At 37.6% G+C, this 64,957-nt stretch overlaps 1 long non-coding RNA gene across 1 annotated transcript; it reads right to left on the reverse strand.

Moving 5' to 3' along the window:
• Positions 1 to 20,609: 20,609 nt before the first annotated feature.
• Positions 20,610 to 53,412, reverse strand: LOC130542798 (uncharacterized). The gene is made up of 3 exons (XR_008957633.1): positions 53,278 to 53,412; positions 22,049 to 22,206; positions 20,610 to 20,744 (listed from the first exon to the last, which is right to left on the reverse strand). It is a non-coding gene; the product is annotated as an uncharacterized LOC130542798 (long non-coding RNA).
• Between the last annotated feature and the right edge of the window lie 11,545 nt (positions 53,413 to 64,957).

Consider the following 64,957-nt stretch of genomic DNA (forward strand, 5'->3'; position numbering starts at 1 on the left):
GCTACCATAATGATTTACATACTCCAGTGATCATGTCGAAGCCGTTCTTCTGCTGTCCAGTTCCAATTCAACTGATGCTTACTGAATGTCAGTGAAATGCACAATGACTTTGCAGATGCCAGTAGAACAGAAGTAAAAAAAGCAAAGAGGCTCGGATTTCCTTTTCATTATCCATTAACAGCATCCCCGATAAAATCCCACCACCCACTGACTCCATTAAAAAATTAAGAGAGACTTTTCCTTTTATCTTTACTAATCACTGAATTTATCTCTACCTATGAACTTAAATATTAATGTGGTTAGTGATTTTCCCATGCCCTTCTACAAATCAGTCAAAAGCATCCTAAAGGAGAGAGAAGAGTTCTCTAAACATCTGAAACAGTTTTTCTTCTATTTCAAATATATATATTTCAAATACATTCTATTTCAAATATATATAATTTATTATATATGTATATATGCGTGTAATATATAGAGAAAGACACAGAGAAAGACACAATATGAAAGGGAGAGACAGCACTTGTACACAAGCCAATTACAATATAGTTTGCAGTCTAGTGATTTGAATGTTGTATAAAAATAAATTCTTATCCTGGTACACAAGAGATGAGACAGCAGACACACGTTTGAAATTCTCATTAGATCAATTTACTTGGTCTTTGGCAAGGAGTAGTTAATTTGTAAGGAAAATAATCTTTTCTGTTGCAAGACTTAAGGAGTGAGTTTTACTGCCAACAGCCTCTTTCAAACTGCAGTTATGAATTTTAACTGAACTTCAACAAATCTAAAACTCATTCCATTAACATAATCTTTAGGCTGGCCTTGACCTCTAGGTTTTTAATTTCAGTTGAATCATACTTGAACTGTTCTGACATGCTTTTTACAAAATATGCTACAGTCTCTATCAAAAAAGGGAAAATCCTGCAATTCAATCTAGGCAAGCAATATTAAAGGAAATACAAAAAGCCTTTACCAATTCTTAAGTTTAAAAGTACAATCCTATTAAAAAAACAAAGTCTAAGGATGCAGCACATCCTTATGTAACAAATGCAATAGGAGTTGAAAATGACAATGTTTCATGACTAGACTTATTGTGGTGATCATTTGACAATGCATCTAAATGTTGAACCACTGTGTTGTCCAACTGAAATTAATATGACAGTGTAATAAAAAAATTAGTAAAATAAAATGGTAATCTTTCTACCTTGGATTTGGCTAAGGCTCTGAAGGCTGAGAACAACAGTGCAGGTGCCAAGTACCCATATATTGTACAGTGAGATATTAATTCACCAATGCTAGAACTAGAGCATGAGAAATATATTTCTTGGATTCTACAACGTCAGCCACTTCAATGAAAGAAAGAAAGAAAGAAAGAAAGAAAGAAAGAAAGAAAGAAAGAAAGAAAGAAAGAAAGAAAGGAGGGAGGGAGGGAGGGAGGGAGGGAGGGAGGGAGGGAGGAAGGGGAAGAAAGAGAGACAGCAAGAGAGAAAAAGAAAGTGAGGACTGAATAGTCAGAGAGGATTTCCTTGGAGAACTTTGTCAGTGAGTTAGAACCGCCCCATGGAGACAGAAAGGGAAACCTTCCTCCTGCATTGATCTAAATGAGGGGGCTTCTCAAGGACTCTGTATACATCTTCTGAAATTTAACTGACACAGAGGACCAGTATTTGATACACACCCGAGAGGTTAAATCTAAGAGACTCTACTAATTATTTAGATAAAATATACTATTATGAATATAGATCATCTTATTTTGCCAACCAGAGAAGTAATCTTTTCCCAATATTCCCCCCATGCATGACAGTATTGGAAGCAGTATGACAAGCCAAACAAATGACCATGGGGAGGAACAATTTATCTTCACCTATTTCACTCATCCCCCCAGCCACCTTCTTTCTGGCAACCATCAATTTGTTTTCTCTATTTAAGAGTTGAGGGGTTTTTTTATCCTTTTTTCCCCTTTATTTGTTTTGTTTCCTAAATTCCACATATAAGTGAAATCATATGGTATTTGTCTTGCTCTGACTCACTTATTTCACCTAGCATTATACCCTTTATCCATGTTGTTGCAAGTGGCAAAATTTTATTTTTTTATGGCTAATATATGTATATGTCATATACATATATGATATAGACTCCTACCACATCTTCTTTATCCATTCAACTATCAGTAGACACTTGGGTTGCTTCCATAGCTTGACTATTGTAAATAATGCTTCAATAAACATAGGAATGCATATATCTTTTCAAATTAGTGTTCTCATTTTCTCTGGATAAATATCCAGTGGTGGAATTACTGGATCAAACTGTAATTATATTTTTAACTTTTTGAGGAACCTCCATACAGTTCTCCACAGTGACTTCACCAGCTTGCATTCCCAGCAACAGTGCACAAGAGTTCCTCCTTCTTCATACCCTTGCCGGCACTTGTTTTTTGTGTTGTTGATTTTAGCCATTCTGACAGGTGTGAGGTGATATCTCATTGTGGTTTTGATTTTCATTTCCCTGATGACGAGCGATGCTGAGAATGTCTCCAGCAGCTTAACTATCTTGAATATCACAGGGAAATGACCAAATAGCATTAAAGGATGAAATAATTGCCTTCCAAATATAGTAACTCATAATCTTCTGAATGTGATAATGCTACCTCTTTTTAAAACATTTTTTGGGAATAAAAATGCCGCTTATTTGTAATTTTTTTCAGAAATTTTATTATAGCTATCCATTATTTTAGTTGAAAACTTGAGGTGACGTTATCACAGAAAATATTTTGAAAAAAAATCTCCCATAATTTCTCTACCATTACACTCATTGAACAAATTTTTCTATCAACAACATTATCTTTATTCTTACAATAATCTGTCTTGTCCACAACTATCCACAGATTTACTGAGTATCTGCGTGCCACATTTTCCACATTATGTTGTAGTCTGATTCCCAAAAAATTATCAAATGTTTTATTGAAAAATTTTCCTTATAACTGTAGTTTAACTTGATAACATTCTTGTACTAGAGAGTCAGTGCCCCATTATTCAAATAAGATGTCTCCAAATCAGATTTATGTGTATTTACATAGGGAGAATAGTTGTATAAAAACAACTTATGTGTATTTGTATAAGGAAACTATTTAGAAAATAGCTTATATTCAGGTAAATATACTTGTATTGAGAAATATGTACTGTGTGCATGTATATTTTATGTGTATGTATAGGAGAATGATTATATAAATAAGCATATATATGTATATATAATATATATAGTGACAATAGATAGTCAATAAAAGAATATATAAAGTGATTTTTTTTATGTTATGTAAAAGAACATACTTCCTTAGCAGTACAGCTAAGAGAGTTTGAGGTAATATTTCCAATATTCACATATATAAATTGGTTTGAAAAGTCAAATTGAATTTGAATGTTTAGCATGCTGGAAATCACCATCTTTGAGCTGCTACCAACAGTTATGCCCTCTGACACAGGGCTGTTGCGGCAAACAAACCGAACTTGGTGACACTGAATGTTAACTCAATCAAGGAATGAAACAGTCCTTGTGTTTTGCTATGAGCATAAAATCACCATTATTCATTAAAATTGCCACTATGTTCATAGGAAATGCCAATCTGATGCCTTATTCTAACCATAAAATTATTTATCGTTTTCAGATTATTTCCACTTATCCTGTTAAATTATGAAGTTTCATTAGTAACACAGGAGGAGGAACGTAACAGATGACTAATAAATAAGAAATCTGGCTCCAATTTGTTTAAATATATACATGTTCAAAAAATTATTCCTCATAAGGAAGCAGCAGAAAATTTAATCTCTATTTGATTAAATTGCCTTCCATTGAAAGTATTGGAAAACAAGGCATTTAGGAGCTCAGGTAACTAAAAATTAAAGATGTAGTTGCCCCAAAATGTTAATAAGCTCCCAATTTCATTCTGAATCTCCACTCTTTTCTACCATGTGAATTTTACCTAAATCCCCAAAGCCTTGTGTTCTCAAATTAGTTACTGGCTTTAGCCAGAGTTTCTTTAGCTATAGTAGAGGGGAGCAGGAATATGTTCTCTTCCTGCACTAAGTCTCAGGCTTTTTTTTCTTTGAACCAACCAATTCCCTTGTCAACCTTTGAATGTGGACATCAGGAGAATGTGATCCCTTTCCCTGATTGGGTTAGGTGTGTGAGTGGAGTTAATCCCACCCAAATCATATGATTGAAAGATCTGATTAGGAAAAGAGAATAGATAAATAGTTTACAGGAAAATAAACACGGTATCTTTTTCTCAACTGACATATGATGTTACTATGGTAGAGGTAAAATGGTGAAATCCCTCAGATTCAAGTCACAGTTGTAAAGAACAGCCACGGAGTTTTCCAGTTCTACCCAATGGCAGAATATTTGAAGGGATCATAGAAAGTAAGGATATCTCAAAAATTTTAGACTCAACAACAGGGTGTATGTATATAAGAGCCATTTATAGAGCTACAGACAAGAGGTAGAGGAATAGGTTTGTAAGGGAACATGGAGAGTTCTGTTTTAAATATAACCTTGATCCATCTTTTAGACACTCAAGAGGAAACAGAGCTTAAACACTTAGATATATGAGTGTGGAGTTCAGGGCAGAGGATCAAAGGCAGAGATCTAAGTTTACTGTCTTCATAAAATAGATGATATTGAAGGGTGTCTGGGTGGCTCAGTGGGTTAAGCGTCTGCTTTCAACTCAGGTAACTATCCTGGGATCCTGGGATCAGCCCCATATCTTCAGGCTCCCTGCTCTGAGGGGAGCTTGCTTCTCTCTCTCCCTCTCCCTCTCCCCTTCCCCCTGTTCATGCTCACTCTCCCTCGAGCTCTCCGTCTCTCTCTCTCAAATAAATAAATGAAACCTTTAAAAAAAATAGATGATATTGAAAGCCACTTCCTCCCTTGATTTAAGTACACCTATCACCATAGAACACAACTTAGAGTACATGAAGACAATGTAATTACTGCTGAAATAAAACAGTTTTACCCCTTCCATGGGCTTACATAACTCTTTTGAAAAAGTAAATTGTGGGGGCGCCTGGGTGGCACAGCGGTTAAGTGTCTGCCTTCGGCTCAGGGCGTGATCCCGGCGATCTGGGATCGAGCCCCACATCAGGCTCTTCTGCTATGAGCCTGCTTCTTCCTCTCCTACTGCCCCTGCTTGTGTTCCCTCTCTCGCTGGCTGTCTCTATCTCTGTCGAATAAATAAATAAAATCTTTAAAAAAAAAACAAAGTAAATTGTGTGTGTATTCATTAAGAAGATGAGTATAACAAGATACCATATTATTATTATTATTATTATTATTAATCAGTTAACCCAATATTTGAGGCTTCAATCTTCTTTTTTCTTTTCTTTTGTTTCTTTCTTTTTTTTTTTTTAAGAGACAGAGAGAGAGCTTGTACATGTGCACACACGGGGCATGGGAAGAAGTAAAGAGAGAGGTAGACAGAGAATCTTAAGCAGGGTCCATGCTCAGCGCAGAGCCCAACGAGGGCTTGATCTCACAATCCTGAGATCACGACCTGAGTAGAAATCAAGAGTCGGCCACTTAACCAACTGAGCCACCCAGGTGCCCCTGAAGTTTTGGTCTTCTTCAATTGGACACAAAACTGTTGTTTCAAATTTCTTTACTTTTGTCACAAGTCATTTCAGCCAGCCTGGAAACTTGAAGACTATATTAATATTGATATTTTTTGAAAAGAATATCATATGGCAGAGAGGAATCACTGTGTGATATTATAAATGACTTAATAAAGAAGGTAACTGAACAACCATCTCTGTGAATTAGGCCCTAAGAGAGCCCTTCCCGGAGAAAGGAATGACTTTTCAATGACTCTTAGTCACTCCTTCTCTTCCTCACTAAAGAAGAGCAATTATAGGCTGTGTTGTGTCAGATACCAGATAATTGTGAAAATATATCCCAAAACATAGTTTGTTTGCCTAAGTCATTTATTCTGGTAATGTGTATTTATTTAGAAATGGTGTGTGAATGGTAATGCTTTACTTCTGAAGATCTGTTTTCTATCTTACTTATTTTCTAAAATGCCAGTTGTGGGGGAGGTGGTCCAACATGGCAGAGTAGGAAGACCCTGGACTCACCTCCTCCTGTGGACATACTGAATATAAACTATGTAAATATATATAATATATTATGTACAATTTATATATAATATAATACAGTTAATATAAATATAATTATTATATAATTACAAATTTATATAAATATAAATTATAGTACATATAAACCAATTCCTCTTGAAGACGAACTAAGGGCAAACTGAACAGCTTTCGCACAGTAAATACTACAGGGACCACACAGAGAAGGGTAGAGACATGGAGACACGGGAAGGACAGGAATCCCATCCCTAATGTTACAACCCACCATAGAAAGGAATATCACTGAGGGACCTGCACACAGACTTGCCCACAGCAAGCCTGCACAGCAAAAACCCGGTGGTTTAAAGGGCAACTATACTCTAAGTAAAGGAAATACATTTTCTAATCCTAGATCATCCCCCAAATTGATGAGGGAACTACTAGAACTCTCTCTGGAGTTGGAGATGCTGGCAAGCCCCATCTTTTAAATTCCCCTTCCACCTTAGTAACATATACAGAAGCAGGGTCCAGATGCTCTAGTCAGACTCCAGGCCCCTGGCCATACCAGCTGCAGCTGTCCTCCCAAGGCAGATGCCCCCCACTTTCCTGCTCCAGCTCCAGCTGCCCCTCAAGGAGGTACAGAGCAGTGCACAGTGGGACATCTCAGCCCATGCCTGATCCAGCTGTCTCCACCAACGGGGCCCCCGCCAGCTCCAGCTCCCAGCATTCTGCCAAGCCAATCCCAGAATGGTGCACTCCAGGACTCCCTAGCCAGTGCCCCCTCGGCACCAGCCACCCCGTGTTAGTGAGTATATGGAGAAAAGGCAACTGTCATACACTGTGTGATTGTAAATTTGTGCCGTCACTGTGGAAAACAGCATGGTGCTTCCTCAAAAAAATTTTAAAAAGAACTACCATATGATCCAGCCATTCCACTTCTGGGTATTTATCTGAAGAAAACATAAACACCAATTCAAAGACATAGATGTACCCGTATGTTCATTGCAACATTATTTACAATAGCTAAGATATGGAAGCAGCCTAAATGTCCATTGCTAGCTGACGGCATAAAGAAGATGTGGCATATAATATATAAATAAAGTGCCAGTTGTGTCATCAGCATATTGAATCACAGTTAATAAAGTGGTCATGACCCGAGCCAAAGGCAGACGCTTAACTGCCTGAGCCACCCAGGTATCCCTCTAACTGGAATTTTAATTCCAATTCTAAAATAGAGAAACTAGTCTCATAAGTAATTTTTTAAAATCTTTTTTTTAAAGATTTTATTTATTTGACAGAGAGAGAGACAGCCAGCAGGAGAGGGAACACAAGCAGGGGGAGTGGAGAAGAAGAAGCAGGCTTCCCAGTGGAGCAGGGAGCCTGATGTGGGGCTCGATCCCAGGACTCTGGGATCACGCCCTGAGCCGAAGGCAGATGCTTAATGACTGAGCCATCCAGGCGCCCCCATAAGTAATTTTTAAAAATCTTCTTCCATTATCTGAGTGGTTGTGTTCACATGTTCTCCATTCAATTCAGTATAGTCACTGACTTCTTTTAAGCTAAAACTCAAAATTTATAAAACTGAATTTGCTATCGTTCCCCAAATCAGCTAACCACCAAACAAATCCATTCGCCAGTATTATTTTCAATCACCCAGACTTGAATATCTGGAATTACTGTGACTTACCTCTCTCTTAAGCTCCCAACACACCTAGTCAGTAATCAAGTTTTTATATTTAAAAGGCTAAGCATTTATTGTATACTGTGTACCTAGGGTACAAAGATGGCTACGGTCATACTTGTACTTCATGAACTCACAACACTCACATTTATTCCTTCGTCTAGATTTTTACTGCTGCTAAACCAAGCTCAACCAGCTTTTTGACTCCACTCTCTCTCCTATCCAATTGATCCTAAAAATTGCTGCAAGATTAATTTCAGCAAAAACACTTTGCATATGTTATGCTCTTTCTCAAAAATTTGTAACCATTCCACTTTTTCTGCAGAACTATGCTATATATCCTTACCGGGTATTCAAGGCACCAGCAATATGTTCCCCATCCTACTTTGAAGCTCTCTGTCCACTCCCCCAAACCTTCTGCTCCATCCACACTAGTCTACACACTACTCCCACACAAAGCAGATATATCTCTACTATCAAGCCTCAGCTCTCATCACTTCCCTTGCCTGCAATGTATACTTCCCCAAACTAAACGTATCTAAGTAGAATAATACACATTTGAGAATACACAATATTTATACCACTTTAAAGTTACCTTTTTTTTTAAAGAACATTAGCCACTTATTGAATAAAACTATCTATATAGCTTTTAAGTATACATTCCATTTTTCCAGTTAGGTTATACATACCTTGAGCTTCCTAATTTTGAGATATATACAACATAGGTAATGAAACAGTATATATACTTAAAAATTAAGTAGATATATGTTTGAATAACTTCCCTCCCCTGTGCACAACATGTGAAAGTCGAATTTAAATACTTAGTAGAGAACGTCTTTAAAAACTTATATACTACAGATTTTTATTGTAAATAAAGTTCCCTATATTTTAAATCTTATTTTTCTTTGTATAATTGAAGGCTTTATGCTTTTTATTGAGTTTGGCTTAGAGTTAATTATACAATGTTAATTTATTACTGTGAATTAAAGTCCATACAATAATTTCTCTTTTATTTATTTATTTATTTATTTATTTATTTATTTAGAGAGGGGGAGAGAGAGAAGGAGACAAGGGACAGATGGAGAGAGAGGGAGAGAATCTCAAGCAGGCTCCACACCCAACACAGAGCCCAATGTGGGGCTCTGTCTCACAACTCTGACATTATGACCTGAGCTGAAATCAACAGTCAGATGCTTAATCGACTGAGCCACCCAGATGCCCCAATACTTTCATCATTATACTCAGAATTGTAGAATTTGGGACCAGAAGGGAGGGGTGATAAGTATATTCAAATAGATTTAAAAAACACTTAGGAAATTAAACAATATTAATCCCTAACTTCTCTCAAGACATGTAACAATATGCCATCAATTCAAATAATGTAAGGATAATGCATATTTATTTAAAATTACTATTGGTTATTAGAATTTTAGTGTTGGTTTATTTGGATGGTGAGAAGAAACTTCTGGTCTGTTATATCTTCATCTCATTTTTTTTTACCCTGTTATTTTAGAACAAACAACTAAGTACTGAATCCTAAAGTAAGTCTTGAATAGACAAGAATTAGTTTCTGAAAGTTCAAAAAGTTCCTTTATATGGAATAACAATAATAGCAATAATATTGACAATAATGATAACATTAATTGGCAGAATGCTTACTATTAGACAAATTTTTCTAAGGCCTACACATGGATGGATTCATTAAGATCAGACAAAATCCCTATAAGGTGCATTCTATTATCAAATCCATTTTACAAACGAGAAATGTGGAGCTCAAAGGCTAATAAACTTGCTTAAGGGCACACAGTATTTTCTAACCATAAATGTCTGACTCAAAGGCTTCGTTTTTATCTACCATGTCTTCCTATCTATTACTCTCTCGAAATGGAGTCTTATTTCTATGGGGACATGTGGCTCATATCTCTAAAAATGGAAAACAGAGAAAAACAGTTTACCATCCTTTAGTCATCAAATATTCAATCAAAATTTGTAAATCTCTGCAGCTAACTGATTTAAAAATACTTTTTTTTAAAGATTTTATTTATTTATTCAACAGAGATACAGACAGCCAGCGAGAGAGGGAACACAAGCAGGGGGAGTGGGAGAGGAAGAAGCAGGCTCCTAGCGGAGGAGCCTGATGTGGGGCTCGATCCCATAACGCCGGGATCACGCCCTGAGCCGAAGGCAGACGCTTAACCGCTGTGCCACCCAGGCGCCCCTAAAAATACTTTTTAATAATAAGAGATGATAGCAGATTTATCATACACATACAAATTCATACACCCTCCATTTTGAAAGATTTATGATTTTCATAACATAAAATACTGCCAGTACTTTTTCTGGAATGTTGAAACAAATGGGGTCATTTCAGTTGACTCTTTCATCAGGTGTTCTTGTTAATTCCTGAGGTTTTATTTTTCTGCTATTCTGTGATTCATCAAGTTTGAAGATGACATTCAATCCACTACATACTCTCGTCTTTGTAGTATTTAATCTGATAAACAGAAATCATGCCAACAAAACAAAAAATAATTCCAATCAGGAAATTATTTCTGTGTCTCATATCAAAGGCTTTGGATAGAAGTGATAGAGTGTACAATTCATGGCATGATTGACTATCCACCAGCTTTTAATTAAAGGAGAAAAGATGGGGGCACCTGGGTGGCACAGCGGTTAAGCGTCTGCCTTCGGCTCAGGGCGTGATCCCGGCGTTATGGGATCGAGCCCCACATCAGGCTCTTCCACTAGGAGCCTGCTTCTTCCTCTCCCACTCCCCCTGCTTGTGTTCCCTCTCTCGCTGGCTGTCTCTATCTCTGTCAAATGAATAAATAAAATCTTTAAAAAAAGAAAAGAAAAGAAAAGAAAAAAGATGAATACATAAAATTGATAAATCTAAGTCAGTGCAGAGTCACATTTTAATGGTCTCTAAGGCAGCCTTAAATGCTTAAACTTGTTCATGATTTATGTTTTGAGAAAGTGGGGATTTCATTAAAAATAACTGAGTTCCATGAGGTTTGTGCATATACAAAAATTTAATGATAGTTACAGGCTTTTATTATGGTGTGCATTAGTATGTGAGATGAGGATGTCCCCGAAGACAGCCTCAGATTGTCTTTATCCATCAACCGCCTACTGTCAATACACCGCATACTATCCAACTGTCTTTATAACCCTGTCCACCTATGGAAGTACCCAGAAGGAGCTCAGAGAAGATGTGACAGTGAGCTGAGATAGTCTTTTTCTTCAATAACAACACTAACCAGCATTTTTTAGTAATTATCACATGCAAGGAACTGGCTCACCACTTCTCATTTAATCTTCACTCATCCTCATGGCAGCCCTCTAAGAGAAGTGCTATTTTTAATTCCATTTTCATAGGGAAACAGACATAAAGAAGTTAAGAAAGTTACCTAACTAGGAAGTATTGGAGCACATGTTCTAACCAAATCATTGTGTGATTCTAGAATCCATGCTTTCTCAACCAAGCGACAAAGCCTATTTACCCTTCTTCCTGGCTTTTAGCCACAGACAGTGAACAAAACCAATCTGTGGTCAGTCTTGAATTGGGTCACCATAGTGTACCCATATGTGTCCTCGATGCTGAGAAGTGAAAGCAAAGACACTGGAGTGGGAAACCAGAGACTTGGAGAGGTAAGGATTCTGTGGTGTGGGAAACATAGAAACAAGATTGGCAGCAGGGGAGTCTCTAATGAAATTCCAGAGAGATGGTTCTAGAACTTCTGACTTCTGCTTTGGCCTCGTCATGCTCATAAATAAATGAAGAAGTTTGATAACTGGTCTCCTCAGCCTGTACCTGATTTTGTGAGGGAGAATATTTAATTCCTCACTCTTTGCCTGAAAATTTTAAGGAGGAAAATGTCTCTGTGAATGTGCTTCCATGACCTCATAGAGGTATCGTCAGTAAAGAAAGAACTTCTCCCATTTGTAAAGGATAAAAATTTATCTTCTCAGCAACTCTATCCCAAATTAAAAAGCAGCACACTGATGGGAAACTCATCCCAAAGCATACTGCGTCCAGCTCGACTGCATTCTCCTTACCACATTCCATGAGTCACTTGCTTTCAATCACTTCACCCCTCTAGAGATAACCAGGGTAGGTAATTGACATCATGCTTAGAGTAATTACCAAGGAGCGGTTAAGACACCAAAATATTAGCACACGCAAATTGATTATACTAAAGCCCTGAGAAGAGAGAATTTAAATAGATTTAAAATTGAACAAACACACACAAATGACTGTTGTAGTTGTTTTCTGTGGCTGTGGAAGTACAACACTGAAAAGCTTCCAAACCAGTGGTTTATTGTCTATTTCAGAAAACCATGTGTTGTGTATAAATGAACTCAGAGGGCTGACACTTGACAATGGTGCCGAAATGAAAAGCAAATACAAGAGAGCTCAGTTAAGAAATCTGAAGCAAAAGATTGCATTTGATTCCATCCTTATGTGGCGCACAGCCACGGCTTTTTTTTAACATACAACCACTAGTTCAATTTTAGAATGCAGAAGAATGGCTTGACACCACTCACAAACTAAATTCACTATTTCTGGATCAAATACAAATTTTATTTTCAAATACAATTAAGCTTATACAAATAGTCATTGGTTGCCTGAAATGGGCTGGTGTCTAACGACCTCCCCACCCCTCTGCACGCAGCTCAGTGCCACTGATGCCCCATAAAAACACCATCTGCCTCTGGTCCCACAAGCTCAAGGGATTTTCCAGGCCTGTCTGCCACCCTTGTTTACCCTCAGTCTAATGTAGTTTCCATAGTTCCCAACTGTTGCAACCTCTGCAGAATCTGTCATTCTTTTTACTAACAGCACAGTTGGGCTGTCTGCTGGGCTTTGGTTTCAGCCTCCCCTGGCAGAACTCCCAGACTGCCTTGCTTCTCACATCGCCCCTCGTAGGTAAGTCCCTGCCAACCCACCAAGTTCCCTGGTGGGCGTCCCCAAGCCAGATTCCTGCTCCCAAGGATGGGACAGAAATCGACAGTGAAGAGCCAATGTTAGTGCAATAGAAGTTATAATTTTCCAACTTCCCTCAGAGATTTTAGACAAAATAACATAAATAAGTACAAATTCAGTTGAAGATTCAGAAGCGCGATTTTTATATCAAAAGATTTAAAGAAATCTAAAATCTCTGACCAAGATACAAATGGTAGACTATAACTTTTCACATGATTAGGTCATATGACTGACAACTGACATGTTTCAAGTATCCTTAAGGACACCTGGCTGGCTCAGTTGGTAGAGCATGTGTCTCTCGATCTCAAGGTCATGAGTTTGAGCTCCCCAGTATAGAGATTACTTAAAAAAATACTATTTATATATTTGAAAAAAATATCCCTAGAGAAGAAGAAAAATTCTACCCAAGTGCATTAACCTACAATACAGACTAATTATGGTACACAACGTCGTAAATGTATTCACTAACTTCGTCAGCGGTGCTTGGCCTGAAGCCCTTTTACCTCAAACCTTTTCAGGACCCCATGCACACAAAACAAGCTATAAATTGATCCACTTAGAGCTAAGCTGTCCGATATAAATATAATGTGAGCCACATACATAATTTCGAATTTTCTAGTATCTACACTTTAAAAATGTAGAGGTGAAATTAATTTTAAAGTATTTATTTATTCATTTATTTATTATGTAGTCCAGAGACAGAGAGAGAGTGTGTGTGTGAGCAGGGGAAGGGGCAGAGGGAGAGGGAGAAGCCAGCTCCCTACTGAGCAGGGAGCCCCCAAATGCAGATGCGGGGCTGATCCCAGGACCCCGGGATCACGACGTGAGCCAAAGGCAGCTGCTTAATGGACTGGGCCACCCAAGCACCCCAAAGTGAAATTAATTTTAATAAGATATTTCTTTTGACCCAAGATATCCAAAATATTATTTCGTAAATGTATCAGTTATATGTAAAATATAATTAAATATAAAATATATTAAGATATACTAAAAAATTGTGATAATTTACATTTTTTAACAAAGTCTTTGAAATTTCGTGTTTAGAGTGCATCTCAATTTGGACTAACCAAATTTCCAGTGCTCAGTAGCCTCATGTGCTAGCGGCAGACAGACTGACAGCAAAGCCTTAGAGGAATGGATATTTTTTATAAATTTCCTACAAAAAGAATTATTTCTGTAATGGGAAGGGATTCCTTAAAGAAAACAAGGCAAAATTTCCTGCTTATTAATACCCTGAAATAAAGTAAAAGGATTTTAATCACACCAAAAACAAGTCCTCAGTTGTCCAGTAATCACGAGCTACAGTTTTGAATTCTTACTGCTGCTAATTGAAAACTTGAGTTCTCTCTTTCTAGGCATCCATCTGGCTGGATGTGCCACATAAAGCTGTCTCAGGCTTCTCTATGGAAATATGGCTCCGGGACAAGGGAAGGCAGGTTAATGGAATAGTACATGCAGCAAAAATATATATATAACAACAAGGCATAAGAATTAGTGCATTTTCAATTCTCTTTGCAATTTCAGGGATGACACAACATTTCCACGAATTCTTGTTTCCTTAATTAACTTTTTATGCTCCCCTGTCTCCTTATCTCTAAACAACTCTACAAATTTAATGAGAATTGATTTCATCATAAGGATTGTCTAAGTAGAAAACCCCTACTTTTTAAAAGGTCATTTTAGAAAAGGCTAAACTTGATAGGAAAAAGATACTAGCATTGTTATTTTAAGAAGCCAAGAAACCAATACAGAAATCTCCTCCTATAGTTCATTAAGCAACACCGCCATTTTGTATTCACTCATTCATTCAACTGGCATCTTTCAAATAGACATTATATCCTATATGTTGTGCACGGAGCATAAACACAACAAAGAACATCCCAGCCTCTCCCCAGAAGTTTATATTCTATCTGAAGCATCAGACCGTGCACTGTCTGTATTCTTATTAGAAGGTGCTCTGAGAAAAAGATGCACTGGCCATGTGGAGAGGCAGCAAGAAGGCTCCTAACCTGACTTAAGTGGGCCAAATAGCTCTTTACGTCAAACAGCTAAGCTGAGCCCTGAAGAATAAGAAGACATTTTAGAGCCAAAGTAAGGGAAAAGAGGAAAAACCCAAACAAAACCCAGGTTCAAATGAGGTAGTTTTTTTCATGGAGCTTTAAGAAGGTTTGTCTGGCTGGACTGTTAGTAGAAGGAAAATGTGGCAAGAAATAAGGCTGGGGAATTAAGTATGCAGAAGCCAAGTTTTTTGAAGGTCCCAATAATGCTGATCCAAGGATGAGGAGCTAGTGGAAGGATTTATCGAAAAGTGGTTTCTTATATTGTATTTTATAAAAGTCACGTGGTCCAGCCTGTGGATATCACACAGACGACAAGCAATACGGGAGTGAGGAAAGCCCACTGAGCAAATGGTACACTAATAATTGGCAATTATCTGGACATCTAGTGATGAGTGATAAAAGAGACTATGATAATGATTACCAGGTGCCAGAGCACTAGGGGTAGTAATACCATTCATGGAAGCAAGGGATCTCACAATCAATGCTAAGTGAAGCACTTACTCTGTGCTAAGTATTGTACTTATTTTACATATCAAGCAATTTAATCTTCACAACAACCATATGAAGCAAGTACTAGAATTATCCCAACTTTACTACTGCAGCAAAGAAAACGTAGAAAGTCAAATAACTTGCCCAAGACCACACAACTTAACGGGTGTCGGAGCCTAGAGATAGCAGTCTTGGCCAGTATGTTGAAAATATCATGGAAATACAGAAATCTCATAAAGACGACTTTCTGACATTTTGTTTTGGTTCAAGATGGTTTCAAAGAATGTCATATTCTTTCATTCTTGCCATAGTTTCTGAACTGTTCCTGAGAAGCAAGTGCATGCACTATTAGGATTTATTAAAAAAAAAAAATTCAGGGGCAACTCGGTGGTGCTCTATGTTTAGTGTCTTGACTCCTAGATTCCACTCCAGTTGTGATCTTGGGTGGTGAGATAAGCCCCAGGTTGGGCTCCGTGGCTCAGCGTGGAGTCAGCTTCAGATTCTCTCTCTCCCTCTCCCTCTGCCCCTCCCAATTGTGCTCTATCTCTCTCTCAAATAAATAAATAAACCTTAAAAAAAGTTTAAAAACTTTATTCAACTAGAAATTGCCTAGCAACACCTGAATCACTGCTCAACTAGCCAATACGATTCTTGTAGGACATTTAATATAAAATTGATACAAGATGACCAACCATGAAGGATTTTAATATTTAAAAAAACCTTTTGATTCTGGAAGTCATTTCTATTTGAAGTTGTGAATCAGATGAGTGGGTTACAGTTAGGGTGACTGTAGCCCCAGCTGGCCCAGTACAGTACTGGTTTATGCTTGTCGTCAGCAGATAATTACGAGTAGTTCCTTATTTAATTCTCAGACATGCTCTGGCTTAGAAGATAAGTTAATTGGTAATGCTATGGTTGGGCACAGAAAGAAAACATTCCTGTATCTTGATACTGTGTGTATATGCGAGTAGGAGAGTGTATGAGTGCACATGCATACACTCACTGGGAATTTCTCTCTAATTACTGGTCCGGGAATTCCTTGTTTTAACCAGGGTCCCTATACCCCCAAACCCTCACCTCACTGACTTCCCCATTTCACCCTCCTCAGCCTATAGAACTACAAAAGACTCTAAAACCAGAACTGAAGGCTACAAACACTCCACTACACAACTCAAAAATTATAAGTTTAAGTGTAGGAACTAGTGTGGTGCACAGCAAATGTTCTCTCTTCCTAATTTTGGAGCCTAGATTTTAAAAAGATGCCAATTACTGGGGAAATTAAGGAGAGAGAAATCACACAGATAAAACAACAAGAGGTAGAAACCACAATAGCACCAACCATATCGAGGGCAGGAATCCAAGCAGGTTTCATGCTGTGTTATTATATACATAACCTTCTGGTATGACCGCTTGCCAACAGTCATGCCTAGCTCATCAGTTGATGGCTCAGTTAGACAGGACTCTACTCGTTCCCTCCATGTGCTCTATCAGACCAACCCTGTGTATAGAACTGTTATCCAGAGGCCAAGAGCTTGAACAACTTGGACTCTTAAAAGGGGGAGGTGATTATGTGGAGAAAAAAACAAAACAAAAAACCTTTCCCTTGACTAAAGTGAGATAAAAAATATTATAAAACTTTTAACTTTATTATGTTTCACTGAGAAGGGTTTTTCATTTCCTTTCCAGTTACTTCTCAAGAAAAAATAAAATTACATAATACTTTTTTTACTCCCTATTTATTCCTATCTGTGAGTGGGAGCCAACAGACTATGACAGTAGTAAAGAGAATAAGAAATCTCAGCAATGAATAGCCTGGGTTACCATAAAACTAAATCAGTCTACTCAGGGGATGAGGGATGAGCCTCTATGTCTTTCCCAGACCATGATCTTTCCAGGCAGAATGACACATTCATTTCCATTTAATGTCAGCTGAGCACAATGAATGAATGATTTATTTATTTATTCCACAAATATTGATTGAGTCCTTCCTTTGTACAAAGCATTGACATAGACATTTAGGATGCATTAATGAACTGGCAGATTGTATTTTCCATATATTTCTGCATCTATAAATCCAACCCACATGTTTTCTTGTGATGTGAGGATGAACCCCTCTATCAAGAGTCTCTATCTAGGGCTTCTGATTTCAGCAGAAGGGATGCTTTGTGACTTTTGGGGTTAGGTTATAAATGATGATACCGCTTCTGACTGATTTTATCACTCTTGAAATATACACCTAAGGAAACCTGAGTCAATATCTGAAAAGCCTGGCTACCCTAAGGCTGTCACACCAGACAGATCATGTGGAGTGGCTACATTGAAATAGACGTGCCTAAATAATCTCAGCTGTTTGAGCCTCAAGTCCCACCACATGCTTCCCTATCTAAACGAGACCAGTTCCTGCCCCTTATGCCTCCAATGAGCTGCCCACTAGTGATGACATTTACAAGGAACACAGATGAGATAAGGTTGGCACGCAGCAGCAGGAACACCAGCCTGAGAACCGGGAGAATCTCCATGGAGCCATATACACAATTTTCTGCCTCCACCTTGAATCCCTATAAAATATTTCTACACGCATATGCATACACACACACACACACACACACACACACACACACACACGTCTTCCCATCTAAGGCCCCAAACATGTGAGATAAAAGCTTTAGATGAGTCCAGCCCCTAGGTCTCATCTTGCCCAGTTGACACTGGTGGACATAGACACTGGTGGCCACTAGCCCCTGTCACATGGCATATCTCTAGCCAGAATAAATGCTGCTTAGTCATTAACTTTGGGGATGGTTGGGTATGCAGTATTAAATAACCAGAAAAACAAGAGATAGCAAAGCCTGATTGGTAATATTTGCAGATTTCTATTGTGTGAATACTCCCACCATCTACTAAAGGTTTAACAACTGATTGTCAAAATTCCTTATTAATAGTTCTCACAAGCCAGTGTGAACCAGCTCAAGTACAGCACTGCCTGTCCCTGTGGAGCTTATAATCTAGTGGGAGGGGGACTGGTTCAATATACAGAAATTCATCAGTGTAATTCACAATATCAAGAGACTAAGGAAAAAAAAATCATCCTAACAGGTACAGAAAAGTGACATAGTTCAACATGCATTCATGTTAAAATTTTTCTTCAAACTGAGAAGATAAAGGAATTTTCTCCAAAATCCTACAGCTAACATTATAATTAATAGCAAAAGACTGAATGCTTTCTCCCCCAAGTCAGGAACATGACAAGGATGTTCATTGTCGTCATTCCTATTCAACATCATTATGGGGGTTCTTGCCAGTGCAATGAAGTAAGAAGGAAAAAAGGCCTATGGATTGGAAAAGAAGAAAAAGACTGTCTCTACTTGGAGACAACATGCTTGTCCCTGCGGAATATCTCAAAGGGTCTACATCTACCAAAAAAGCTACTAAAACTATGAGTTTAGCAAGTTTGCCACATACAAAGTCAATATTCAAAACTCCACTGTGACTCTGTAGGCTAACAATGAACAGTTGTAAATTGGAATTAAAAGGTACAGAAAACATTAAATACTTAGTTAAAATCTTTTTTTAAAAAAATGCAAGATTTGCATCCTAAACACTGCAGAACGGACAAAGGAAATTTTAAAAGTCTAAGGAAACAACGTATAAGCAAATATATTATGATCATGCGTTACATAACTTAATACTGTTAAAATGTCAATTCCCTGGAAACTATTCTGTAGATATAATACTTCCAGTTAAAATCCTGGCAGCATTTCTAATGGAAATTGACACACTGGTTCCAAAATTATATGGTGAAGCCAAAGAAGTAAAATAGCTAAAACGCTTTTGAAGAAGAGCAACATGGAGTAGGTAGACTACCACCACATTTCAAAACTTAGCATGAAGCCACAGTAATCAATCCAGTATGGTGCTGGAGGAAAAATGAACAGACAGGTTAAGGGAGTAGAATTTAGACTCGATAAATAGACCCCTACACACACCGTCAATTGATTTTCTACACACGCGCAGTGCAAAGGATATTCCTTTCAACAAATGGCAGTGAGCAACCACAAACATATACAAACAAAACGGGTCTTGACCCTTACTTTGTACCATCTTCAAAAATTAGCTCAGAATGGACATGGGCCACAGAGTTAAATGCAAAACTTAGAGTTCTAAACATCTAGATGAAAAATTGGGAGAAGATCTTTGCAGTCAGTCTCCAGTTAGGTAAAGTGAATTTAGGTAAGACATCAAAAGCACCACCCATAAAACTAAAAAGGGACAGTGCTGTAGTGGATGGTCATTGTGGATATTCATTTACTAATATTGTATGTATTCATAACTGAATGTTATACAAAGAACTTCCATGTTGCACTTGTAGACACGGAAAGTAAAATGTCAGGTGTTAGATCTTTACTATTAATTATTCTGTCTTTAGCTGAACCACCCTATACCATTCTCTGTTCAATCACCAATGGGATTCTTTTTTTTAACAATGACTTACCCTTGGATTTTTATGCTAAAAACATTTAAAGCCCTCAAAAAACAACAACAACAGATTTTTTGGAAAAATATGTCCTCCAAGGCTTTTCCCTTCTTTTTTAGTATCATGATCCATTATTCTCCATATCTTGCACTATACACTCCACTCCCTTAGTGGGTCAGTAGTGCAAGAGTGTTACTGGAAAACTGGAAAAAACTAGAGCCGTGTGCCTATGGGAAATAACAAAACTGACCAGAAAGGCTCCCTTCAAGGACATGAATTGATCCTGACAAGAAAATGCTGGAGGTAAAATCAAAATTTCAAACAGGGGGCTACACTAGCCAAGGTGGCTTTTAATTTTTTTTTAAGATTTTATTTATTTATTTATTTGTTTGTTTATTTATTTATTTATTAGAGAGAGAGAGAGAGAGAGCACAAGCAGGGGGGAGCACCAGGCAGAGGCAGAAGCAGGCTCCCCGCAGAGCAGGGAGCCCAATGCGAGACTCGATCCCATGACTCTGGTATCATGACCTGAGCTCAAGGTAGACACTTAACGAACTGAGCCACCCAGACATCCCAAGGTGGTCTTTAATTTTATATTGATCTGAAGTGGCAGCTCCAGAGACCCCAACACGACCAAGCATGAATAAGCCAAGAGAATTTACAGATCTGTGTGCCCAGAAAGAAATTCTCATAAAGCTATGAGGAGCAATTTTAATAGTCCTGTCGAACAGATTAATGAATATGCCCATGGAAGTTCACAGACTGAAGAACAAAGCTCTGTCATGTTCCTTACCTTGTCTCTCTCCTCAAAATGAATCGTGAAAATTGTCAATAGTGTAAGCCACTTATCCACGTGTCATAGTTCTGAGGATTCTCCTTTAATCGCCACATCAAAGAATTTCCATCATTAGTGAGCTCTCAGATCTGCATCGACCTACAGGGAAAGAAAATGCCCATATTCCAAGCCACCGGGACAACACAATGAGAAAGTACACACATTTTAAATTAAAATAGTAATTCTCTAAAAATCTCTCTGAAGAGAATAGTTTACTTCCACCTATCTGCGCTGTATTTGCACATACATTTCTAATGTTTGGGATTTAAATGATGCTTCAAAAATAATTAAATTTCCCTGAACTGCCAAATAATATTTGTAAGTTCTCTTGAAAAAATTTGCTTAAGTTATATTCGTAATAATACCAGATGTAGCAGAAATTAATACCCATGACTATTTCAGGCCCTTAAAAATATCATAAATATACACAGAAAATACCACTTTCTTTAATTACTCTCACTTTCTCTTGGAGCAAGTAGCACTCAGTCCTAGAACTAAGACTAAAAGTAAAAATCTGAATTAAGTTGGATATACTTTTCTCAAAATATTTTTTCTTAAGGCAATAATGAAGTATTAGTTTTCTAAAAAAAAAAAAAGAAAGGAAGCAAAGAAGGAAAAAGAGAATAAGAGGAACGGAAAGTGTTATATCATATCCTTCAACTCCAGAATACAAATGAAAGAATGACATTTTAGGTGGATTCAAATAAAACCCAAAGTTTAACTCAACCAAGTTATAGGATGCAACTATAATAATTTGTTATCTGGGATAAACTTATTTGACGAGACTGGCAAAAATTCTGAATATTTGAGGGATAGTGCTGGCTTTCAGTTATACTGAGTATATAGGAACAAGATTGTTTTATGACTCTATAAATTCAGATTTCTCCATGGATATTTTCCAATTTCTTTCTCTTTAGTACCCAAGGTTTGTGCTCAGTCATTTTATGAGCTTACTTCTATGGAAAACCATATATAATCAATCACAGCAGTCATTATATATTCCGATCTTTCATCTAGCCATACTGCATTTGGTTTAAGATGTAAACGTCTGAACGTACAAGAAAATCTGTGTCAGAAGGTGGGCATCGAAGGCTAAACTCAGGAATCAGGAGTGCTTCTTAGTTCAATCAGGGATTCAAAACTACAAAGGTCTAGTGTGCAAACAACAGGCTGCTTGCTATTGGAGGTGCACTCTTTCCAAGACAATAGACTGTGAGTTCTTTAAGAGAAGGGATAATGAAGCTTGATTTTTATACCTCCAAGGTTAAGTGCAGTGCCTGGCACATAGTAGGTACTGAATAAAGCATACTGAATATATGAATACTTAAAAAGTTTGAAACACGTACACATTTTCCACAACCAGCAAAAGAGATTGCAGACCTCAAAATCTTGAAAGATCTTACCATTTAAAAGCCCGATCTCATGAATCATGGAAATAACTTGGTACGGAAGAAATACATTAGGGAAAGAAAAATGGATCCAGGTTTTTTTCCTGATTTCTTCTGTACTCCGCTTTCTTCTTTCTCTTGCAACTTGGTGATCTGCATAATCCACAATCTTCCTGTTTTATTTTGATATAGCAAAAAAGAAAGAAAGAAAGAAAGAAAATATATTTATTAAAATTCTAGAAAGAAGAAAGGGAATTTGCAGGGTGCCTGTGTGGCTCAGTTGATGAAGCATCTGCTTTTGGCTCAAGGTCATGATCCCACGGTCCTAGGATTGAGCCCCATGCCAGGAAGCATGCTTCTTTCTCTCCTTCTGCCTGCCACTTGCCCTGCTTGTGCTCTCTCTCTCTTTCAAATAAATAAATAAAATCTTTTAAAAAAAGGGGGAATTTTACAGTTGAGTCCCCATATATGTCAGGCACCTTACAAACATTATTTAACTTAATCTTCACAAGCACAGTCAAGGCAGTGATTATTATCATTATTTTATAAATGAAGAAACTAGAAAAAAAAGATACTAGAAAGCAAAAGGTTTGATCAATTTATCTTGAGTGAAACAACTGGCAAATAATAGAACAGCATTTAAACTCAAAGGATTTCCATCCCAAATCTCATACTCTTTCCCTATCTTTGTACTCTTTACAAAATAACTAATTTAAGGCAATATTGCTCATATCATAAAAGATTATTTTCAATAAAATTGTAAAAGACTTTCTTAAGAGAGAAATTCCCTAAGTGAATTACAATATTAAATTTATGCAAAAATTAGTTAATAAAATTTGCAAAACACAAGTTGTTTAAAGTCTATTATCATCAGAAATCTAATGCCAGTGACATTTGAAAAATATACATATAGAAGAAAGTGAATTGGAAGCAAGGACTTTAGGATCTATTTTAATCTTTGCCATTGATTTTTATGCCACTTAATCACATTCTACTAATAAATCAATCTGTTTTCTAATCTTAGAGTATGAAAAAAAAATGCTGACCACCTAACTGGGATGTTTGACAACTAGCTATTTTCTCATCTAACTTGGTAAGTTCTTCAAAATATATGTATACAAATATAAAACAATTAAAACTGATCTGAAAGTAAAGAATATTGAGAACAGAGATAGACAAGCAGCTTCAAATCTTCCTCTAACAGGCACAGAAAGAAATTCTTATATATTTTTTTATTATGAATGACCCTTTTAATTGATTTTCAGTTACATCTTGTGCTAAGAACTACACTAGAAAACTGCGAGACTGGTAATTTACTAGAGTAGAAACTGAACCAGGCATTAATTTTTTTTCCCTAAAAGCAAACATCAAAGAATTAGTAAATCTGGGAGAATAAAGTGGGTGACAATGTGGATGAAGACTTTTCTCTTTATTCACGGTAGTTTTAGCAATGAAAAATGGCATAGATATTATATCAAGTTTCAGTCTAACGTAACAACACCAAATGTATTTTTGAAATCTATTTCATTCATTCATCATTCAACACTATTACAAATCTACTATGAGCCAGCACTAGGCTAGATGGTAGGGCTATAGAGGTAAAAAAGATATAGTTCCTGCCTTTGCCCTCATGGAACTTACATTACAATGGGAACTAGAAAAAAAATTAAGTAATAATAAATAAGCTAAAAAAGCTATATCACAATAAATTCTGAGATCAAAATATATAAGGGATTTTTTAAAATCAGTATATGTATGTGGAACATTTGATCAACAGTCCATGTTAGGAACAAATAACAGTAGCCCTTTTACTAATGTCTGAGCTGCCTAGAACCCATAGTAAGTTTTTTTTAATTAAAAGGAAGTAAAAAATTACTAAGTTTATCCAACAAAGCCATTTCATACTTTCTTGTCTATGTGAATTAAAGTGTAACCATATTAAGACAATGTTTTTTGATAATCATCATTTCACTTTATTTAAAATTTTTTTCTTTTTCTATTTACTTTTTTGACCCCCATCACCCATTTCTCTCACCCACCACCCCCTACCTCTGGCAATCACCAATTGATGAGTTTTGTTTTGTTTTTCTTTTTTTAGATACCAAATATAGGAGATATCACTTGGTATTTGTCTTTTCTGACTTATTTCTCTTAGTATAATATGCTCAAGGTCCATCCTTTTTATCACAAATGGCAAGATTCATTCTTCCTTCCATAAGCTGTATAATAGTCCATTGTATACACACTCCACACTTTCTTTGTCTACTCATCCTTCAATGGACACTTACACTGTTTCCTTATCTTGGTATTGTAAACAATACTGCCATGAACATGGGGGTGCAGATATCTTTTCAAATTAGTGTGTAGTGTATTTTCTTTGGGTAAACACCCAGAAGTGCTGGGTCAGACTGTTTCATCTTTATTCTTTCTGAGGAACCTCCATACTGTTTTCCACAGTGGTTGCACCAATTTGCACTCCCATCAAGAGTGCACAAGGGTTCCTTTTCTCCACATCTTCCCCAACACTTGATATTTCTTATCTTTTTAATAATAGCCATTCTCACAAATATGATGTGATATCTCATTGTGGGTTTGATTTGCATTTCACTGATGATTAATGATGATGAGCATCTTTCTATGTATCTGTTGGCCATGTGTATGTTTTCTTTGGAAAAATGTATATTGGGATCTTCTGCCCAGTTTTTAATTGGATAGTTTATTTTTTTCTATTAGGTTGTATGAGTTCTTTATATATTTTGGCCATTAACCCCTTATTAAATATATGATTTGCAGATATTTTCTCCTATTTCATAGGTTGCCTTTTCGAAAAATTTGTTGGTGGTTTCCTTGACTATGCAGAAGCTTTTAGTTTGATGTAGTCACTTGTTTATTTTTTTTTAAGATTTTATTTATTTATTTGAAGAGGGAGACAGCCAGCGAGAGAGGAAACATAAGCAGGGGGAGTGGGAGAGAAAGAAGCAGGCTCTCAGCAGAGCAGGGAGCCTGATGTGGGGCTCGATCCCAGAACCCTGGGATCATGCCCTGGGCTGAAGGCAGATGCTTAACAACTAAGCTACCCAGGCGCCCCTGATTATTTTTGCTTTTGCTGCTTTTGGTTTTGATGTGAGATTAAAAAAATAATTGCCAAGACCTATGTTTTCTTCTAGGAATTTTATGCTTTCAGGTCTTACATTCAAGTCTTTAATATACTTTGAGTTAATTTTTGCTTATGGTGTAAAAGTAGTTCGGTTTCATTCTTTTGAATGTGACTGTCTAGTTGTTCCAACATCATTTATTAAAGAGACTATCCTATTCCCACTGTCTATTGCTGGCTCCTTAGTGTCCATTGAGCACAAACAGGGGGAGTGGCAGGAAGAGGGAGAGAGAAGGGGAGAAGCAGGCTCCCACTGAGCAAGGAGCCAGATGTGGGGCTCGATCCCAGGACTCTGGGATCATGACCTGAGCCGAAGGCAGATGCTCTACCGACTGAGCCACCCTGGTGCCCCTATTTAAGATTTTCTACATATACCATCATGTTATCTGCCAATAGTGACAATTTTACTTTTTCCTTTCCAATTTGGATGCTCTTATTTATTTTTCTTGCATAATTGCTCTAACTAGGACTTCCAATATTATGTTAAATAGAAGTGGTGAGAGTGGGCAACTTGGCCTTTGTTATCTTTAAATATGTTCCCTCTATTCCCACTTTTCTGAGCGTTTTTATCATAAATCAATTTAAAAAAAAATAAATCAATGTTGAATTTTGTCAAAGCCTTTTCCTGCATCTACTGAGATGATCATATGATTTTTATCCTTCATTTTGTTAATGTGGCATATCATATTGACTGATTTGCAGATGCTGAAAGATCCTTGCATGGCTGGAATAAATACCACATGATCATGGTGTATGATTCTTTTAACATATTGTTGAATTTGATTTGCTAATATTTTGTTGAGGATTTTTGCTTCTATGTTCATCAGAGATAACAGCCTGTGATTTTCTTTTCTTATGACATCCTTGTCTAGTTTTAGTATTAGGATAATGCTGGCCTCATAAATTGAGTTTGGAAGAGTTCTCTCCTCCACTCTTTATTGTAAGAATTTGAGAAGGATTGGTATTAATTCTTCTTTGAATGTTTGGTAGAATTCAGCAGTGAAGCTTTCTGGTCCAAGACTTCAGTTTGTTGGGAAATTTTTGATTAGTGATTCAATCTCTTAATAGCAATTGGTCTGTTCAGATTTTCTGTTCCATCATGATTCAGTCTAGGAAGGTCATATGTTTCCAAGAATTTATCCATTTCTTGGTTGTCCAATTTGTTGGTATATAATTAATTGTTCATAGTGGTTTTATGATCCTTTGTACTTTGGTGGCATTGGTTGAAATATCTCTTTCATTTTTCATTTTATTTATTTAAGTTCTCTCTTTGTTTTTCTTGGTGAGTCTACCTAAAGAATTGTCAATTTTGTTAATTTTTTTCAAAAAAAACACATGTTATTCATCTTTTCTATTGTCTTTTTAGTCTCCATTTCATTTATATCTACTCTAATCTTTGTCATTTTCTTCCTTCCACTAACCTTGGGCTTTGTTTGTTCTTCTTTTTCTAGTTCTTTAAGGTGTTAAGTTAAATTGTTAATTGGAGACTTTACTTGTTTGTTGAATGAAAGAGGCATTAACAACTATGAGCTTCTCTCTCAAAACTGCTTTTGCTACATTCCACAATTTTTGGTATATTTCCATTTTTGTTTATTTCAAGGTATTTTTAAATTTCTCCTTTGACTCATTAATTTTTCAGTAGCATGTTGTCTGGCCTCTCCATATTTGTGAATTTTCCAGCTTTCTTCATGGAATTAATATTTAGTTTCATACCACTGTGGTTGGAAAAGATGTTTCATATGATTTCATTAGTCTTAAATTTATTAAGACATATTTTGTGGCCTAACATATAATCTATCCTGGAAAATTGCCATGTGACCTGAGAAGAATGCATATTTTGCTGCTTTTGGATGGAATATTCTGTATACAACTGTTTAGTCCATCTGGTCTAACATGTTACTTAAGGTTAATATTTACTTATTCATTTTCTGTCTGGATGATCCACCCATTGATGTCAGTGAGGTATGAAAGTCTCCTACTATTTAATTAGTAAAGTCCTCTACTCTATGCATTAAAGTATAACCACCATAAGACAATGTTTTAAGATAGTCATCATTATTTTTAAACAGTGAAAGAACTTTTGGTTTTTACCAAAGTGGATATGGTCATTATGTAATTTGTAATTAACTATTGTGGGCTGTCTTTTCAGTATCCAGTTATTTTTTTCTTCTACCAAAAGAATTTTGAATTACACCAGAAAATATACTTTTATCACATCCTCTTTAGGAGCATTGATTCAACTCCCTGCTCCAGTAGAAAACTCTGTTTACTTTAGATTAATCTTATCTTTCCATTTTCCTGGCCACAGTAATTGGCACAAGAATGGGGATGTGTCATTCAGAATCAATTAGATTTGGAGAAACATTTCCTGTGGATTAAAATTCCCCCCCCCCTTTTTTTAAATCAGGAGTATCAAAATGGATATCTTTTTCTCTGCTGGTTCTAAATGTGTAATTTATCCAGCCTCTGGCACTTTTGTAGCCAACTTTGGGGTCACAAGGAGAGAGTCAATTTGAAAATCACGTCAACACCAAGGAAGTACACCACAGAAATGTGTTTTGGTCAGATGTTTGAACTCTCTATCGAACTATTTATTTTATTTCTTTAAACTGGATTGGGTCAGATTTACTAAAGAGTGATAACTGATACTAAGGAGCCCAGCATATAACAAAACTTCAAAACTTTTGTACCAACATCTTCTGAATCTTTGGTGGGACTGACATGGCATCAAGGTAGTTCTTACCTTGTAAGAAGCTCTTCCCTTACACTTTCATTCTGTCTCACTCTACTCAACCTCATGACGTTTCTTGAGGGGGCATCTCACAGCGGTATAAAAGCACAGTATTTAGTTGCAAAACTTATTCTCCATAACAATGCACAACATAAGTGTCTTTTATATGTTATCAGACACTTTGGAAATTGTGTAAAAGACAATCCTCAAGAATCAGTGCAGATTCTCCTTTGATTACTGTGAGGACGGGGGTCTTTCCATCCTAACTGGGGCTTGAGTAATGCGAAAGATTTAAAGCCTCTCTTTAGGTGCTGGTACATGGCTACTTGGAAATAAAAGTGCACACAACATTGGTAGACTAGAGAAAAATTTGAGTTGTATTTTAATACAGCATGTACTTGTAACAGAAAGTTTTTGCATCACCCAACAAAATCATTTTGTTTTGTCTTTTAATTTTTTTAAACAAAAATTATCAAATAATAGCTTTACTGATTTGTACTGCTTTAAGTTTTGGGAAAAATTATGACCTCTCTCCCCACCTTAATAGTATACCAATGCTAATATCTGCAGACTGCTTTCTAGTATTTGTCTAGGCAAATATTTTATGTAATTATGTTCATATTTCATATTCATTGTTTTGCTCTATATTTTCATTTAACATTTTAATATTGTAATTTTTCCATGGTGATACCTAAATAATTATCTTTTTCATGGCTTCATAACACTTTATTAAGTGAGTGACAAAATATATTTAAGTACATTTCCTGCTATTAGCTTTTAGAAGAAATACATGTTAATCTGGTCACCAATTCTGTACAAGATATAATTTCAGATATTTAAAAGAACGGATGTAAAAATTTTTCTTTAGCCGAGCACATACTTTTCGCATCTACTGTAAAATGCAAGCCAAACTCTAAGGCCAATGTACACTATATCAGATTATTTTGTACCCACCCAGGAAGGCCTATTCATCTATTTCAATATGGAATGTCAATTTCACAGTCAAAGATCCAGGGACGCTCTCCTCTCTGCCTACCCTCTTTAAATCGAGTGTGAGGAGATGGTAGATTGCCCATCTCAGTATCCAGCTGTTTGCTACATATCTGGACTAAGCACACAGATATATCTCGGGTCTGGCATTGGCTTTAATTTTTAAAATATTACAAAACTCATTCAGGTGTTTGAATTTATAAAAGTTAAACTTTGGAATTTCTTAACTTCTATTTCCCTTCCCCAAAACACTTGTCATGAAAGCTCATCTCTCATAGGCATTTTCCAATTTATTTTTTAGAAAGTCAAGCTTCTCTTTCCTAGCAATTCTCTACATGAAATTGCTCACTTTTAGAAGCATGGCCACCCTCAGAGGGGAGAACAGCCAGAAACTGTTTAGTAGTAAAGCTTCCTTATTGGTTTTAAAACCTTTGAGCACTAATATGGGAATAAAATGATTATAGCTAACATTTTTTTGAGTTACTATTAACCAAGCACAATACAAAGTGCTTTATATATTTTAAATTTAATCATCACAAAAATCTTATGAGATAAGTACTATTACTAACTTCATTTTTGAAAGGAAGAAATTGAGTTTTTAAGGTTTATGAATAACTTACTCAAGATTACATTATCTGTAAGTGTTAATGTTGAGACAGGATTGATGTTTAATTCTGTTAACTCAGAAATCAACAAGGAAACCCAAGAATTAAATACCAATCTCACTCAGAGAAGATGAGAAAATGAGAGCTTTTCAATTAATATGAACATAGACTGAAGAATATATTTCCCAGATACATTTCTATGAAGTACGGCATGCCTTCTCCCGTTCCCCGCATGCCCATGCCCGTGGCTGACAGGAAAACCTACAAGGGCATCATTTCTAGACGAGGCTCCAGAATCTTTGTCACAACGGTGGTCTAGGTAATCATCTGGGGCAGCTACAGAAATGAAGCTGTTGCTGTCCTAGGAGACTGATAGCGACCCACCGAGGCTCTCTTCCAGAAAGGCAGCTGTGGTGTCTATACTAAATAAAGAGTGTGGGATAATAATATCATCTGCTTCATAAAACTGTTGAGATGATTAAATGAACTAAAACAAAGTTCCAGATAACATTAACTGGATAAATGTTTACTCCACAAAGAGAAAAAATCCACCTCACTAACACCAACCTTCACAAAGCTTAAGGTAAACAGGAACTATTCTCCAAGCTCATTCGGTCATTTCCTAAGTCATTCACTCATGTATTTACTCATCCAGTGTTTTCAACAAACATTATCTGATTATTCACTACGGGCCTAACACTGATCTTTGAAGAATATAAAAAATGTAACCCCGCTACAAAGAACACTTTTACTCAATCAGAAGGGACAGAACTAAATACAACTAACTATGAAAAAATTTGTGAGGCTTTATAGAACAGGTAAAAATAAGCAGTTATGGAAGTACAAGCAATAGGGAGGCTTCCTAAAGAAATGAACTTTGATCTAAATTATACATATAGAGTGTATTTCTATTTTACAAGTCTTAGCAGATCTGAATATTATTCTAAAGGTAATGTCCTCCCTTATTTTTAACAGAAATTTTGTTTCACTTAATTATATTTGCTTATGTTTTTTAAAAGGCACTGTTAGCCCACACTGTACTTAAATGTATGCACGATATCTAGTAGCTCAGTGGGATACAACTATCACTCTCCCAGCCCTATATTCTCTGAGGGAGCATTATAATTCAGAGGTGGTTCTGGGAATGGCTCACGGGTTTAATTTAATTAGTATAGTTCTGACCTTTTTATAGTATTAACATATAATCTTTTGTCCCTATAGAGTGGCTTGTTCATCATGTTTTCTGCCCGAAGCTTAGAGCACATTGATTTCCAATTACCAGATTATAAACCTGCCAAGTCATCTCTGTCAAGCAGTTTAAAAATTATACAAGTCAACTCAAGTAACTGAAGCATTAATTAAAATTTTGCAGATTATAAAGAAGGACCCGGGAGACAGATGTGAAAACACTGTTCATGATTGTGAAGGAGAACTTGAAAACAAGGTTACTGGGGAGACGTGGCTCTAAAAGGATCCATCATTGTAAATAATTGGCATATTCCAGTCATAGTTCTATAGATAAGGGATTTCCAATTTCATTACGAATAAACAATTCTCAATAAATTTGAGTAAACTACTAATATATATACATATATTATATATATTAGTATGTATCTCTCATGTATATAATATCTATGTATATTTCATGTATATTATATATAATACACACATGAGATTATGGTAGGAAGAATATGGTAATTCTACGGAGAAAGTGACCTATCTGGGAAACTCTAAAGTACTTGTGTGAGAACTCAGGTATTTTATACATTAATATATTGAATGCTGTGGATATCAGTTAGAATTAGAATCACTTAAGAGTAACAGAGAACTAAAATAATATTGATTAAACCAAGAGAGAATTTTATTGCTTAATAGGCTGGAGGAAAGTGGTAGCTCTAGTCCATGGAGTCTTTAGGAACCAAGATCCCTTCCACCTCTTTGCTTTATCATCTTTAGGGTGTAGTCTTTATCTTCATGGTTCACAAGGGATGTTAGAACCTCCAGGAATCAGGTCTATGTTTTGGACATCAGAAATAAAGAGGGGTAAAAAAAATGGAGGAAAGAACAGGCTATTATACATTAAGATTCCCAGAAGTCAGCACATACTTATATTTAGTTACGCAGTCATTCCTGGCTGCAATGAAGGCAGAAAAATGTTCTTTTCATTCGGAAATTTGTCTGCTTCTGCTGAAACATGGGCTTCCTATGATAGGGGACAAGGGGAGAATAGACAATGGAAGGTCCTTTGCTATTTTCTGCTGCACCATTTGATTAATTGGGTCATTTAAAAATACTTTGATAGTATCAAAATAAACTGAAGACACATTATTTATAGACAGCAAACTAAGAAGACAATACTGCAAAATGGACAGACTGGGAAATAACAAAGTGAAGAATTAAAATCAACCTTGCCAAGACGGAAGTTAAGAGGGAGAGTGGAGAGGAGAAAATAATATGCTCTCAGTGTGGGAAAAGGAAGGAATATATAGATCTTTCTCAGCAAGGGAAACAACCAGATAAAGAACAAAAATCAAACCCAATTAGAGAAGGAAGCACACAACAGGAAAGGTGTGACCAAGATTCTTAGTGCTCTAGAAATTACCCAAAGAAAGACTGATTAAGATTTCATTTTTTAAGTCAAATATTAAAATTTATTTTTGGACTTCACTTAGTTTAAAATGAGAACAGTGCTAGGAGCTCTAAAAAGGTATCCCCCAAATCTTTTTTGTTTAATGATCCATTCCATATAGGATTTTAAAACCTCATGTGGAAAGAAACATCGTCACTTAACAATCCTAATAATTCTATAATAAATAGGGAGATAATGGAAGGCAGTGACATAACAAGTAACTGTGAAGTGTTTCCAGAACTAGATCTTGTAGGAAAATCAGGATATGGACAGGCAACATAGAGCCTTAAGCTGGGGAATAGGAGACAGGAATGTAACAGGAGAAGCCACTGAATAAACTCTCATCAGTGCAAGATACAAAAGATTCATTTGTGTAGGAAACTCTAGGCAGCGTCCAGTCCACCTGAGACCACTATTCTTTCTGTGCTCATTTCCCAAACCCTTTCTTAATTAGATTGAGAGGAAAAAAATCATCACTGTTTAGGAGCTGGTCATCACGCACCATTGGGTCGTTCTACCTCATATTTTAAACCTCACAACTCTTAGTAAAAAATTACAATGTTACAGCAAAATTCAGACCAAGCACTAGAGATGAGTAATATCAAATAAACTATAAATGTATAAGATCCCTTATTTAGAGGTAATCCCAAACTGTAAGACCAATTCCTGGGACTGTGGACCCCAAGAAGGAATCCATCCCCAGTACTCTGAGTGGTAGGGGTATCTCAAAAATAATTTTTAAAAGTGTAAAACTATTTTAATGATTCACAAAGCCTAACAACTACAAAAAAAGAAAACAGAAATTTATCTTCAAAAATACCAAATTGATAAATGAGCGTATTTCCTTGTTTTTAACCATATCATCAATTTAACATGATAAAACTGAATCTGTTGTGATAACATCAAATCCTAGTATTCAGTTTTACGTACCATTGATTAATTAAAAATGGGAAAATAAACTATTATTCAATAGGGGCCATGGGGCCAAAACTTTTTCCAAAAATTAAATTTCTTAAATTAAAGGAACAAAAGCAATTAAAGATAAAATTGTTTGGGAAACATCAAGCCAATATTGAGAAATGATAGAACGTTACATCTTTGTAAAAATCATTCCGGTTGGAGATCATTACCTTCTTTTTCTGAAGAGTTGAAAAGGCATCTATTTTTTAATGATTAGTATTTTAATGCAAATATAATTTAAAAATTATCCATCAAGATTTTTCAAAGTAAAAGTTAAGAAAGTAATCAAAAACAGTCTTTCTTCTCTCATTACCTCAAACTACTCAGAGATTTCTAATAGTATCCTAAAACTAAGAAGGTACTGAGATTTTAAAAAACAAGATTTACCTTTACACAATTACTTCAAAACTTATACAGAATTAAGACAAGCTGGTAATAACATACTAGTAATAACATATCATCTGATTTTTTTTATATTCCTGTCAAAAAAAGAATAAGGCTTATTCCATAAAAAAAATAAAAATCAATGTTGGCTGGAACATTTCTGTCATCTAGCATAACTTTGATTCTGAAATCAAATTTTTACTATTCTCAGGGTATTACAGGGCAAAACCAAAGAGACTACATGAGAAATCAGTAACGCCAGATCTAGTTTCAGAGAGGACACAGTCTTTTATAATTAGACCACTTAGAGAATCCCAAAGAAGGGGAAATACAGCTCCAGAGCTGTGCAACACAATCAACTAAGTATAGGAAGAAAATACTCGAAAATATTTTGCATAAAATATGGGTTAAATAAATGAAGTTTTACTCGTATTTAATATATGAATTGACAATACTATATGTATCATATATATGTATTATAAGCAGAAATACAAAACATCTCTTTAAATTATTAAGATTTATTGATTGATTGATTGATTTTAGCGAGAGAGACAGAGTGCAGTGGGGGTAGGGGGACGAGGCACAGAGGGAGAGAGAATCTTAAGCAGACTCCATGCTGAGCACGGAGCTCAATGCACGGCTCGATCCCAGGACTCTGAGATCACGACCTGAGCTGAAACCAAGAGTCAGATGCTCAACCGACTGTACCAGCCAGGTGCCCCAAAACATTTCTAATAGAAACATGCAATCAAAAAATTTAGAGACTATTAAATGAGATGACTTGGAGGGCCTTCCCTAATCTGCAGTTTTATTACTATTTTAAGGTTGTCCCTTAACTTCTCTGATGGAAAGAAATTAAGAAACATGAATAGAGCATGGCGCTATAAGGAGTAGGTGAGGCACTGAGTAAAGACCACCCAGCATAAGGCAGTAAGGAGTAGAAATACACTGGAACGCATTCACCTCACCCAAGGGGAACCAGCTACTTCTTCTCAGCTCTAGATGGTTGCTGCTACGTATGTTCAGAGCATGTAAGAGAATCCAGAAATTTAACATTCGTGGGAACTTCCGTGAGTTGTAGAAGACAAAACAACAAAACAAAGCACTCTGCTCATGACACAACTCCAGGTTGCCATTTTGCTCTGGGGTAGCGGTCAGGAGCGTGAACTGCGGATTCGGGGGGAGAGAACTAAATGTTCAGTAAACAGCTCGATTACCAATCATTTGTTTGATGTGCTCGCCTCAGTCCCTAATCAGGCTGAACTCGCTTCTCATCTGGAAAGTGGGAGTAACAGTAGAGCTGCCCCACTGGGTTGGTTGCTCTGGGGGTTAAATGAGGAAATGTATACAAGGCACTTCAGCATCACGCCTACTAGACAACAAGTACTCTGTCAATCTCAGTTAAAATAATAACTGAGTTTCTATAAGGTGCCAAGCACTTTTAATTATAACAACTGATTTGCATCTTTTCACAAACCTGTAAGAACAATCTAATCTGTTACAAAAGAGAAAAATGAGACTCGGAGTGAAATAGAATATGCCCAAGGTCATGACTTGATTTGTGAATGCAGTTGAAGGGATTCTAACCCTGACCATCTTTCTCAGGTCACAGCTGTGAGTTCTGCCTGTCAACCTGTTTATCAGAACAGATGCTCATCTGCAGGGCTGGCATCTTCTGTGCTGGACAGACAGTTGAGTAGTTTTAGACCGTGATTTCTTAGTTCTATTAAGAAAATAAAACCAAAGAGCTGTGTTTTTCTTTGATGGTTTATGACCTGAAAACCCCACATAATAATGAAAAAATTATTATTTTCAAAACTTTGTGTTACACTGAGCCTGGAACCTTTACTAACTCACGAAAGAAAATTAAAACAAGGATTCTTCAAAGAAGTAAACAGACCAAGTGACATAATTACCAATTTTGCCAAATTAATTAAAAACTCCACCATCTCCTTTTACTATAAATAATCTGACTTTTTATCTAGAGATGTTATAATTCCTTTTTGGCCTCATTTCTGATGAATTTGATATCTTTTAAAGAGTAAAACAAATTTATTTGCATAAGTATGAGGTTTGTCATTTATTATTTATGTAACAGATAAATAGTTTCAAATTTATTAGAAAAGTATAAATTTTTTTAAATCTTACCAGTTCATCATCATGTTAGAAGCAATTCCTTGCAGCATTTTATCTTTAGTCTCCATGCAAAGAAATGAAGATAAAGCAAGGCTATTTGCTCAGTGGAATTCAATCCTGAACTCCCAGCATTCAATTTTCTGTTGCATTACTCTATGCCAGGAGTTTGCAAACAATAGCCTGTGGGTCGATTTTGGCCTTCTACCTGTTTTTGTAAATAAAACTTTATTGGAAGCAACATTCATGCTCATTTTTTTACATATTATATTTATGGCTGCTTCTGCGCTATAATGGCAGAACTGAGTAGGTATAACTGAGACCCGATTTAAGCTTATCAAAAATAGGATGGGGGTACCTGGGTGGCTCAGTCTGTTAGCATCTGCCTTTCAGCTGAGGTCAAGATCCTGGAGTCCAGGGATTGGAGCCCTGTGTCAGGGCTTCCAGCTCAGCAGGGAATCTGCTTCTCCCTCTCACTCTGCCCTTCCCCACCCCACGCCACCCCACCCAGCTGGTGCTTTCTCTCTCTCTCTGAAATGAATAAACAAAATTTAAAAACAAAACAAAACAGGATGAAGTGAAGCTGTCCTTTGAAGTGACCTTCATTTTCTAATTTCTGAGCTCACAGAAAGGTCAAGACAGATTATTGAAAGCCACACCCACATATTGCATTTACTTGTCTTCAAACTATATATATAAAAGTAAAGTTCCAATGATATATTATAAAATAAAAAAATGCAAACTTAGCTAAGAAAAGGGTTGATTTGAAAATATTATTTCAATGGGTAGGGAGAAAATTGCAATAGGGAGAAAGCTCCAATGTAAGGTGTGCAAGCTTCTCAAAAGCTAAACATAAAGGGAGGAGTAGATTATCCTAGAAAGAACCAGAGAAACAGAAACAATAGGATGTAGATAGCTATATAAGAGCAAAAGCTGGAGAAGCAGGAAGGGCAGTGGGGTTATTCAGTCCGAGTCAGAAGGCCTTAGAATCAAGGGGCACATGGTGTAAGTTCTGGTCTGAGTCCAAAGCCCAAGAAACAGAAGCACCTATGTCCAAGGGCAGAACATGGATGTCTGAGCTCCAAGACCGCATTCACCCTCCTGTTGCCTTTTTGTTCTATTTAGGCCCTTGGCGATTGGATGATGGCCACATGCCGTGGTGAGGGCAGTCTTCTTTATTCAGTCTACTGATTCAAGTGCTAATCTCTTCCAGGGACACTCCCAGAAACATCCAGAAATATTGTTTTACCAGCACTCCATGCATCCTTTAGCCCTGTCAAGTTTTTGACCCATACAAGTAACCATCACATGTGGCAAAGTAGGAGGAGTGAAGATGGCATGACCTGACTGTAGGTAAGACAGAGTTTTACCTCGTGGTCAGCCAATTCTCACAAAAGGCTGTGTGCTGGCTTAAGCTGAGAGTGGGTCAAAGTTTGGGGGCCTGGGAGAAGGACAGAAATGTGAAGTATGCTGAACAAGCATTTTGTTCTAAGTGATCTTTGGGGGAAAAGGGTTTAGCTAATCATATGTCTGGCCTTGTCACAGGGGCATTCCTGAGTCTGACTTAAGTCATCTGGGGTAGGATGTTTCTTTGCAGTAAGCCATTTCACAGACATAAAAATGGTGTGTGTAAGGGGGCTTCCTTAATCCTCCCTGTGCTCCAAGATTACGGAGCTCAGATCAAATTCAACATTGTCAGATCATACAATTACCAGCGGCAACAAAATCATTTAGGTCATGTGGCACCACGTGACGTCAGCAATATTGCCAGTGAATGTAATGGGAGAACTGAATTCATTTGTAGTACAGGAAAATAATACTAAGGGCGCCTGGGTGGCTCAGCCGTTAAGCGTCTGCCTTTGGCTCAGGTCATGGCCCCAGTGTCCTGGTATCAAGCCCCGCATCGGTCTCCCTGCTCGGCGGGAAGCCTGCTTCTCCCTCTCCCACTCCCCTTGCTTGTGTTCCCTCTCTCGCTGTCTCTCTCTGTCAAATAAATAAATAAAATCTTAAAAAAAAAAAAGAAAAGAAAAATAATACTGTTTTAGCCTAAAGGAATAACTTCAGAGCCATTTTAGTATTAAAGGCAATTCAGAAGTGGAAATGTCCTCTTAAAATAAGGAGAAAATAAGCTTTACATTTTACTGATGTAGAAAGAAAACCTGAGCTGGCCTCTAGAAATCTGTAATAATCATCATACAAAAAGGGTGACAACAGAAAGAAAAGGGAGCTATTACTTGAGCAACAACCACTTATTTCAGGTTATGAGCTTAGAACAAGACACTTCTAAACTTTACATCATTTTCTTATATTTCTTTATTTTTGCAAATCAGGGGATGCAGCAAGGAGAATTTTAGTAATGCCAGTAATGAGTAAGTCTTTGGAATGTGGGGAAAATCACATATCATATTTCTACCTAGTAACACATATAATTTATATGAAAAATAAAGATCATTGAGCATATGCTCTGAGCCAGGCACTAATCTAGGGGGTGGTGTTAGTGTGAAGAAAGACATACAAAGCCCTGACTTTGTGGTACTTCATTTCCAGGGAAGAAGAAAGAAAGAAAGAAGAAGAAGAAGAAGAAAAAAAAAGAAGTTAATAAAGAAAGAATCATATGATAGTTATTAGTTGTTATAAATAGTTGATTGTGTCCCCCCAGAATTCATAGGATTCATACTGGGAATCCTCAACCTTAGTGCCCCAGAATGTGACTGTATTTGGAGGTAGGGTCTTTAAGAGGTAATTCAGTTAAAATGAGGTTATTAGAATGTGCCCTAATCCAATATGACCAGAATCTTTACAAGAAGAAAGCTGGACACAGACGACTTAGAGGGAACCATATGTGAGAAGATGTCCATCTACAAGTCAAGGAAAGAGGCCTCAGAAGAAACAATCTCAGAACTCTTAAGCCCCAGAATTGTGAGAAAATACATTTCTATTGTTTAAGCCACCCAGTCCGCGGTGCTTTGTTAGGGCAGTGCTAGCAAACAGTAATGAGAAGTGTTCCGTGGAAATAAAACCATGATCTGATACCACATGACTGATGGGAAAAAGTCTGGGGGGAAAGGCGCAGCTTGGTTAGAGAAATCAGTCAAGGTCCGTGTGAAGAGATGCCATTGCGATATGAACGAACCATGCTAAACCCAGGGTAGCCACATTGCTGGGAAAGAAGACGGAATTGTAAAGCCCCAAGGAACACGAATGAGGCCAACAGGGCTGAAGGAGGAGGTCATACTTAAATTTGGTTGCTGGACACTAGGAATCTATAAAACATCAGGAGAATGTGCCACAGCCTACATACAGATAATGGTTCTACTTTCTTCTCTCTTTCGGAATCCATACAAACAAATCTTCTGGGCTGCCAAAGCTAGGAACCAGGCAAAAACTGAACTGAGAGCCAAGGACCTACCCTTTACTTTCAAAGTGTAAATGATAATAAAAACCACACTGAGACTTTGACAGGCTTCATCACCCAAATAGTGTATTCTATTGTCTATCTCAAGTTGATTACCTGTGAAAGACAGAAAATAGAGGGCCATCTGGAGGAAGCACAAAATAAAAATTGATTCGGGGAAGTACAGGAACAAAGTCATATAACCACTAAATCAGGTAATTCATGCTCAAAGGCATGTTTCCAAAATTGTGTTTATGATCTCAAATAACATAAGAGAATTAATGGTTAAGAGAAAGAAAACTATCACACAAAAATGCCTTCCCATCACCTCAGCTCCCACATAGACAGAATCAGACACACTGTTAAAACCCAGCCCAACTGCATGTCTGGGAAAACTTTCACCCTTAAAATATATTTCTCAGGGCAGGCTTATCAAACCCCTTAAGATTATCAGAAGAAATGAAATGTATACAGAAATTATATATAAACTATATCAAGGATGGAAAATACATGACAGATTTATCTTCTTCCTCACTTGTCTCTCCCTTTTTAAAAATTTATTTATTTATTTGAGAGCAAGAGAGAGAGAGCAGGGAGAGGAGCAGAGGGAGAGGGATAAGCAAACTCTAGGCTGAGTGTAGAGCCTGACTTGGAGCTTGACCTCAAAACCCTAATATCATGACCTGAGCTGAAATCAGAGTCCCATGCTCAACCGACTGAGCCTGCCAGACGCCCCATCCCTCACTTGTCTCTGAAACTCATGATAAAGTATCACCAATCATGCCTGACCCTCTCATAATGTACTGCAGTCATCTTAATGGGGGGCTGAAAAATGTGGACTATTGTTTGAACTACTTGAATATTTTTCTCTTTGGCATCCCTAACCATGTGACATGCCTAGAGTTAGCCGAAAGCCTCTGTCCACCTAAATGGGAATGAAAAGAGGGTTGACAACTTGTTACAGCAAGAATATAAAGAGAAAAAGAGATAATCCACTTCTCTCTGCTCTAAGACAATAGTTTTGAAAGGTCAATTGTGTTACAGGAAAAAAAAAATGCTCTGAATTCCTGTATCTGCCATTTTGGAATTGGGATGTAGGCTTGGTGGCCTTGATACGGAAGCTTTATTTTAAGATGTTGACCAAAGAGCAAGCAGAAGATGGTAAGACTTTAGTCCCTAGAGAAGCAGATACTCAGACACATGCTGGATATCCTTCTTCATGGCCAAACTCACAGAAAGAAGAGCTATGTTAAAAAGTTTGAAAAAAAATCAAGGATTCTGAAGTCAGCTGTCCTATGAACTACACTCAAGCAAATCTAGAAACAGCCATTATCAAAATAAACTAAGCAATGAGACAAACACCAGGCCTCTTTTAGTTCCCATGTGGCATGGTATACAAAAAGCTAGATGTTCCCATACACCCAATGGGTTCTCAGAAGATAGCTGAGTTGGGACTACGGACCTGCCCCTGGCAGTCTCCTGTAGCAAAGAAGAGAGTGATCCCAAGGCAAAAACTAAGAATCCAACAGACCAGTTTAGGGAGCTTATTGTGTTACCAGGAGCCAAGGTTAGCTCGGAAAAATCTGGGAAATGCCTTGACACAGCATAGAAACAGACTAGCTGTTATTAGTTAGGTCGGAATCCAGACCAGCTAGATCCAGCAAGATTCCAGAAGATGCTACATAAATCTGAAGACCCTTCCTGCCCTTCATCACCAAGAAGACACGTGTCATTCCCCTTCCATTTGACCAGATGTCAACTTGAAAAGGTATGGGGAAGAGGGTAGAATTCTAAGACTAAATACTTATCTAAAAGGTTCTTTCATTATGACATTAGATTAAATTACCAGTTTGCACACGAATCTTTAGTTGCCCATCCCCATATACATAATAACTCAGCAAGATATTTATGATGAAAAATCAAATGATTAATTTTTTTAAATTTTATAAGAGGCTATATTTTCTTTGCCCCCCTAAATATAAGTAACTAAGTGAATCCACTAAACAATAGACTGGAGATATTGAAGTCTGTGGGCCAAGTCTTTTTCTTGGACAGCGTTAATGTGTTAAAAACAGGTGTCTCTATAACTTTTTTTTTCTATGTGTATATACCTGACTTATCTACAAAACCATTTCACATTGACACGTCCTATCTGTAAAAGGTTACTTCAGGCAGATTATATCAGGTCTTGGCATCTTGGAAGATAGGTAATTTTTTTTCAGGTGTTGTTTTCCTAATGTCTGTCGTGTTGATTAAACTTTAACTCTCAAATACTAATCTACTTCCTTGATCTCAAAGCTTTTCAGATGGGGTGGGAAGTGCAAAGGATACTGCCAAATCCATAACAAAATTTATCACACTAAGTTAGCTTTCAGTCAAATTAGACTTATTTACCGAGGCATCACACAAAAATACTTTTGATCATTAACATTAAAAGCGACATAGCTGGGTCATGGGCTCATCAAAGCACTTTAAAGAACCCTTTCTCTTCCCCTGAGATTCTGAATGTATAATGCTCCTGTTCCTTTGTCTGTTTCTTTCTCTCAATCCTTGTATACCTTCCTGCCTTTTCCTTTCCTTCACAGACACACATATTTTCTCATTAGTTTTCTAATTGGATTCCCTGTTTTTATCTTGTAGACATCAGCATCCTCCTATGGAGAGATAAGGTTCACTTTGACATCCACTTTTATCTCTGGTTTCAAAAGAAGTTCTTCATGATGAGAAAAGACAACTGCATGTACTTTTATGTAAAGCCATGCATTCCAAATTCCGAAAATAGATAGCATAATTTAGTATTATGAAAGTACAGGCTCTGATCTGATATTTATCATGTCTCTGAGCAATAACCATTCTTATAAAGCAATTCACATTAGTATTCCTAGTGGGCTAGTAATAGACCCTACAGAAGATAAAAACAAAAACGAAGTATTCCTTCATTTCTTCAGAGTGATGGCATCTTTTGAAGTTACATTGCAAATGCTTGCATGGATAAGGAAACTGAAAATGAGAAGTGAGTGCCTTTGAAAGGTTTGCTTGGTATATTCTCCATTATGGACAGGGTACTACAATTTCATTTATTATTGCACATATATAACTTGGGTACTTTATTATTAATTTAATTATCAAGTTCATCACAAAAAAATACAAAATTTGTTAGTTTTATGGACAATTAAAAAAAGAAACTTTATAGAGACGTTTTCAAAAACAAATTGCTTAAACCAAGTATTATGCAATGTCTTGGTCATTCAATCTAATGAAGTAGAAAGTGCAACAGACCAACGTCCTTGGTTGTGGCCCCATTTCTTCAGAGAACCTTGTTATCTTCGTCACTGACCATGTAATCGGTCAGCGATTTTCTCATCAGTCGAGTGGGCAAATTTGACTCTGAAAGTCCCCTTCCAAGTCTGTAAACTTGTGGCTCACTATTCCAAACTAATGAATAATGTGAAGAAGTATCTAAACAGGACTAGAGCTGGTTATAATGCAACAAAAAGAGGGCTTTCTTTTCTTATTTGGATTCTACAACTGAAGATAGATAGATAGATAGATAGATAGATAGATAGATAGATAGATACACAAAAAACAAAACTGACCATGTACAGGACCTGCCTGGTGCCTGAAAAGACATATAGCCATGTCCTAACCCTTAGAACCGGTAACTGTTACTTTAGTTGGAAAAACGGCCTTTGCAGATGTGATTCAGTTAAAACTCTGGGGAGGAGGAGTTTATCTTGGATGGTCCAGCTGGGCTCTAGATACAATCACAGAAAAGAGAGAGGCAGAGGGAGTTTGGAGAAGAAACAGAGAAGACAAGGGGGCCATGAGAAGAACACAGAGATTTGAGTGATGTGGTCTCAAGACAAAGAAAGCAAGGCAGATGGAAGAAGTAAGAAAGGTTTTCTCTTAATGGAGTATCAAAAGGGAGTGTGGCTCTGCCCACACCTTGATTCAGGCTCCTGGCCTCCAGAACTGTAAGCCACCCAGTCTCTGGTAATTTGTTACAGCAGCCTCAAGAAACTTCTACAGATCCGTTCCCCATGACGAAGACCTTCCCCTTCCTCGACCTTCCACATCCCTTAGGATAACGTTCTCCTCAGGGAGCCAGGGTGGGGTCCAAGCAGCTGCTACAGCTGTTTTTGGTCCACACTCCAATCTCTCCCTATGCTTATCTCTTTATTTCTGAACCTTCCTTCTTCAGGCTCTGGTTTTATCCACATTAGCAGCAACTTAAAATTTTCAATGCCTTATCATTCCATGATGTGCAAAGAGGCAAAAGGGGAACATTTCCCAGCTTTCAGAGAAAACTTTTAGAAAATTAGTTAAATGTTATTATACATAATAATTCATATTATACAAATTGGGGAGAAGCAAAATACAGTATTTCCCAAGTATCTTTTTTTATAATAATTTTTTATTATGTTATGTTAGTCACCATGCAGTACATCCTTAGTTTTTGATGTAGTGTTCCATGATTCATTATTTGCGTATAATACCCAGTGCTCCATGCAATACGTGCCCTCCTTAATACCCATCACCAGTCTATCCCAATCCCTCACCCCCTTCCCCTCTGAAGCCCTCAGTTTGTTTCCCAGAGTCCATGGTCTCTTCATTCCCCCTTCTGTTTACCCCCCTTCATTCTTCCCTTCCTTCTCCTACCGATCTTCCTGCTATTTCTTATGTTCCATAAATGAGTGAAGCCATATGATAATTGTCTTTCTCTGCTTGACTTATTTCAAGTAGCTTAAAGAAAATTTCCAAATGCTACTTCTGTCGGCTGTCAACTCAACTCTTTCAACTGAACTCTCAGACATGCTTTTATCTTTCATTTCCTAACCCTTACCCCTCTGAATGGATAACTGTACTACTTTGTCCTAAATAACAAGATGTATAACTCACACTATAGCCTTCTCATGAATTAGTTCCTTTTATGTGTTGGGCGTTGATATTGATTATGTTCATTTTCTTCCTTCGGTAGTGGCCTAAACCTCATCAATCAACAGGTAGGCAAATACAAAACAAAATAATCAGGTTTTCCAAGGAGGCTCCATGTAAAGTAATTAGGTCTAAATAATCACAGGGTGGGGATTCTAAGCAGAACAATCCATCCAAACCAAAAAATGTAGATGGGAAAATTGCATGGAGACAGCTCTTTCCAAGAAAGGGCTTGAGAAGCACATTGATTGCTCCTTTCCTAGAAGCTGTTAGGCTCAAGTTATTTCATTAATAAACCCAGTAATACTGCTTGGGATAACTACCCCACTCATCCCATCACCATGTTGTTTTCCTAAGTGCATTCAATATCATATACATTTTGAAAGGAATTTAAACTGACTTTTCTCCCAGAAATGGGGAAAGAAAAATAAAAGGCCTTTAAAACACATCAGAGATGGTATGTTTTTCAATTAGTTTTTTATATTTGGTTTGTTTATATTGGTTAGGAAGAACGGAGCAATTTTCACCAACATAATCTCATTAATCTCCAAGTTTTCTATCTTCAAGAGAAAGCTACATAGCAGGCTATTTATTTTCTGTTCAGTGAATTCTTGTGCCATTCCCTTGCAGTTTAATGAACAGTTTCTCCAAATCCTGAGAGGAGCTGAAGTGTTTATTTCAGCAAATAATATGTTTGCGGAAGCACACATCATTACAGAAATCTTTCCTGGGAAACTTCCATGGTGACATATCACGGCCTCTTAGTTCACTGGGCAAAAGAAGGTCATAATAAAGCACATTGATATTCTGCCCAATGCTGCAGTTTTTCTTCACTAATAATAGAGTACTGGAATCTACCAAAGCATTTATACCTTTAAATTAATAGATTTTAAAACTATGAGTTTTATTTCCAGGCAACTTTAAATTGATTTGTTACTCTTTATTGTAATATACATATTCCAAAAGTACACAGGGCACCTATGAGCTTCTCCAGATGGCATATATTCGTGTTACCAACACCCAAATTACGAAGCAGACCGTGATTGGCACCCAGGAGATACCCTCATGCCCCTCTTTCCATCACTACCTCTAACCTCACCACTGTTCTGACTTCACTCACTGTGGGTGGATTTGTTGTATTCATACTTCATACAGATAGAATCATGTAAGGTACACTTCGTTGTGTCTTGTTTCTCTCATTCAACATTATATCTGTGACATTCTTCCCTATTGTTGTGCACTGTTATAAAACATTTGTTCTCATTCTACACAACAGCATTCCACTGTGTGAATATACTATGACTCGTTTACCCATCATACCATTGATGAACACTTGATTCAGGTGTGGAACTATTACAAATTGTACTTTGATGGACATTCTTATACATCTTTTGGTGAAAATAATTATATGTTTCTGTTGGATACTTGCCAAGGAGTGAAACTGCTGAATCATTATATGTTATTTATATCTATATCTATCTACCAATTCAAATATATTCATATATATTCATATATATGGGTCATTATATGTAATTTATATTCACATATATATTCAAATTTAGTGACTAACACTAGTTTTACCAATTGGTTGTACCAATTTTCACTCTTAAGTATTTGAGGGTTCCAACTGCTTCACATATTTATCAATACTTGGTATTGTTGTGTTTTTCACTTTAGGCATTCTGATAGTTGTGTCCTGTGATGGAATTGGGTTAAATTGGCATTTCTTTGATAACTGAGTTAGGACACCTTTCATATGTAAATTTGCCCTGTGTTTGATGTTCTTCAAGTATTTTGCCAATTTTTCTCCTGAGTCCCTCCCTGTCTTTTTTCTCTTTCATTTCCAATAGTTCTTGAAAAACCTTGGCTATAAGTACTTTATAAATAAATATAGTGTGTATACTCCTCCCACTCTGAGCATTGTCTTTTCAACCCCTTAATGCTTTTGACAAATAGAAGTTCTTCAATTTTACTATAGACAAATGTATAAATTCTTACTTCCATCGTGGGCACTTTTTGTGTGTGTCCAGTTTAAGAAATCTTTTCCTACAAAGGATCATGAAGATGTTCTCCTGCGGTTTAAAAAAAAAAAAAAAACTAGTAGTTTGCCCTTTGCATTTAGATTGCAAGCCATCTGGAGTCAATTTACTGTGCACAGTATGATATAGGATTGAAGATACTTTTTTCTCCGTATGAATGAAATCCATCCAGCACTATTTATTGAAAATCATCCCTTTTTTCTACTATGCTTTGAAAACGGTTTTTTGGTCATGAAAATTAACCAGGTATCAATCTAGCCTCTCTCTTTTGAACTTATCTATAATCACAGCTTTAAAACTTTAATTTGGAAAAATGTAAACCCACTGATAAACAATAAATAACACCTTTATTAAGTTTCAGAATTGGAAACAGGATTTAAAAATGGGAAGAAGTAACTGTTCTCTAACTATTTTATGTTTTTGTTTTGTTTTTGTTTTTAAATATGTCTTTGGGACACCTGGGTGGCGCAGTCAGCTAAGTGTCTGATTCTTGGTTTTAGCTCAGGTCAAGAATTCGGGGTCGTGAGATTGAGCCCTGTGTTGGGCTCCGAACTCAGCATGGAATCTGCTTAAGACTCTCTCTCTCTTGGGGCGCCTGGGTGGCACAGTGGTTAAGCGTCTGCCTTCGGCTCAGGGCGTGATCCCGGCGTTATGGGATCGAGCCCCACATCAGGCTCCTCCGCTATGAGCCTGCTTCTTCCTCTCCCACTCCCCCTGCTTGTGTTCCCTCTCTCGCTGGCTATCTCTGTCTCTGTCAAATAAATAAATAAAATCTTAAAAAAAAAAAAAGACTCTCTCTCTCTCTCCTCTGCCCCTCCTGCTCATGCTCTCTCTCTCTAAAATAAATGTCTTCAAAAAAATATTTTTAAAAATTTAAAAATTAAAAAAATAAAAATAAAATAAAATATGTGATTGACCTATAAAATAGCATTATTATTAACAACATTCTCCTATCCCCTTTGTCCTGAGGTGCAATCTGTCCTGAGAACACTCAAAAACAGACATGATCCTGGGCCCCACAGAGGAGTAACTGGAAGCTATTATCACTTCCTTCACCAGGTACACCTTTCGGCTTTCTCTCATCCGTCTATTCAAAATTCCATTTTATTCTCTTATTTCTGAATGTATTGATACTTCCTCCCCTTCCAAATGATCTTTAGCAACATTTGCCTTAGCTCTGCCAATGGAAATTGAACTAACACGTATTGAACATCTATTAGGCAATGTGCTAGTTGTCTCTTAAAATAATATTTCAAATATGTAGACCCAAATGATCTGCAAAAGAGATCATTTTCTTAGTTTTACAACTGTAATAACTATGAATATTTTTAAAGAGATCAGAGATGAGAGACTTTGATGAGAACTTGATAAAAGCTGTGGTTTTTCTCTCCTGAAAATACCCATATACACAAAATGATACATAAAATTTCAAGGGTTCCTAAGACCACACAGGTGGAGAACTTTTTCACCAGCAAATCTCATAAAGCAATTATTATTCTCTATTATGAGGGTGATTCTCCACGAGCATCTTTGATGGTTAATAGCACCCTGGGTACAACATGCTGCTTTATTGAGGATAATTTTGTGGTTGCTCTTAGGGCTTAATAAATGATTCCAATATAAAAACATACTAAACAGAATATAGTAGGTATCTATTGTTTTAATTCTAGACAAATCTGAGACACTTCATTTGGTACTAATAAGTTTCTAAAAACCCTTTTAAAAAGCAGTGTCATTAAGAATCGTCATTTTCTTCAGCTATATAATGAAACACTTAGTGGTTGCCCCTTCATCCTATCTCTCAGCCACTAGCTAAGAGAAAGACAGAATGTCTTATTACCAGCTTTTTTCAAATAAATAGAAGAACAAAATATAATTGTTTTTGTGTAGTTCTAAGAGAGCACCCTGCAGGTGGCCCTTTCTTTAAAGAATGAAAATATACTTAATCAATTTGTGTTACAAAATGTATCAATTTGTTATGACATTCAGAGAGGCCACATGGAGTGCTCTGCGGGGCCATATTTGGGTTCTGACACCCACGGAGCCTCCCACGTCTGAACACAAGCCCAGAACACAAAGCCCGCATGTGGTGTCACAGAGCCAGCTGTGTACTGCAATTAACTGCAACTTCAGTCCCTCATCCTCGACATCTCCTCACCCAAAAACCTGCTGTTTTTATTTCTTCTTACAGCTCCACAGACGTTAAAGCTGTCATCTCTGACTTCTATCTAGCAGGAGCATTCTTTGCTTCCTCAAAAGAAAAGCAAACTCCAGGAAATAACACCCTGCTAGGTGTGACACCAAAGCACCAGCATGTTGATCTCCATGCGCTGGTCGCTTCTGCAGCATGCTCAAGGTGTCTTCAAGAGGTAAGATTAAAAAAAAAAATCAAAATTTATTTTTCAGTCTAGAAATTGTATTCCTGGTACTTCCTGAAACAATCTAGTCTCATGAAAAACCCTCATGATTTGTATATTATATTGAATAGGGCAATTTCTATTTGCTTAGTGACCCTGTAGGGGTCAGAATCCTACGTTTACTAGACATGAGGATGTTGAGCTGAGTTTTGGCTCTTTGCTAGTAAAACTAGTAACTACTTTTGTTTTCAGAGAGCATACGCAGAAGAAAAGAAATTAGAGGTCACACAATAATTTTTAATACACTGGATTATTGGTATTACCAATTGGTATTACCCATTGTGCCACTGTTCTCATTTTACCCAAGTAGTCTTCCCACTGTCCATCCCTCTACTCACTCTCCATTCTCCTATTCTGCTTTTCGATTTCAAACCCACCTGGACAAGTCCCAGTTAAGATTAAAGCCAATTCTGATTAGCTTGGCCTGTTCCTGAGGAATTGAATATGGCTAGAACAAAACCACTCAACAATTCTCACTTTAAATTAACAGTCATGAACATTGAGTAGGCTCTTAACATTGTCCTGCCATCTTACTATTTTCCTCAGCCAATCCACACTTCCTCTCTCTGGGTGGATCATTTCTGTACTCCCTTTTCCTAGATCTGTCATTTTCCAAAACTTCCTGTCAGTACATGACATTTTTAGATATTTCAATGAGAAAATACGAAAAATTGGAAGGGACTTCTGGATGTTTCCATTTCTAAAACTAACAACCTACGAGCAACTGCACTCACATATTTGGCCCTCACTTCTATCGCAGAGGTTTAAAAATAAGCCCTTCATGGAGCAACTGGGTGGCTCAGTCGGTTGAGCATCCAGCTCTAGATTCTGGCTCAGGTCATGATCTTAGGGTCAGGAGATTGAGCCCCAACTGGGGCTCCACGCTCAGTTCAGAGTCTGCTTAAGATTCTCTCTCTCTCTCTCTGCCTCTGCCCCTCCCCCATAAATAAATAAATAATACACTTAGTCAATTTGTGTTACAAAATGTATCAATTTCTTATGACATTCAGAGAGGCCACATGGAACGCACTCTCTCTCTCTCATAAATAAATAAGTCTTCAAAATAAATAAATAAATAAATAAGCCCTCCACTTCAGCAATGGGTTCAATCCTACTTTGTCTATCAAGGACTCACTTCTGTAATCGATTACTCTTTCTTCTGCAACATCACCTTTTCTGCCTGAAGGGATTATTTCCATCTTTGTATAAAGATGTTGTAATATAGTGTATCTAAAAAAATAAACATTCTTGACTCTTTATCCCTTATTAGCTTCTTCTTCATTTGTCTTCCTTCCTATACAGCAAAATTCTGGTGAGGAATAATAATGGCTTGGTCCACTTCCTCTCCTTCTATGGTCCAAAGTCTGTGTTCATCTTTACCACTTCACTAAAAGCACTTATCAAGATGCCTACTGATCTCTATGTTGCCAAGTTCACGATTATTATCTGCCCCATCTTCTTCTCCTTCTCTGGGCTTTTAGTATACTTTTTCCTACCTGAAATAGTTTTTTCAAGTGACTTTCTAGACACCACACCCTCCTGATTCTCCTCTTATATTACTAGCTGACTCTTTATGGTCCTCTTTGACTTTCCCCAAGAACTTAGCTCTCAGCCTTCATCTCTCTCTCTCTTCTCTACACTTACTCCCTTTGTGGTCACATCCATGCCTGAGGTTTCTAAATAAATAAAACCTCTGCACTAATACACAAAATAGTGTATTGTCTCTGACCTCAGTTTCTCCCCTGAGTTCTGTCCTTGTATATCCAACAGGTTAATTTGGTATTGACTCTTTGATGTCTAATAGGCATACCACACTTAACATCCAACATCAAATTCTTTATTTCACCTCAAACCTTCTCCTCTCTAAATTTTCTTTATTTCAGTAAATGGCACCAAGATTCTGCCAAATGCCCAGGTCAAAAATCCTGGAGTTGGGGCACCTGGGTGGCTTGGTCGTTAAGCGTCTGCCTTCAGCTCAGGGCATGATCCCAGAGTCCTGGGATCAAGCCCCACATCGGGCTCCTCCACTGGGAGCCTGCTTCTTTGTCTCCCACTCTCCCTGCTTGTGTTCCCTCTCTCGCTGGCTATCTCTCTCTGTCAAATAAATAAATAAATAAAATCTTAAAAAAAAAAAATCCTGGAGTCATCCCTGACTTCTCTCTTCCTGCTTACCAACGTACAATCCAAGAGCAGACTGTGTCATCTTTTTCTTCAAGACATAAACAGAATTGAATGAATTTTGGCTATTCTACCAATACTACCCCACTCCCAGTCCCTATCCATTTGTACATGAAATAATGTAGTAGACTCGAATTCTCTTTCAGCCTATATGTCACATAAAGTCATAAATGAGCATTGGAATTAGTCAATCCAAATAAGTATTTAAAATTATGTAATATTATTTCATTCCTAGACACCAAGTCTTCCACAGCTTCCTTCCACATTAAAATCCAAACCCTTAACCTTGACCTACAAAATTAGACATGGTCTGGTCCCTGAATACCTCACTGACCTATTATCTGAAAACTCGTTCCTTTGCTCACCATACTCTAGTCACTGTTTCTTCCATGAACTCAACAAGCACAATCCTGCAGGGCCTTTGCACTTCCTATCCCCTCTGTCTGGAATGCTCTTCTCCCAAATATGCACATGCTTCACCCCTTCAGGTCTTTTAGGTCTTGCACCTACCCAGAGAAGTGATCACTCTACCCTACTTGAAATCATAGAACTTTGATCCCTTCTCTTTTTTGTCTGTTTTACTTCTTTCATAGCACTTACTACTACCTGATACTGTTTCACGTGATTATTTTATCCATACTTAAAATAAAAGCTTTCTGGGGCACCTGCGAGGCTCAGTCAGTTAAGCATCTGACTCCTGACTTTGGCTCAGGTCACGATCTCAGGGTTGTGAGATCAAGCCTGCATCAGGCTCCACGCTCAGCAGGGAGTCTGCTCTAGATTCTCTCTCTTCCTCTCCCTCTACCCCTCCATTCTGCGCATGCGTTACCTCTCTCTCCCTCTCTCTAAAAATAAATAAATAAGTCTTTAAAATATAATCTTTATAAGGGTAGGCATTATGCTAGTTTTATTTATTGTTATAGTTTCAGTGGCTATAACTGTGCTCCATTTAAAGCCAGTAATCATTCAGCTTTTGTTAAATGCACAAACGCTTCCTGAACCCTAACCTGATGAATTCGCTAACTCTTGTTCAGAACCAACACTATGTATCTATCATCAGAGACAGTCCAGTCAATCAATAGTTTCATTTTTTTGGCAAGTTAAGTGAATATTAAAAGAGTATTAAAACAAAAGGGAGTTAACTTCATTCATAAAATTTAATTCATTTCAATTAAAGAAAGGGCATGTTGAAATAGCAGGCAACTTTAAAAGCAATTGTTGTCAGGAAGTAGCTGTCTTCTAGAAATAAAAGAAATTCCTTTCCCTAAAGCAAACTACACAGTAAGAAACTATTTCCAAAGTAAAAATAACATTATCAAAACTTACATAACAATTATTTTTTTAAATAAATTTAATGTGATCTCTGCTAAGGGCTCATGACTTACGGAAGGTAGAAAAACCTTGCTTCCTAAAAGAACTGTTTGTGCCCAGCTGGAGTTACATGGTCAGCACTGAACCGTAGCATAGAAGCATCTATTTGGTACACTGTGGGTACCAATGGAACATTACCAGGCAGGAGTCTAACTCTTCCTGAAATTTTTCATAATGTCCTCGGTTATTACCTTGTCCTAATAAGCTAATACTGGCTTAATAATTGTTGGAGCTATTTCAACTCATTCATGTAATAAGAACACTTTATTTTTTAATATAACTTGAAATTTTTCTATTATGGAACAATCTCAAGTATTCTGTGTAGCTTTCAAATAAACAGAAATCAAAAGTAAGGTAAGTGTTAATTGATTTTCTAATGCTCATTGGTGTTCCTTCCTAAATTACTGCCATCTAGGAATACAAAGCTATGGTCCTATGAACTTTTAAGCACTAATGCTACCAGTTATGTGTAACAATGAACTTACATTTGGGGTTAATTTAGAATCTCTACAAATAAATTTCTGAGGCTCAGAGTATATATTCTGTTCCATGTAATAGTATTACTTCAAAATTAAAGTTTATTTGAAAATAAATTTGGCATTTCTACTTTTAGCTCTTTATTAAGGAGTGTGACTTCAATAAAAAGGAAGACTCTCAGTTTGGCTGAGTGCTGGGGGAAAATTCAGGAAAATAAAATTGGAACTATGAGTTGGGATAGAGATGAACTTTGTTCTCTAACAAGACAATACTTCACTTGTGCCAATATATAAATACGGACTTTAAAATATCCAAAGGAATATCTTCCTAGGTGTGTTCTATGGAATTAGTCATGAAAGAGAAAAGGATTTGGAAGTGTTGGGAGGAAAATCTTCAAGATAGGAGCAAGCCAACATGGGTTCTGCAAGAGAAGGAAAGAAATAGAGGGGTCAGAGGTGAAATGGGGAAGAGTCATGTGTTCTTCTCAATAGTTGCTGTGGGGCATGTGACATATATTCTCTTGTCCATCTCCTTTGTGCAATTTGTACTAGAAGGTACATTGTCACTAATAGTGACACCTGCATGGGCTGATTCCTTCGGGAAACTGGAAGGACTGACTGCCATCCACGCGAATGTGGGATTAACAGAAAAATAACTCATGAATGTAGAGGTGGAGAAGGAGGAAGTGCCGATGCCTGAATCAGGCAGTCTTTTCAATTCACCCCTACTTCTGGAATTCAGCAAGTCAGTACCAGCTTTCACCAAAAGGCTATTGTCCCACCACAAAATAATCCTGGAATAGTTTGAATATCATGTTAATAAAATTCATTTATAAAACTGAACTTACGGGGCTCCTGGGTGGCTCAGTCAGTTAAGTATCTGCCTTCTGCTCGAGTCACGATCCTGGGGGTCCTGGGATTGAGCCCGGCATTGGCCTCCCTGCTCAGTGGGGAGTCTGCTCTCCCTCTGCCTGCTGCTCCCCCTGCTTGTGCATGTGCGCTCTCTCTCTCTCTGTCAAATAAATAAATAAATAAATAAATAAATAAAATCTTTAAAAAAAATGAAACTGAACTTAACAATTGACTTCATTTCTTTTTTTTTTTTAAGATTTAATTTATTTATTTGACAGAGAGAGAGACAGCCAGTGAGAGAGGGAACACAAGCAGGGGGAGTGGGAGAGGAAGAAGCAGGCTCCCAGCATAGGAGCCTGATGTGGGGCTCAATCCCAGAACGCCAGGATCACGCCCTGAGCCGAAGGCAGACGCTCAACTACTGAGCCACCCAGGCGCCCCCAACAATTGACTTCATTTCTTGGGGAATTATGCCCACATGGTAATGTTATAATTTATCCAAGACTTAAATTCGATTCATTTGAACACATTGTTGAATATATTCATTAATGATTTATATGTATGGTGAATTCTCAGCCACATTTTATCCTATTAGGATAACAAAGTTATTTCGTGCCAGAAGACCCTTACATATGGAAGGATGCAGACTTTCCTTCCACACTATTTGCTTTAATGAGGATTTCACCTCTCAAATAAAATCATGCCAAGCAGCTTTCCTTGATTTTGTGACCTCTTACCCAACAATTAAATCTGCTTCATTGCTGGCAAAATAGCTTAAAGTTAAATGGACAAGTCATGTGACTCAGGAGAGAAGGCATCCATTGCTCTTCCAATAACTGAATGTCCCCAGTCTACACGTATTCAAATCAAGAAGCTATGATATTCAGTTAACCACCCAAACCCAAATCACAGGCTTAATACACACAGGCTTTTCACAGGTGGCAAAAGTCATGCAGAGGCTCGCAGAAAACACATACGGAAGCATAATCATCTCTCAATTCATTTTTTCTGAAAATAATATTCATCAGGCACAGGTAGCAGCTACTGAGAACTAAACAAGGTAGTCAGAAATAAGGAGCGTCCAAAGAACTGTCTATAATAAGAAAGATTGTCCTTCGTATATCCCACATGTACCAGGGTTTGGAGAGGTATTTCTTTGGGGAGAGTGAGAAAGAAATGGAGAGCCAATATGAATACAGAGTTCGAGTCATATAGACAATGTATGCGACAGGGAAAGAGTGTAGAGGAGAGCAAAGAACAGAGCAGAGAAGCCACACCTATGAGCAAATGTAACTGACTCGCCAGAAGGGGGAGCATTAAGAGTCATCACCATCCAGTTACATGGATAGAAATAGTTGCTCTTCCCATCCTGTGTTTAAGTTCTACATTTAAAAAAATCTTTTAATTCTTAATTCAATAATTGGCAGGATGTTTGCTGCCTAAAAATGGTCCATGACTCAGAGGGACAGCTCTCTCTTCTCGGGTTCCCTTTCTCTCAAAATTATTCCAAATGATAAATGAAGAAAACCAAAGTACTTTGTCAACCAAGATTACTTTTGTCAACAATTTAAAACAGAACTTCTTAGCTTAGAATACATTTTTTTAAAAACCCCACAAAACCATTTCATCTTTACCATCTGTAATCAATTTGTTTCCACACTTTATAGGAGAGAATATTCCTATTAGGTATATGACATTTATTATGGTTACTGCCATGTTTCAAGGGAACCAGAGTTCACAGCTATTACAGGGAGGTACAAATAGGAAGAATGACCAAAGTTATAGGTAAATAATTTATTTCTCCTCCTACAGTAGTAAAGGAAATTCTTCAGAGCTTTCCATAGGTTATTTTAAGGTCAACTGCTGTTCTCGTATTTACAAGACAATATTTTGTGCCAATATACACAGATTTTTAAAAAATCAGGAGTATTTTCCCAGGTATGTTCTATAGAATTTTTCTGTGATATGTTAGTAAATGTTCTAGAGATAAATGGATCTTGCTCAACTAAGTTTGAAAGCACTAAATTACTGTGTAGAGTTTCACGTCTTACTTGATCAGGAAACCACTGCAGTGAGTGTCCATTGTGTGATATTAGTGTGGTACAGAACACTCTTGGTAATGCCATTCTATTTATTCATGAAACAGATAAAACTTGAACAGGTAAATTTACAACGGCAGATATGCATACTTTTTATTCCTAGGATGTTGTGTGTTAGAGATCATGAAACAAAGTAACTCTACTCTTTTAATCATAACACAAACTAAGAGTTCTTTGGTCTATGCATGTAGAAATGAAGTTATTCTCTGCAAGTTGATGGAAACTAATTAATGGTAGATTCTTTCAACAAAAACTTAACTTTTTGCCAGACAGTTTCTGTAGACCAATCTGAAAAAAGCTCATTAGCCCTTTAATCCACATCTTTGTACAAAGGGAAAGCTAGGACAAATGAAGTAGGATTTTAGAGTACAAGCTTGTGTTTGAGTTCATAATGTTATTTAGAGTGAAGGCTTATTTGGAAAAATGCAATACAATCCAGTTTAGTGATCACTGTGAAATTATTCGAATCGTAAAATGAGAGTCAGGCATTAAATAAGCCAATTGTCACCTTTAATATATATAAAATTAGTTAACATTCAAAGTATACCCTAAGTTATTTAAAAGGATTATCTTTACATTTAGAGGAAACTATTGAAGTATATATTTCCTTAGATAATACTTCAAAATACAGGCTAAAATGTTATCCAGACAAGCGCAATGTATCTTTGTATATGAAGCTTCCACTGAAGTCACTTAGAAGGGTGTGGCCTTGGACAAAGTGCTTAACTGCAGGTGCATCTCGGAGTCTTCAAATGTAAAAAGTGAATAACAATCACACATACACACACACAGTTATTGCAAAAATTAAAGGAGTTAACATGCATAAAGCCTTTAGGACAATTCTTGGCATGGAGTAAATTTTAACACTGCTTTAGACATGATCATCATTATCATAATTACATGCGAAGTCCTATGTTACTTGGTGGGGATGCGTACACCAAGAGCAAGACAGAGAAGTTCTCTGCTCTCAGGAAGTTAACAGGTCCCTGGGAGCAAAACATAAATAAGTCAAAGAGACAAATGCAAATCTAAATGCTCTAAAGAAAACAATGCACTGCTCTCACTCTTCACTAGGGGGCCCACTGCATCTAGGTTGGTTAAAGAGAACACCTCAGAAGAAACTCACTGATATTTAAAGAACAAACAGGGGTGCCTGCTTAGCTCAGTGGATTAAGCATCTGCCTTGGCTCAGGTTGTGATCTTGAGATCCTGGGATGTTGGGGTCCTGGCATGGAGCCTGTGTTGGCCATCCTGCTTAGCGGGAATCTGTTTCTTCCTCTTCCTCTGACCCATCCCTACCGCTTGTGCTCTCTCTTTCTTGCTCTCTCTCAAATAAATAAATAAAATCTTAAAAAAAAATAAAAAGAACAAATAGGTGCCAGCCATGCAAAGAATCCGGGAAAGCACATTACAGGTAGAAGAACAGGACATGGAAATGCCTTGAAATAGGAAACAATGTAGAGAGCCAAGGTCCCAGCAGGAACAAAAGACACAATCAAGCTAGGCTAATTAGAGGAGGAATTAATGAAAAAAACTACTTACAAACTTGTGAGCAGGGAATGCAGCAGCATGGGCCTAAGAGGAGCGGAGCTCTTACCACCCCAAGCCAAAAAGATGAGAGAAGGCACGAGTTATCAGAACGAAGAGGGACAGACGCTGCCTGGAGAGGCCTTGACCAATTAAAGAAGAGAGCCAGCCAGAGGTGAGTGCACAAGGAGGAAGCCAGGGAAGAAATAACCTCTTCCTTAGATCTCCTGCTAAGGCACCTTACTAGTCAACCCAGGGTTTCCCAAGGCAAGGAAACCACTGATGTAGTCAATAAAGGGCAGCCTCCTGGGACAGAGAGCAGGCTGGAGAAAGGACAGAGGAACAATTGGAGCAAAGATAAGAAAGACATCCAGCACTGTGAATGAGAATAACAGAAAAAAAAATCCACTATGAACAGAATATAGTGATTGAGGAGAGGAATGTCACAAAAGGAAATGGATAGGCAGGAAATGAATGACTCAGGACTACCAACGATTTTATTCTAAATGCAATGAGAAGTCACTGTAGGGTTTCAGAGGGAAGGACATGATCCAATACGTGTTTTAATTCAGCTTAATTTGTGAAAAACAGCCTGGAAGAGCATAAGTAGAGCTAGGGTGACTGCTACAGAAGCTACTGCAATTGTCTAGACCAAAAGCATGCTGGTGGCTTGGATTAGGGTGGGAAGAGTAGAAATGCGGAGAAGTGGGCATATTCAAGTTGAAGGTAGAACTGACAGGACCTTCTCACAGGTTGGATGTTTGAGTAACAGAAAAGGGGAACCAAAGCCAATTACTAATCTCTAGCTTGAATAACAGGCTGAATGTTTCTCAGTAAGCAAGACCGGACAGGAACAGATTTGGGAGGGGAAGATAAGGGGTTCCATCTTGGTAATGCTAAATTTGAGATGACTCAGATATATCAGGTGAAGATGGCAAATAAGCAACAAAATTCCTAAGCCCTAGCTCGGAGAAGTGGTCTGGCCTTGCAGTAGAGTCATCAAAATGTGTTGGTAGTTAACAACACGCCAGGAGAATTGATGAGATCACCTAGAGAGTGTGTGTGAGTGAGGAAAGATTGGCTCTGACTTAACCAGATCATTCTCACATATATCAATTGAGTTTAAAACAGAAATACTTATAATTTTTTGTGCCATAGACACCTTTGGTGGTACAATAAAACCTATGGACCCCATTTCAGAATAAGTTTTCTAGATGCACAAAGTACAACCTATGAGAAAACAAAGGAAACCAGTTATTTTGAAAAACACTTACCGAAATACAAAAATCTATCTATAATAGAGTAAGTTATTTATTTTTAATGCATTAGATATCTATGGAGCTGGGTCTAGTAACTATCATAAATTCAAAATAGTGATGAGCATAAAGATGTTTTCTAATATCTGTAACTGGAATACAGTATGAAAAATATGTTATTTCTACTAATGACAAAGATGAAGGCAATATTCAATGCTAGTAGGGCACACCCCCTACCCTGAAGGAGGTCACCATGTTGGTACTGGGAGAGGGGGAGGGTGGAGAAGCCATGTAAGTCATCAGACCATTGCACTGTGTGGGGAAGGAGTGTCTGCTGAGTGAAGAGAGAGACCGTGGAGGCCTCAGGAAGTCTTCTCACAGATGTCTCTGCAGCCTTATTGGTAAGGAAGTGTGTATTTGGCATTGCATACGAAGTGATACCACGAAAATGCATATGGAACCAGGGAGAGAGCAATCAAACGCAGCAACAGCAGTTACTCTGTGCACTGGCCTTGTTGCATTATTTCTTCTCTCAGAAAAGCAGAGAAATTACAGGTGTCTCACAGCTGCCTTGTCTTCCACTCTCTCAAGCAGCATCCCGATCTGACCAACAGAATCAGAACATAAAGAGTCTTCTGAACTTGCTAATTCCTCTCTGTGGAACCTATGTCACCTAGATCACTGCATGGTTTGGTTCCCCTATTTTATTCAGATCTCTGCTCGAATTTCCACAGGACCTGGACAAGAGATTGGTGCATGGTAATAACTCACTAACTGTGCTGAGAACGTTAGTTAATCCACATCTTAAAAGAATCCTTCTTCTTTAAAGAAATATATTCTTAAGCAAGATGTGGATTAACTAACGTACTCAGCACAGTTAGTGAGTTATTACTGTGTGTCAGTCGCTTGTCCAGGTCCTGTGAAAATAGCTGTGAATGAGAAGTCACAGCCCTTATGCAGCCTACTTTTGGTGGAGTCTGACAATAAAATAGTATTCTCTCCTAGAAGTAGAATTTCAAGCAGTGATTAAGTCTTATGGAAAAAAGCGCAGAGTATGGAGGGAGAGGAGCATGGTAGGAAAGGGCTCATTGACAAGGTCACATTATGCTAAGCAAGATAAGTCTATAAGAGAAAGACAGTTATCACATGACCTCACTGATACGTGGAATTTAAGAAACAAGGCAGAAGATCATAGGGGAAGAGAGGAAAAAATGAAACAAGATGAAACCAGAGAGGAAGACAAACCATAAAAGACTCTTAATCTTAGGAAACAAACTGAGGGTTGCTGGAGGGGAGGGAGGTGGAGGGATGGGGTAACTGGGTGATGGACATTGGGGAGGGTATGTGTTTTAACGAGCACTGGGTATTATATAAGACTGATGAATCACAGACCCATACCCCAGAAACAAATAATATATTATATGTTAATTGAATTTAAATTAAAAAAAATAATTTAAAAAAAGAATGTATTTGTTGGGGCTCCTGGGTGGCTCAGTCAGTTAAGCATCTGCCTTTAGCTCAGGTCATGATACCGGGGTCCTGGGATCAAGTCCTGCATCGGGCCCAGGAATACAGCCCTGGGTCGGGCTCCCTGTTCAGCAGGTAGTCTGCTTCTTCCTCTCCCTCTGCCCCTCCCCACCCACCCGTGATCTCTCTCTCTTTCTCTCTCTCATGTGCACGCTCTCTCTCTCAAATAAATAAAATATTTTTTTTTAAATGTATTTGTCCTCACATGGTTGTAGCTGTGATTGTCGCCTTGACTCACATGTCCCTGTATCCCTCAATATCCATCTTGTTTAGTGACCTAACACATCCCTTGCCCTTGTAGATGCTACAAAAAAATGACCCTGTGGCTCCATCTTCCTATTCCAGCCCCATCTGTGGTTTAACTTCCCTGAACTCACCACTAAGAAGCTAAGCCAATGGAATGGAAACTCTCTTTAGATGTTGTACTCCAACATAATATCCTGCTTATCTCTGAGAATGGTGACACCATCACAGTCTATGTCCTAACAGCAGGCTAGAATGGGACTTTGTCACTCAACGCTGTTGGCACTGCAGCTGGTTAAAGCCTTTTGGAGACACCAAGTCAAAGCCTCAAAACAACACCAGGTCCTACCTCTTCTCCGAGTATTCTATCCCTGCAGCGACCACACCTTCCCATTCTCTGCCAACTACACCTCCCTCTTTGGGTTCTACCTCATTCATTCCTTTCTTTGTTCCATTTTTAAATTTCTCTACAGAGTGACATAGGTAAGAAAATGGGAACCTGCCAGAGAAGCACAGTTGAGATAGAGAGGATGGATTCAAGAAAATACTTAGGAGGTGAGATATACAGGGATGAGAGGATACCAGGTAACAGGCTGAGAATGGTAACATAAGTTAAACAGATAAATAAGTAAGAAATATAGAGAAGAATGTTCCATGGTGCATAGATCAATGCAGTTTTGGATATTTAGAACGCTAAGTGGCTGTGGTATAGTCACATAGATGAGAAAGCAGTGAAGTGTGTCAATACAAGAAACTGGGAGTCATGAACATATAGGAGGGTGTACATTGGGCCATGGATATGGATTATGTCTCCCAGGAAAATAAGGTACACACAGCTTCGGGTTGAGTGTGAGATGCTCAAAAAACACCAACATGTAGAATTATTATGATTTTGTTATTAACATTCCAAGTTTTGTGTACTACCAATGCAGAAATTTCCGGAAAAGAAGAAGAAAAAGAAGTTGATTTAGGGGGGTTACCATTACTATTTTTTGCTCTCAAGTATGTTTCTGTGTAATAGGATAGCTACCGAAGATCTGCAGTACACTTTATTTTTTTCTTGAAAAAGCTCCATGATCAGTGTGGAGCCCAACACGGGGCTTGAACTCATGACCCTGAGATCAACAACTGACCTGAGATCAAGAGTCAGATGCTTCATCAACTTAGCCACCCAGGCCCCGCAATCCGCAGTACAATTTAAAATAAACTAATGTCTGAGCTGCCGTAATGGGACCATAACACACATTCTTAGACAAGGCCACCAAAACTTCCCACTGCTTATCAGCCAAAACCCTGCACCAAGGCAGGACATAGATCAAACTGCATTATATCATCAAGTATTCAGCACTACCTTTTTGCCAAGTGCTACCTTTTCCAGTCTTGCTTCTGACAAGGAACAGTTTTTTGCAAGACCATCAAAATTCATGACTGTAGAAGCTGAACATTTCAAGGTTCCCTGGTGCTTCCAGGCTTTTGCACAGAATGCTCTGTCTGCGTGGAAGCTTTACCCTCCATTCTTCCCTCTCCCATCCCTCTACAACTGGGCCAAACACCCTTGTTTGGTCACTCACATGCCTATTTCAACCATTGCTCATTCATCTCAAGTCATTATTTAGCTGTCTCTGACCTAGGGTTCTGGTGTTTTCTGCTATCATCTATGAAACTGAGGCAGGTTAATTTGTTAGATGACAAATAGAGTAAAATCTCAGACCCGTCATAGATCTTGACAGAAGGAAAGATCAGCAAGTCCAAATAACTTAACAAAATATCTGCTTGCTTTCTGACATCTGATACTCTATTCCATTCTTGGATTGACTCTGTACCTTGCTAAACCCCAAACAGTCCCAGAGGGGAAAAGATTAAAATAATTATCACATAGAAAAAAAGCTGGGGGGAGGGTGTGCCTGGGTGGTTCAGTCAGTTGAGCATCCAACCCTTGATTGTGGCTCAGGTTATGATCTCAGGGTTGTGAGATCAAGCCCCATGTTGTGCTCTGCACTGGGTGTGGAGCTTGCTTAGAACTCTCTCTCTCCCTCTTCCTCTGCCCCTATCCCTGCTCTCTCTCTCTCTCAAAAAAAAAAAAAAAATTAACTAAATTGAATTAAAAAAAAAAAAAAGATTCTAAGGATATTATAGAAAGGATACCCCTGAGCTACCAGTGGAATAAATGACAACATAAAAAGGGTCCAGAATTACCACTACCCAAGGTAAACTTGCCTCAATCAAATTTTTATCTTGACACCAGTATTTCTGTTCTGGCTTGACCATTTTTATATTTTCAGCATTCATTCTGGAATTTCTCTAAATTCACCAGCCTCAACACTGCAGAAAAAATACCTATAAACCATGGGGTTTTTTTCAACTTTTGATAAAATAACTTATTTTTAGTTGATTTATTACCAAGATCCTTTTGCAGATTCAAGAAGGTTTTGTTTTCTAACACAAAAGCATGTTTTAACCTTGCAATAATTTAAAAAAGTGAGTTCCTAAATCAACAAGTGGGGTTAATCAGTAAAGGCATTAATACTGCCTGGCAAGGATACAGTTTTTTATTTGTACTGGAAAAGTATTAAATCACTATTAGCTTAGAGAATAATGTTAATAAAAATAAGATTCTCACCAGTAATATTTTCTATTGATCATTAAAAAGCTCTAAATATTTTTGGGTATTATCATAATTAATGCTTACATTACCCTTGGGAAATGAGTAAACATATAAATTATTTTCTCTACTATATAATGAAGGACCCAAGACACCCACCCTTGCTTGCAGTCATTTTCCTAAGGAACACAACTTTCTAAACTATAAATAGAACTCAACACTTGACCACACTGCCTGGATCTGGATAGAGGCTATAATAAGGCCCCATGGGTATAATGATAGAAGAGTTTCTACAATTTTTAACAGCTTTCTGAAATATTTACATTGGAAGCCCATATTCATGCTTCTAATCGCCATGAATTTGGCAGTCATATTCAGGTAAATATCTCTAGCATTCTGTGTACAGGAAAGTATACATGTGTCAACACTGTAGTGACAAAATGTGTGTGTATGTGTTTTTTTTTAATTAATTAACAAATTAGTTTTCATTCTAAAGTTTTAAAGATTTTCCTGGGATTTCAGCGTAGTGGTCTGGGAGTTCCTGTGGTCCATGCACTCTCAGCAGAACTTGTGAGCTTCTGATCAGAAAGATGGAAATTTAGGAATGACACAGGAAAGCTAAGCCAATCCTGGACAGAATGAGGGAGAGTATGTTAAAACTGCATCTTGGAGCGTGCTTCGCAGGGAACACGCTTTCAACAGTTGATCCTGGGAAAGGTCAAGAAAGAAAGTGCTAAGTTGGAGTTTTAGAACTGGATCACTTGCTACCCACTGGCAATGAGGACCTTCACTGCTGGTGGCAGATGCACTGTACTCTCTGGCCCAAGTGGCAGGTCCAATGGTTAAAACTCTCCAGATGTCATGGGGATGTCATGCCAGTGGGGGAAAATACATTAGCTGGTGCACTGTGTGAAGAATCTGAGAAGTAGGAGAGGCAGAGTAACTATAAAAAACACAAGGCCATTGGGTGGATCTTAGTAAGAAGGATTGATATTCTAAGAAAAGATGAAGAAAAGCTAAGTGGTATTAGTCACTGATTGATAGTTAAGTGAAAGTCAGAGGGCCTCCTTGCTAGCTGGCAGGCACTAGTCCCTTGCAGAGGACAGAGAAAGTTGAAGGTCAGATCCAAGACTTAATATTTGGAGTAGTCAAACTCGAAACAAGGGTAAACCATCAACCAAGGCAGTTCTGTCCTGCAAAACTGAGAGCTCTCTTTGTGAAAGAATGAGACCCAAGCAGCTCTCTAGGGGATCCAGTACAGAAAAGACACTGCTGAGTACCCACACTGCCATGCAAGCAACTCAGTTACTTGGGCCAAACAACCGGCACACTCCATGGTATTAAAGGTTTTGGTGGTGGGAAAAGATGACACATGGAATTTATGGAAAGCTCCAGTGACATCACAATGCAAACTTCTAAAGGTTTTGAGCAATGAGATGCTCTCTGTGGCTTCTGAAAAACAGTTCTTGGCATGCTACTAAGAGAGCTTGCTCTTGGGGAACTAAGTGATCTTGCTGCCACATTTAACATCATGACTATGGTATTTTCAGACCCATCAAGTCATATGAAAAAGCGGGCCAGCAACAATCAGTGTTAAGATGGGTAGAACAGGGGTGCCTGGGTGGCTCAGTTAGTTAAACTCCTGCCTTTGGCTCAGGTCATGATCTCCAGGTCCTGGGATGGAGCCCCGCATTGGGTTCCTGGCTCAGCAGGGAGTCCGCTTCTCTCTCTCTCACTCTCTCTCCCTCTGCCCCACCCCACTGCTTGTTCTCTCTGTGTGTCAAATAAATAAATAAAATCTTCAAAAAAAAAAAAAAAAGAGAGATGGGTAGACTACCAGCAGAACCAGAGGTCACAAGCAAAGTGCATGAGCATGTAGCCCACATTTCTATATCATCACTGTTGCACCTCCTACCTAGAGCCCTATGACGGATCTCCTACAACCAGCCAACCAAGGAAGAAAAGCCTGAGCTTGGCTCAGAGGTGGGTCAGCCTAGTACGTGAATACAAGTCAAAACGGGCAGCTGTTATACTATCCTCATTCATAGGGGCGTGCGAGACAGTGGCGAGGGAAAATCCTCCCAATATACAGAACTTCAGGGCAGTGCACCTGGTCATCCGCTTTCTAGGAAAAGACACGTCTGAGACAAAATTTACAATGGGTTTCCCCTCCCATGAATAAGAAATATTTTGCTGTTCAGTTGACTCATGTGCTTTGATTATGATCAAATAAGCCTGCTTCTTTTCTGTTGTTTTCATGATCAGAAATCTGCAGTAAACCATGTCTCCATTTATTTGCTTGCTTTCCTGAAAACTTAGAGCCAAATTTAAGGCCCAACTGTGACATCTTCGCTGATTCACATTGTTAATACAGCTGTATTTTTATAATAGGGATTTTGATTTTCTATTAATAGGCATTAAT

The sequence above is a fragment of the Ursus arctos genome, unplaced genomic scaffold (genome assembly GCF_023065955.2).
Source record: "Ursus arctos isolate Adak ecotype North America unplaced genomic scaffold, UrsArc2.0 scaffold_5, whole genome shotgun sequence".
Classification (NCBI taxonomy): Eukaryota; Metazoa; Chordata; class Mammalia; order Carnivora; family Ursidae; genus Ursus; species Ursus arctos.